The sequence below is a fragment of the Syzygium oleosum genome, unplaced genomic scaffold (genome assembly GCF_021117445.2).
Source record: "Syzygium oleosum isolate NSW1041296 unplaced genomic scaffold, Sole_v2.1 Sole_v2.09, whole genome shotgun sequence".
Classification (NCBI taxonomy): Eukaryota; Viridiplantae; Streptophyta; class Magnoliopsida; order Myrtales; family Myrtaceae; genus Syzygium; species Syzygium oleosum.
The window spans coordinates 6,759,041-6,828,750 of NW_026607493.1; the positions used below are offsets into that span (position 1 = coordinate 6,759,041).

Genomic DNA, 69,710 nt, shown 5'->3' on the forward strand with positions numbered 1-69,710 from the left:
TTCTCAATTTATGGCGAAGATGTGTTTAGTAGTCCAAAGGCTGCCAATCCCTCGAGGCACTGTTTGTCGAGAATCGAAAAAGCTACTATTTAATGGACAGAGTTCTTTTAAAGTTAGGGTGTAAATACATCGTGTAAAGTTATGTCGGATATGTACTTGTTTCTTGTTTCTTTTCTTTCCCTTATTTTCTCTGCTTTTTTATTCCTATCTCTTCTCATCCCATTTTGTCACCGCCCCGCCCAAGCCGTTTTCCTTAGTTGGTTGGCAGTCTAGTATATTACACCGTCACTCATCTTGACATAGCAACGATTCACACTATCAAGTCAATTTATGTCTGCTCCGTGTTGTACTCGCTATACTAATATGCTACATATGCTTACATCGAAGTGACTATTTTTATGCCTACTTAGGTGCTGGTTATGCCAAGGACGTCGATGATCTATAACAGGTCTTTATGTCCTTATGTAAGAAGCAAACTGTTAACTCACGGTTTAGCGTTGGATCTGAATATTGCGCTTCGGCTAATACTAGTGCTAAACTCGTCTGGATGTGTTGGCTTTTGGAAGACATAATGTTCCCTAGAAATCACCCACTATTATTCTATGTGATAGTAAAAGTTCCATTCATATTGCCCGAAATGTAGTTTTTCATTAGCGCGCTAAACATATTGAGAATGATTGTAACTTTCTTCAGCGGCATCCCCCGGAGGGACAATCGATCTTGTGCATACCTCTTCTGCTAATCGAACTGTGGACGGTTGAGAAGGCTCTTCTTCCCACACCAATCTTTAGTTTCTCATCCCAACTCCAATTGGTTGCTTTGCAATCATCTTGAGTTTGAGAGGACGTTAGAATTGTTAGATATGGAAAGTAGAGATTGCTAGATACTTTGTATATCAACATATTCTAAGCTGATTGCTAGGATCACGAAGAATATTCAATGATGATCCTTTCCTTATTTGATTGTTGGAAAATAGTAAGACAACTCCTAAACCTTATGTACGAAATACAATGGAGTCCCAAATTTTTCAATTGGTATCAAGTCCTAAACATTTATCAAAAAGTGCAATTGAATCCCAACCCTTTCAATTTGTTTGATCAAGTCATCAACCTTTATTTAAAGATGCGTTAAAGACCCAACATTATGCTAAAAAGTGCAATTTAAGGATGCTACACAATCACTATCTGAGTGACACGTATACAATTTTAGATTCAATGAAAAAAAGTGAATGAACTAATTGAAATGTTTTGAACTCAATAGCATCCGGTACATGAGATTTAGGACTTCCTATGTAATTTTCCCTTTGATTGTTTTACAGCCACCATAAATTGACTACCTCATCTACATCTTGGCTCAGCGAATCCAATAAAATAGTTGCTTTCTCATGCTTTCTCACTTTCTTTATTTGTCTTCGGGCATGTTTTGTTTGACCAACACATTTGAGCTCTTAGGGCATGAGGACCCCAAACAAACGACTCTCTTGTAACATTGTTGATGTGATTAGCTATCTGCCAATTGGTAGAAGTCAAACTAATCCAATGCCAGCCAATAAGAGAGCGTATCTACAAAATCGAAAGACTAGGGCTGTGCATGGTAACCATTCTGTGCCCGGGAATAGATTCTGGTCAGAAATGATTCTTTTTTATTCTGTGCCCGGGAACTGATTCTAAGCATTTGAAGGCGTTTGGTAACGGCCCAAAATTTCTATTCCTGAAATAGTAAAAGAACAGAAATACGTTTGGTAACGGCATAAAATTTCTTTTTATTAATAATATTTTAATAACATTTTAAATATTTTAATATTTCTTTCTTTTCTTTTTTTCTTCCCTCCTTCTTGGCCATGGCCGGTAAAATATTTTTTAATTAATAATACTTTTATTAAAAATAATTTTTTTATTTTTTTTGGCCATGGTCGTTAAAAAATTTTCTTATAAATAAATTTTTTTAAATATTTTACTAAAAATTTTTTTTATTGAAAATATTTTTTTTTTCGCCATGGCCTGGTCGCTGCCATGGCCGGTAAAATATTTTTTTATAAATATTTTTTTATTAATAATATTTTAATAAAAAAATATTTTTATTGAAATTAATATTTTTATTTTTTTTGCCATGGCCTGGTCGCTGGCCATGGCCGGTAAAATTATTTTTTTATTAATAATATTTTAATAAAAAATATTTTTAATGAAAATATTTTTTTTATTTTTTTCACCATGGCCTGGTCGCTGGCCATCGCCGGTAAAATTTTTTTTATTAATAATAATTTTTTTATTTTTTTTCGCCATGGCCTGGTCGCTGGTCATGGTCGATAAATTTTTTTTTATTAATAATATTTTTTTTTATTTTTTTCGCCATGGCCTGGTTACTGGCAATGGCAGGTAAATTTTTTTTATTAATAATATTTTTTTATTAAAATATTTTAATCTCGCTAGATACGGCGAGGGTGGCCCTCGCGCCGGACATTAGAAGCTATATTTAAAACCAAGAAAAAGAAGAAGAAAAAAAAAATTGATTCTCATTTTTGTTCCCAGAATCAAGAAGCTACTTTTTTTTTATTCTTGATTCTGCTCCAAAACTGATTCTGGGCACAAAATTGCAAGAATTTGTGCCCAGAATCAAAAAATTAAACAAACGGATTTATATTCCCAAACTGATTTTGGGAACAAAAGAACAGAATCAAATACTATTTGGCAAGTTGTCATGCGCAGCCTAGAAATCTTCATCCAGAAAGAGCGCTTACACGCCATGTGGATATATGCATTCTTCTCCATTCTGTCCATCTTCTACGTGTCCAAGTCCAAAGTCGAGTTTGCTTAACCATATACTTGGAAGAAACTCGGAAACTTCTCATAGGATGTTCGTGAATGAGATCACCTTTTTTGCCGTCTGTATCTCCCTGTTGTCGTTGATCTTGCCAAGCAAATCCACGAGGATCCATCTGAGTTCTGGCTGCTTGATTGGATTTGTCTCAGTTGAGACGATACACACTGGCTTGTTTTAGAGTGTCAAGATACAAAAACAATAACTATAAGCTGAGTAATCATTGGCTTATTTTATTGTCTTCTACAAAGATAATCGATGAAAAAAGTGTGACGCGATCCAAAACACGATAACGCAATGGATCATCTCAAAAAGAGAGACAAAGTAACGACTCACTCTCAGACCTGATTGCTTCTCAAAACATACACCATAAACAATGCTTTCTTTTTTCATGCACCGATCACCATTGTCTTTCTCTAACGAGGCTCTACGCGAGCGTGTACATTCCAGATCTCACTAATCTGTCCATATTTGCTTCCTTTACCCATTAACCATATGAAAGTTGTCTCACATGCGAATTAATATTTGAAAAACCCATTTAAGTCGGTCTTATTTTCGCGTTAGTTTTCATCGAAACCAATGGAGGGTCAGTCTCCTTCTGAGCGACATGTACTGCATTCATTTCACTCAAAACACACACTATAAACAATGCCTTCTGTTTTGCCCGCGACCGCCATTGTCTTTCTCTAAGGAGGTTCTGCGCAAGCATGTATACTATATACCAGATCTCTTCATCTGTCCTTATTTGGTTCATTTACCCATCACTCAAGTTAGCCAAGAAATTTGCAGTGTTAGTTGAGAATCGTGAATGAAGAGAAAAATAATATTCTATACATCTTCTAGTGAATAGTAAACAAGCCTATTTATAGGCTTTACATAACTACTATCTAAAGTAATAAATAAATGAAGATATGCAGAATCACAAAATAATATACAGAATCACAGAATATCACAAATATATATTTCTAATATCCCCCCTCAAACTCAAGATGATTTGAAAGATATCAACTTGAGTTTGGAGAATAGATCCAGAAAACGCCCAGGTGGATGTGTCTTGGTGAAGACATCAGCAGTCTATTCAGCGGAGGAAGTAGATATAAGTCGAACGGTGCCACGAAGAACATGATATCGGATGAAATGACAGTCTATTTCAATGTGCTTGGTGCGTTCATGAAAAATATCATTATGTGCAATTTGAATAGCACTCCGGTTGTCACAATGAATTACCGTTCCGCTATGTGACACACTCCCATGTCTTCAAGTAGCCACCGTAACCATAATAACTCCGATGTTGTATCAGCAAGAGCTTGATATTCTGCTTCTGTACTAGAGCAAGCAACAGTGGTTTGTTTCTTGCTACGCCACGAGATAAGTGAGTTGCCTAAAAAGAAACAGTAGCCTAGAGTGGAGTGACGATCTTGAGGGTCACCAGCCAAGTCAGCATCAGAATAAGCTGTCAACCCCAAGATAGAGTGAGTAGAAAAATAAAGACCATGAAACAACGTACCCTTGACGTAGTGAAGAATTCGAAGAACCGCAGCAAAATGAGTCGTACGAGGCACGGTCATGTACTGACTAACAATATGAACAGCGTAAGCGATGTCATGACGTGTAACGGTGAGATATATAAGACTACCAACCAACTGTCGATAAAGTGTAGGATTCAAAAGAAGAGTTCCATCTTGTCATTGAATTTTGCATTCGACTCAATGGGTGTAGAAGAAATCTTGTTATCAGTGAGCCCAGCTCGAGAAATAAGATCAGTAGCATATTTTACCTGAGACAAACAATAACCAGAAGCATCAAACGCAACCTCCAAGCCTAGAAAATAGCTGAGTCGCCCAAGATCTTTCATTTCAAACTGTTTACTAAGATATTGCTGGAGTTTGATAATGCCGGTCTGATTATCGCCAGTAATAACCATATCATCCACATAGAAAAGTTGTACAATGTACCCACAATGCGTGCGCCGAACAAACAGAGCATGGTCATAAGAACTGGATTTAAAACCAAGAGATTCCATAGTTGAGCTAAACTTGGAGTACCATGCACGGGGAGCTTGCTTCAATCCATACAATGCCCGACGTAATCGGCATACTTTATTAGATGAATGAGAGTATCCAGGAGGAGGTACCATATAAACTTCCTTTGTGAGATCGCCATTAAGAAATGAATTTTTAACATCCATTTGAAATAGAGGCCAATGTTTAACAGCGGCAACAGCAAAAAGATTGCGAACAGAAGTAAGATGAGCAATAGGGGCAAAAGTCTCATCATAATCAATGATGTACTCCTGAGTAAAGCCTTTTGCTACTAGCTGAGCTTTTATAGCGATGCATTGTGCCATCTGCCTTGGTTTTAATCTTATATACCCATTTACTACCGACAGCAGACTTACCAGGAGGTAATTCAACCAAATCCCATGTGTGAGAGTTTTCCAAGGCTTGCAACTCATCTGCCATTGCTTGCTGCCAAAGAGGATTAGTACTAGCTTCTTTATAGATGCAAGGTTCGTGAAGAGAAGCAATGGTAGAGTAACAATGATAATCATGAAGATGAGCCGAAGGTTGACTTACTCTGGTGGAACGACGAACAAAAGTAGATGGAATGGCTGAAGACATAGGATCCTCGGTTGGGCAAGACATGTCAGAAGTTGCCGAAGTGGGATCACCAGATGGGCCTGCATCACGATGAGAAGAAGACAATTGTGGAGAGGAAGATTCACAAGTCGATGGTAGTACAGGATCTTCCGGAAATAAATCCACTTAAGGATTGGTAAAGAAAGGGACATGAGTAGAAGATTCAAATGGATGAATGGATGAGAACATCTTATGTTCCCATAATGAAACATAACGAGACACACGAAGACGGTTAGAAATAGGATCCCAACATCTATATCCTTTGTGTTCAATGCCATACCCAAGAAAGCAACATAAACGAGCACGGGGTTCTAACTTTGTGCGCTCATGTGGAGGAGGTGCACAAAACAAGCACTACCAAAAACTCTAAGATGACTGTAATAGGGAACCTTGCCATATAAACGCTCACAAGGAGAAATGTTGTCTATTACAAGGGACGGGGTACGATTGATAGTATAAACAGCAGTGAGATAAGCTTCCCCCCAAAACTTTTCTGGACAAGAGGCAGAGATTAAAAGAGTTCAAGTAACATCCAAGATATGCCTATGTTTACGTTCGGCACGACCATTTTGTTGGGAAGTTCCTGGACATGAACGATGAATAAGAGTACCTTGTTGGGAGAGAAGTCTAAGAAATTCCGTGTCTCGATATTCCATGGCATCATCGGTACGAAAAACCTTGATATCTTATGAAAATTGTGTTTTTATCATGGCAACAAAATCACGATAGATATGAGTAAACTCGGATCGATTTTTTATAAGATAAAGTCAGGTATAACGAGAATAATCATCAACAAAATGACAAAATAACGAGAACCTCCCATGGTGGGAGTTGGAGAAGGTCCCCAAATGTCAGGGTGAATTAGATCAAAGGGAGCATGAGAGATAGATTCACTAAGATCAAATGGCAAGGCATGATGTTTTCCTAATTGGCAAGACAAGCGATCAAAATGTTTATCATCAACAGAGCCTAAATGACCACTTGAAATCAAGGATTTTAATCGAGAAGAGGAAGGATGACCTAACTGAGAATGCCAAGTTTCATATGACACTGTGGCAGTACAACTAGTTAAAGAGTTGGGAATATTTAAAGAAACGAGTTCAAATAGGCGTCCCACTCTACGGCCAGTTCCAATAGTCTGTCCCGTCCGTGGGTCCTGCACATGATAACCATGAGGAGAGAAGTGAACATCAAAGCCAAGTTCACATAATTGTCCAGCTGAAATTAAATTTAGAGAGAGTTTGGGAACCATAAAGTATTAGGTAAGGACAAGGTGGATGTGGATATGTGTCTTGTATGACTGACTTGCATTAGAGAATTATTAGCTGTATGGATAGTAGGTGCGTGTGAAGGGAAGGATTTTGACTTAAACAAATTAGAATTTGATGTCGTATGATTGCAGCAAGCGGAATCAAAATGCCACGAATTGGAGTTACCTTAAGCAATATACATAGTAGGAGAAATATAGGAGCTAAAAGTACCAGATTCTCGAAGAATAGAATGGAAATCCTCTAGTGAGAAACTGATCGACAATCCGTTGGGAGAAGTATCTACAGCAGCAGCAATGGTAGATGGATGTGCATATGAACCTCGGCTTCGGAGTTGATTGATCGACCCAATAGGTTGCTTATATCGTAATCGATAACAATGTGATACCATATGACCACGTCGGTGACAATGCTTACAAAATTTATCCATCATATGCACTTTACCGTGTTAAACACCGTAGGTTGGACAATAAATGTCAATAAAACAGTACCTGGAGAGTAGATATGGACAAAATAAGCCCAAAAATGAACTCAGCACGCCGAAAAACCTTGGGAACCAGTCACGAATCACCAAGAACTGGTCAGAAAATAATCGAACCGGTCAAAAATGTGACGGAAACGGTTCGACTGGTCCGGTCTGAACCGGTCAACGGTCCGGTCAAAGGTGTTGCTGTGGTGGCGTGTGGATCTCCCACACAAATCCTTTAGGCAGCGCGTGATGGCGCGTCCGATGGTTTTTTGGTGGCGAAACTTCACAGGCTGGCTCGACGGAGAACAATGAGTCTTGGGTTTGTGTTTGTTTTTCGAAACACGCAGCGAAAGACGTCCAAATCACAACAGAACAGTGGCGGGTTTCTTGGGTCCGAGATGCAACGGTGCGTAGAGGCGCGTGTGGTGGCGTCTGGCGTCCGTTGGCGACAAAATTTCAGTATTACGCTCGTCTGAGGGCAGTAAGTCTGATGGTAGTGACAATTTTTCTAAATGAGTGACAAAATTATGTCAAACAGTGACTAAAAGCTTCGTTCTAGACGAGGAATCAGTAGTGACGCGGTCGGCTAGCGTCGTGACAGCCACCGTGTATCAAACTCGATGGGTGCACCTCAGATAACACTAGCTTTGATACCAAGTTGAGAATTGTGAATGAAGAGAAAAATAATATTCTATACATCTTCTAGTGAATAGTACACCGGCCTATTTATAGGCTTTACATAACAACTATTTAAAGTAACAAATAAATGAAGATATGCAGAATTACAAAATAATATATAGAATCACAGAATATCACAAATATATATCTCTAACAGTGATGATGCGAAATTATGAAAGTAGACTCAGTTACGTCTTGCAATTTGAAAACCCATTTAAGCTGTCTTATTTTCACGTTAGTTTTCGTCGAAGCCAATGGAGGTTCTGTCCATCTGAGCGACGTGTACTGCCTTCATTCATGGCATGAAGGATGACCACAAGTTGGCCAAAAGAACGAAGATAATGAATCAAAAGATGACCACATGATCTGATATAACCTAAACTCTTTGTTTGGTAACATTATGGATATAACCTAAACTTGATGCGAATGAAGATGCTATTCTTATGATCCGTTCCTAGAGGAAAACCAAGGGACGGGTTTATTTTAATATTCTTTTTCTTCCCTGTAGTTAACTTAAACTGTTTTGACCAAAATTCACCGGAATAAAGTGCTTTGTCCCTTATCCTATTAATTCTTAAGAAATTTTTTTTAAATCAAGTCCACTTTCTTTTGCAATTTGCGTAATTGTATTGTTTTACTTGATGAAAATTTAAATGACATGACAATAATGACGTGACTTAAATTGACACGTGATTGCTAATAATTTGTTGCTTAGCTCACACAAACCAATTGTCCCTCGCATGAACTCAAGCAAGGGTCAGTAGGCCCTCGGGTCAGTAGGCCCCTGGTCATGCCCGGATCATTTAGGTGATACCTACCCTCACCGAGATCTTATGGTGGTGAGAGCGCCGCCACAGAGAAGGTCGATGGCCCTCTCCTATCTTAAGGATAGCCTAACCAGCCCCAATCATTCTTAGGTGAGAGCCAGCAAACCCTCGCCCATCATCTAGGGGTGATGAGTGATAACGAATAAAAAGATAGATTTAGCTACCTAAACAATACACCCCATGTCTCTCATTTGTTAGGGATGATCGGTTCCAAGATAGGTAAGTTCCATAATAAGAACTCAAAACCTACCTTGTCAGAGCCGGTTCCCAGTTTTTTGCTCTTATAAAAATCTCCTTGTCTCTATTTCATTATAAGTGACGACACTATTATAGGGTGTTGGTTCCAAAGTCAACCGGAGAACCTCCTACCTTTTTTTTTCTAGTTTCATTTTGTTATTTAAATGTTGTGTCATATGCACTATTTTTCTAAAAGTTCTCAATTAGGACACTATACGGCCTGCTTAAGTTCTCACTTAAAAAGCAACCAAAAAAAAAATTTACTTAGTTAAAAGACTTGTAGGGCTTGGTTTTGGAACCGGCCTTGAAATAGGTTGAAAGCCAACAGCAGGTCAAAGCCGATTCCCAAAATTTTCATTTGGGAACTGAACTGGTCCTCGCATGAACTGGCTTGAAACTTGGCGAGGTACGGCCAATACGGTTTGGTTCACGGGTTGAATGACCCGGTTCCTCACCTTCACCCTCTGTACTCGACTGGTTAACATTCTTACGCAATGGCTTTTACAAGGAAACATGCTACTTTGATAATCATTTCAAGTCATTCATTCCCGACGAGTGACTTTCTAACGAGACCTCCACTTTAAACTTATAAAATTAGAGGAATTAGCGGCGGAACCAATATTCAAAGGTTTGACTTTTATCGACCCCGAAGATTGTTCGACTGCCATAATGATGACCGTTGCCGTTTGTCAAGACCTGCAGCCACTTGTCATGATATCTTGCTATTGGTCGTGATTGTAATACCACATATATCGAACCATACCAGACTGCCAAGATCGTTCCTGTCAATAAATTTAGACTCAGCAGTCAGGTAAGTTTGTAGCTGAATCTTTCTAGACTTGGACACTTAGACTTTCCTCGTGCTTACATAAACAATGGAGAGTCAATTCAGGTCAAATAACCAATGGAGGGTCAGTGTCCTTCTGAGCAATGTGTACTGCATTCATGCCGCTCAAGACATACACCATAAGCAATGCTTTTTTATTTAGCGCCAATCGGCATTGTCTTTCTCTAACGAGGTTCCAGGCAAGCGTGTATATCCCCATCTCTATTTGCTTTATTTAGCTATCAACCAAATGAGCCAAACAATTTGTAATGTTGGTACAGAACTATGAAAGTTGTCTCACTTACGACTTAGAATTCAAAAACCCCTATAGGTTGTCTTATTTTCACATTAGTTTTCGTCGAAGCTAATGGAGGGTCAATCTCCTTCTGAGCGACGCGTGATGCATTCATGTATGGCATGAAGGATGACCACAAGTTGGCCAAAAAACTGAAGATAACGAATCGAAAGAAATCCTATGTATTAGTCCTAAGGTTCTGATGTTCTGATATAGCCAAAAAAAAAATATTTTTGCCCAATGAATGTACCATTTGTATGATCCGTCCATAGAGGAAAATCCAAGGGACGAGCTTTTTTTTAATGTTCTCTTTCTTCCGTATAGTTGACTTAAGCTGTTTTTGATTGGGAATGTAAAGTTGACCAGAATGAAGCGTCTTGTCCTTTATCCTGATCTTCTCAAGAAAATTTTCACCTCCAACTCTTCAAACGGGGAATGAAGTTCTCCAATGGTATTTACAATCGAATCCCCTACCTTTAGCAATTTGTGCACTTAAACTGTTTTCTGTGATGTCAAATTAGATGACATGACATTAATGACATGTGGTCGCTCATAAGTTGTCGCTTACCTCATGCATACCAACTGACCTCGATTGTACTTGAGCAAGGGTTAGTAGGCTCTCTGATGCACCTAGGGGACCGGCGGACCCGTTATGCGATTGGATGAACCGGCGGGCTTGAAGTCAACAATGTCGGATTGAGCTCAAATTTGGTCGGCTGAAGCGAAATGGCGTGCTGATCAATACTCATAGCCTTTGGCTATGACTAACGATGGATTTTCACGATTCGGGATCGTTTAGATGGTTTTTTTTCAATTATTTTAGTAATTTTCGAATTAAGGGTATTTTTGTATTTTTTGCGCTTTTTTTTGTCATTAGGGTTAACACCTTTTATAAACTCGTTTTTAGGGTTTTGAGAGGCAGTAGTTTTGGATGTTTTGAAAACTTATCGATTGTTAATCGATTGAGAGAACAGTTTGTTCCTCGTTATCGTTTCGATTCTTCTGTTTAGCCTAATTTCTATCGCGCTTCGGCATCAATTGGTATCAGAGCACAGGTTGCTTGAATCAATGGCTGAACAGAATCGCAGTCGTGGACGGCGGGCTCGTGGTGGCCGGGGGCGTGGAGGCGTTCCTGAAGTAGACGACCAACCGCGTCTAAGAGATCTGCAAGACGTAGAAATTGAAGAACAGAGAAGAGGAATCCAGGATTTGGAGCGACAACTTGTGGAGGCGAGGTTGGGCGTTCAATCCGAAGAAGGAGCGGAATCTGAGGATTCATCCGATGATGAAGAGGAGGACGTAAACCCTTTCGGGGTTCTAAACCAGGGGCGGAATCGAGGAGTACGACCTGGAAATCAGCGTTCTTCACAAAATTTCGGAATGAAGATCGAGATTCCCAAGTTTAATGGTAAGGCTCATCATGATGAGTTTATTGATTGGTTGCATACGGTAGAACGGATTTTTGATCTTAAAGACCTAATTGAGGGGCAAAAAGTGAAGTTAGTGGCTATCAGGCTGCGAAAACATGCTTCGATTTGGTGGGAACACGTTAAAAAGCAACGCGCTAGAGAGGGCAAGCCGAAGGTGGATCCCTGGGAGAAGATGAAAAAGTTATTGCAGAAAAAATTTTCGCCTACCCATTATAGGCAAGAGGCGTTTATCGAGTATCATAATGTCAAGCAAGGTGATAAAACAGTTGAGGAATTTACAGAAGAATTTGATCGCTTGCGGATGCGTTGTGATGTGGCGGAGGAAGACGAGCAGACGATTGCACGATATCTGGCAGGGCTGCGATATGAGATCTCTGATGTTGTCCAATTACAGCAGTATTGGACATATGAGGATGTGTGCAGACTAGCCCTAAAGGTGGAGGGGCAGTTTAAAAGAAAGAGCAGTAATTCTAAGTGGTCAGGCAGCAGTTCCAAGTGGTCAGATAAAGAATCCCAAGGAAAAGCGGGAACATCTGCAGTAAATTCGACACCGGTCACAGTTAAGGATGTGAGTTCTAAACCTGCATCCAACGAGGGGCAGAGTAGTGCTGGAACTAGCAGGGGAGGAACTGCAGCCAAGCGGTGTTTCAAGTGTTAGGGATTCGGGCATTTTGCTGCTGATTGTCCGAACCGACAGATTGTGATGCTTGTTGATAATCCAGTTTTTTTATGAAGGCCCAGTTTATGATGAATCTGAAGGCGAAGAAGAGGATGCGGATGCAGAACAGGAAGAGATTATCTATGCTGATTCTGGTGAGTCCCTAGTCGTTAGAAGAATATTAAATGTTGCTGTAGCGGATGATGAATCATGGCTTAGACATAATATTTTTCATACTAAGTGCACTAGTAGAGGAAAAGTATGCAGCATGATAATAGATGGTGGGAGTTGCGAGAATGTGGTGTCCACGACTATGGTGGAAAAGTTAGGGTTAAAAACAGAATATCATCCTCAACCATACAAGATGTCGTGGCTTAGAAAAGGGAACGAGGTGAAGGTGAGCAAAATGTGTCTTGTGCAATTTTCGATTGGAAAAAATTACATCGATGAGGTGTGGTGTGATGTAGTCCCAATGGATGCTTGCCATATTTTATTGGGGAGGCCGTGGCAGTTTGACAGAAAGACACAGCATGATGGTTTCAGAAATACTTATACCTTCAAGAAGGATGGCCAAACCACTACCCTAGGTCCTTCAGATTTGAGAAAAGAAGGGAAAAGTAATCTGCTTTCCAAATCAAAATTTCAAGAAGAGGCAGTGAACGCGCCTGAGCTTTTGGTCGGCTGAAGCGAAACGGCATGCTGATCAATACACATAGCCTTTGGCTATGACTAACGATGGATTTTCACGATTCGGGGTCGTTTAGATGGTTTTTTTTAATTATTTTAGTAATTTTCGAATTAAGGGTATTTTTGTATTTTTTGCACTTTTTTTTGTCATTAGGGTTAACTCCCTTTATAAACTCGTTTTTAGGGTTTTGAGAGGCAGTAGTTTTGGATGTTTTGAAAACTTATCGATTGTTAATCGATTGAGAGAACAGTTTGTTCCTCGTTATCGTTTCAATTCTTCTGTTTAGCCTAATTTCTATCGCGCTTCGGCATCACTCTCGGGTCATGCCCGGATCATATGAGCGGGAGCGCCGCCACGACGAAGGTCAATGGCCCTCACCTGTCTTCATATCATTCTTATCAATAAAGCAAACTAATGTTCTCGAGGTTAGACCTTCTGACTAGTTAATCATGTAAAATGTTCTTTTTATATGCTTGGTCAACCCAAGCCATTCATTTCGGCTCAAAAGCCTAACCATCGTCAACCATTTTCAAGGCCGGACCGGACCAGACGAGTTTAACTATGGATTGAACCAGCACTCCCTGTACACACATGGGAAAATGCAAATGAAAATGCACAGCGAATCAAATGCCATAGAGTCCAGGCTCTTCTCATGGGTTCCTGAGAAGTAGTACTGTGATGGCGAAGAGAACTGATCACAGATGCTTACCGAAAGAAAAACCTTATCAAGATTACCTACCCAAGACAGAATCCTCAACTTTCCGTTTGATTCTATTCGGAGAGTATGAAGATTCAAAGCAAGTCAGAATAATTCTCAAGCTGAATGAAATCAACAAGAGGCTGGCCATCTGGGAATTCCATTTTACTTTGAACACCAATGACATGAACAGCCGAGCGCATCTAACGAGTCGCTACCATTTTGCATGTGAAGATCACGAGCAATTGGAACTAGACACGACAAGCTTCACCACTGAAACCACTCGCTTCCCATAAAGAAATCAAAAGCGGAACTCCAAGACCCAGATGACATTACTCGAATTTACAGACGCATTTCGCTCACAATCCCTTCAACCGCGGAAGCCGTACAGGGTCCGGCCCTGACTCTTGAGGGCCTAGACGACGTCCATGGCAGGGACGGTCTTGCAGCGGGCGTGCTCAGTGTAGGTGATGGCGTCGCGGATGACGTTGTTCTCGAGGAAGATCCCTGAGGGGACCCCGCGGGTCTGCGCGTAGATGAGGCCGCTGATGCACTTCACGCCGCTGCGGCGGGCCAGGCGCCGGCTGGCGGGCTTGGTGATGCCCGAGAACAGCGATCCGTGCGTTTGTGTTTGGTTGGTTGACATCGCTCGATCGAGGAAAGAGTGGTACTCTCTTAATTATTTAATGAATAATTATTTTATTGAAGGAAGTAAAGGACATCTCAGTGGCTGTAGTTTAGTGGTAAGAATTCCACGTTGTGGCCGTGGAGACCTGGGCTCGAATCCCAGCAGCCACATTATAATTTTTTTGTGAAATTTGGGGATTAGGGTTTAGTTTAATCGGAATATGTAGCTTTTTTTTTGTCAATTTGGAATGCATGTGAGGTGTAAATGTGCTCAAATCAGATAGTTTGTGACAAAAATTGCCCTCGTGTATAGCACGATGTACGGTATGTGACACGCTCGTGTTAGTCGTTTGGCAAAAGTTTATGCCGTTGGTGGGATTGGAAGGGGTCAAATGAGACGAAATCACCACATTCAGGAGTGCTTTGATATAAACTCCACTTTAGGTGGAATTTTGAGAAAAAATGCCTTACTTCAGAGGAGTTTTTGAAATCTTCCCAAATTTCAATTACTGGAGCAATTTTAAACGTTTCGAGGCAAATGCCCCCAATTGGCCTGAAATCGAACGTGCAAGAGATGTATATGCATCACGATTAGCGATAGACACATTCATCAATTATAGAGAATTGGTCCTAAGTAAGACCTAATAAAACTGCTTCGTCTGAGGTCCCGGCATCCTTCGAATGTAAAACACACAGAGAGTAGAGCCGAGTACTGGGCTTGAGAAACATACAGCCAACTATGGGAGATTGGGCGTGCCAGCATCGGCTCTTTAAAATAATGAACGCAGTTCTGACAGCCTGCCATATGTATACACCTGGATAGGCGGGGCGACCTCCGGTCAAAAGCTTAGGCTTTCCTTACTTTCGTGAGGTACCCTCATGAACAACCAGAATTATGCGAGACAAGCTCAAGTAAAAGGGGTGCTTTGATAAAATGCCCTCAGTTCAGGGAGCTAATTGCAATTTTCCCCTTCTTTCAATCGACGCTGTCGTTTTCGTCCGCCGAAAACGACAGCGTCGTTGGTTTCTCGATTGACTCCGAGTACGAGACCACCTCCTTCCCCTTTCGCTCTCTGGCTTCGCGGCGACGACGGTCGGACTTCCCTCGAAGGCTCGCGGCGGCTTCCGATTTCGGCGCATCTTGGAGTTCTTGGAGCGGGAGGACGCCGTAGGGTTTGGCTCGGGCACAGTCGCAGCGGTACGTCTCTTTCGATTTCGCATTCGTCGTCGATCTTACCTCGTTCTTCGTCTCCGCTACCGTGTCCGAGCCTTGGGTTTCGGGATCTATGGATCGACTTGGCCGTGCATGGTAGTTTTTGGCTCTGCCTGGTGTGAACCAACTTGGGTCGTCGCCAGAATTGACGAGCGAATGAATGGGCCGTGAATTTTCCTGATCTCTGTGCGGATGAACTGTCTTTGATCGAAACTGGTTCGTGTGAGTAAGGCGAATGGGATGCCATTAATGCCCCCGAAAGAAAGATAGGAAGATCGCGTGGATTGCGTAGTGCAGTGTCGTGTGAATCATATATGTTTGTGTCCGGAGTAGACTGGATATGGTGGCCTTGCTGGCATGCTTTGGGGTTTTTTCGTAGGTTGTGTCGGACCAATACATGTTTAGGGATTCCCATGTTTGAGCATTTGCCTTTTGTATGGATTCGAACTTAAATGTTTCGAAAACAATTCTTGGATGAGGTATTCAACTCTATGGCCGAAAAAGAAGAAGAAAGATTGAGGTATTCTACTCAATGAAGGAATTAGAAAAGAAATTTGATTGGGTTTACCTCCTCTTCTTTCTGAAGTGATTGGATCTTTTCATTTAAGTGTTGGCTAAATAAGTAGTTTTCGGTTAGTCTATAGCCCATGAGCTGTCCTATTTTAATTTTTCGCTGCTTTCTTTGGGTTTGTGCTTGATACTGTAGTAGCAAAACCTGTGATGAATGGCCTTTGCCCATCGTGTTTCCCACAATCGATTTCGGACTGTGACTGTTGTAGTTCGACTTTTACAGTACTTTTCTGAGATATCTTCTACTTGGATTTCTATTGAAAATTTTAAGCAGCCAATATCTATGACTGCGGTAGCTTATCATCCACTGCATGACAGTTCATCCTGTGGTCCGGAAAACATGAATGACCTCTTTATGGTTAAAGCTGGAGGGTTGCTTCTGACAGAGTGACTGACAAATGATAGAAAATGGTTGCTTATGTATTGTGAATTGGAAGGCCAATTTTTTCGAGTTCTGACTAGGTGGACTGTATGATTCCTTACTAAGTTTGATCAAGTCCTAGATCGGCCTAAAAAGGAGCCCTAACTCACTATATGGTGGAAACTTGTAACACAATCTAGTATTGAGTCAAATTGCTAATTAGATCATATATTTGGTCATTATGATATGTGATTTTAACTCAATCCAGTATTATGACTGAATTGCTCGATGCTGTTCTCCTTCTCACACCTTTGAGTCAAAGCCTTTTGTATATGCATTGTAGGATCCCTAACAATTTGAATCAGGAATGGTAGTATTGTAACGACACCAAATAGAACCACCGCTATATATTGGAGGATTTCTAATTTATCTACTTGTGCATACGCTGGTAAATTCTCGACTGTACTCAGGTGCGATGAACAATAAAGGAACTGCTTTTTATGATTTGAGTATGCCGGAATTGAGAGCTCCTTTTTTCTTGCTTGCTTTATATGTTGTGGTGGATTGGATAGTTGGTATAGATGAAATTGTAAAATTGAAATTGGGCAGAAGGACAAGAAGCAAAAACTAGGTCGTAGAGAGACAGTTACTATTTCTTTTGCATTGTTTGGTGTTTGAATTCTAAAAATAATGTATTACATTAATATCCTCAAGGATTTTTCTGTAGTTTCCATTTGAGTGTGAATTACCTATACTATATTTGTGTAGGATTGATGCATTATTGGATCTACGGAAGCCCTTCTATTATCTGAATCTCAAACTGAAAAGTGCTTGCTCTTTTTTTTTGTGATGTGTTGAAACATTGGGACATGCGTTCATAAGGTTGAACGCTAGCCAAACAATACTGTGTTGCTTTAATCTATTACATTGACACCTTTGTTGTTTTCTCCCTCTGTTTTGATACAGATGATTGATGATCGAGACCTGGGTTTCCTGGCCAACTTTCTTGGCATTTTCATCTTTGCATTGGTGATAGCGTACCATTATGTGACGGCTGACCCAAAGTATGAAGGGAATTAGGGATATGTTTCCTCCTTTTTTTCTGGGTTATAGTTAAGAAACTGTAGATCGAATGTCATTTCGCTAGTGGACAGTACATTGATGTAGTGAATGGTTGGATCTGAGACAAGAATGTTGTAAACGTATTAATAAAGATTGCTGTTACTTGACAAATGCATACTGGAAGCTTTTGTATCTCTTCTCCTTAGATTGACACAGATGAGTGTGATCCTTTTACCTATCAGGCTTGGCCTCTGGAATGGGTTAGGTCACAAGGTTTTTGACTGGTTTTCCAGTAAATGATGTCAACAGCGTTCTGTTTCCCTATGATTTTGAGCGTAATATCCATGAGGATTTTTTCAGTCGGTCACGGATTTCATGCTTTAATATTTCTAAAGTGAAATCATGAATGCCTTTTTATTTTCAAAGTCCAGTTCTCTGTCGTTGAGTTCTGGACTTTTGAAGTCACTGTAGTAGTCATGAGTGGTACATGATTACACTTTTAGTTAGAGGATGATTAACATTTGCAGATCAACATTCGGGGATGTTCACGAGACATGTAGGATTCTCCCTCTGAAGAAGCTCCTTTACCATTTCCTCCATGATCATTGTTTCTCTCATCAACCTACTTAGGCAAAAGCCCAGGCCCCCAATGCATAAAACTATTTGGCTCTTGAGCTCCTCCAAACCTTCTTGAGCTTGAATTCTTGTTGCCACTTCATTCGATCGGCAAAGAAATGAACTCGTAACCTTTGCAACATCTCCGTCATCTGTACCCGAAAATATAGTCGGGTTTCCACTTTGCGACTTCCCTAATTCTATGTCACAAAACATTTTCGTCTTCTGCAATTCTGTATCAATTGCAGAAACGGGCTTGAGTGAAGTGACTGCTCCAAGGAATTGGATCGAAGTGCCTATCATTTTCTTGAAAAGCTCCAGATCCTGTTCCAATGGCTCTTGAATCTCCTTCCAAGCAACACCGATGCCCAGAGATAATCGTTGGACAGACTCCAGTTGGAAGCTGGTAAATTGTATGAGGTCCACCATTTTCGACAAGCATTCCAGAATCTTGAGATAGCAATCCCCTGGAAAGGGGAGGAACCAGAAGTTAGGCTCTGACACGGCCTCTTGTGTCAGAACTCCATACATGGAGGTGCGGGTTCTTAGATCCTTTAGCTTTTCCTGAAAGGTATGGAATTTTGAGTCTGGCCATTGTTTCTCTTCCAAGCAAAGAACTATACCCTCAATGCATTCGCCAAGTTTTCTCAAGCTCGTGGAGAGTTCAACCTTAGCAAGGGTTGAAGCTCTTGCAGGTTCACAAAGTAGTTCTACTATGATGTAGCAGATCAGTCCAATGGATGCCTCTGCGATTCTGGCGATTGCGAACTGCGTTGGGGGTCCATAATCTCTCCGACCCAGGATCAGCAACGCACCTATGACTGCTGAAATGCCACCCGCTTGGCCATACATTCTGCTGTGTCTGAGGAAGCTTGTGAAAATGATCCATGGAAGAAGAGGTAAGAATCTCAGGTGTACAGATTTTCCGCAAATGAAGTAGCCCAGTAATCCATACACTGATCCCATGGCCGTGCCCTGCGCTCGCGCATTCGCGACAGTGAAGGTTGGTTGCCTTCCTGTCACAAAACTGATTGCAATGGTGAGTCCTGACCAGTACCCATTTTCCTTGTTATATATCAGACCGAATAGCACGGCGAGACCCAGAGAAAGTGAGCACTTCAATGCAAAAATCAAACTTTGGCAGCTCGGTTTTATATTTAGCCTTGTCCTCCTCCCTCCGCAGGAATACTTAGCTTGATTTTTTTCTCCAGACTGTTGAGCGACAGAATCCTGGCTCTTGAAATCGACAGTTTTTAGAATCTGTCCGAAAATCACGTCATGTTGGAGGATTTGGACACAGTGAAGGAAGAAAAGTGCTGGTAGGCCTTCCTGGGATGTGGGGATAGTGGTAAAGGGCCGGAGGGCTTTTTCAATGTCGTCTCCCTCGGTCTCAGGAGCTGTTGTAGCATCACAAGGTGCGAAACATCTAGCTTGCTCGAGTTTTTGCCTCAGGTGCAGTTTAATTTTGGGTGAAGCCTTTTGAAGTTCTTGGTCTGCCATGCCAATAGGAAAAGAGGAGCAAGAATTGAGGGCCATTTCCATTCCTCTCAACGGCAGCTCTATTTCTTGCAATCTTTCTCCTAAGTTGACATAGTTTGGTTTTAGGAATCTTATTCCCGGTCTCTCCCATGACACACCTCTCTGTTCAGCACCAAGTAGCGTTAGCTAAAAAAACTAGTGAAAGAACTTCAGATGTAAAATGAAAGGATGGGGATGGTGAAGCTTAAAAGCTATAGCGACTTTATGACGAAAAATCAGTATGTAATATTAAAACTATATCTGTAGCCCAAGACGAGTTTGTTTTTATTTTCATTGATTTTACTGTCCTTTTGTTTTGTAAAATTCTCTACTCAAGTTTTGAAAACTCGGAAGAAAGAAGTTGCAGTTTTTCTGAAACTTGAAGGTGAATGGCTGTTCAAGGGTACATCGAGAGTTATCCTTCTTGATTACCTCGTGTTCTTTAATACTTTGAAGGAGCTTCTTTGCTACTTTGGAAAAGCATGCTGCTTGGGAAATCAAGTCTACTGCAGCCGGGCGTCCCTTGGCAAAGAAACCATCTAAATAGAGATTCAGCCTCTCCGATGCATTCTCGGCGTACAATCGGCACATTTTCCTGATCTGCAAGAGGTAACGACTATTGTCAATTTTAATCTGATGCAGCATAACTCTTTACTACATCAAGTACGAGGTCGATGCTGTCATGCTTGCTTCGGGCTTAAGTTGTAGCACATCTCTTCACAAATCTAGCACGGCCTTTGTTTATCATCTTTAATTGTTCTTGTCCCAGCTAACTCAATACCCATCTAATTTAGGCACTGGATGTTCTAGTTTTCATTGTAGGACAGCAGTTTTTTATGAGGAAACGATAGGGTACTGAGCACTAGTTTCTCGTGACTTTTCATAAAGCTTGCTCAGTGACAATCGACACTATATTGTGTGATGTCTCCTTTTGTTTACTTTTTACACTCAAAGGACTGACTTGACAATATCTGCATCCGTTTCGCTTAACTTTTCCAGACATGGAGAATTGCTAGTTGGATCGTATCGGCTCAAATGGGCCTAATCAGGGGGTTCTAGTATTCAGATTCCCAAGCATAAAGTGCTAGCATTATATTCCATTAAAATCGGAATATGGATCAAGGAATTAAGGTATATAAAGAGAATATGAATATAATCTCCTAAGAAAAGAACTAGCTTGCTTAAGTTACAATTAGTCGTGGATTCGTTCCAAGAAAAGAACTTCTGTCAAAAGGTTCTATATGCTTTCTGAATTGTTCTTCGACAAAGTGGGACTTCTCCTGCTAGGCTGAAAATGTTTAAGCCTTTGTTCTCTTATTCTGATTTTGGCCTAATTCATTTTGTATGAAAAGCGCGTCCAATCATCTTGTGATTCAGAGCACTATCAACTTCAAAAGCTGCATAACATCGTTTTTTTTTTACTAGTCCTTTTCACTTCTCCTTTTCCTAATAACATAAATTAGCACAAACAGCTTGGTTTGTGGAGAGACTCTTACGATTGTACCGATACACGATCAATTGATTCTTCATATACTGAGTAACTCACCACCTCAATTAAAAGACTCAACAGCACCCCAGTAGATTAAACTTGCATATAATCTTTCAACCAGAAACAAATCAGTTAAAATCCACCTTCTGATCATTTTTTGGTTTCATGTGGAATGCTGCTATAATGTGTTTAGATGTATGTTCTCATCCTAAACTGTTTCACTTATCATTTCATGTTATAACTCCATAGTAACACTGAAGCCTGTCCCTGATCTTGGGACTGTTGGACTCAAACTGAGAAATCCAAGATCATGGGAGTTAACTCTCAAGGGATGAGCATTTACCTCACTGCACGCAAGCCAAGGGTATGGGAACAACAGAGCCAGCACTGAAGCCAGGGCGCCAAGTGCGGTACTCGATGCCACGTGAACTGGGTGCATCACGACTCCCGTATTTGTTCCCCCTATGGCGGCTCCCACATAGATGATGACCATCTGCCCAAAAGCAATCCTTTTGGACATCAAATTAGTCGACTCGGGCAGTGCGACCAGAAAAGCACCTAGAGACACCGCCGCAGCAGCCAGGCCAGGAGTAGCGAACCGGGCAGGCCCGATCAGCCACAAGCTCAACACCGAGAAAAACATGACCTGAGTAGTCGCATAGAACGCGTTCCATACTCCTCTCAGAGCGTCACCGACCGTTGCATCCGACACGATCAGAATGGTCGTCACGTATGAGAAGGCCGGGTATGCTAAGAACTTCTGAACATGGGTCGGAGCGAAGAGGGTGGTGAACCCGACAATGGAGCAAGCCAGGGCCGTGTGCACTGCTGACTTCAAGCGCGCATGCCGCACTGCGTAGGCTTGCTCAGCTATTCTTGAGGTGGCCATTTTGAGGAGATAGTGTTAATTTGCAAGTGTTAATGAGCTTTTGTGTGGACAAAAAGCGTGCAAATTTTTTTAGTGTAAGGAGGATGTGGGGCGAGAGCGAGAGAGAGAGAGAGAGAGAGAGAGAGAGAGAGGCTTTGGCAAGTTTGTCTGTTGCAACACAAGCCTGCTTTAAGGAGCTCTTGCTGGGTGCCTTAGTATAAGCAATGCCTGAAGAATCTTGGGTAGTGATTGCAAGGTGTAATAATTCACTTCATGCTCTCTTACAACTTTGGAGCGGTTCAAGCTCTATAGCAGATATCTTGCCTGAGCCTTTTGGTTTTCCTTTTTTTTTTTCGGCCGAGCGTAAGCCTTTTTGTTGACCGGTTGTTTGTTAGTAAACTCAACCAGTCCATGCTTATTACCCAGATACATACATACATACATACATACATATATTTGGCATGTGTGCCTCATTTTGTGAATTGTAGATAGTTGTCTTTTCAATAAGTGAAAAATGGTGGGGATGGATGAAGAATCTAGTTACCCTTTTGGACTTTGCCCTGAGGATATTGCGTCCGTTATAAAATGTTCGATTTGAATCATTGCTACTCAATTCACTCTCAGGTATACAGATCCATTATTGTAGCCCTACCAATATGCCAGAAGTTTGAAAGACTATTTATACGAGGTAACAAATGTCCAAAGCACAAGTTTGTAGAGGTTGGCTCATGACATGAACCAAGTGACAACACTTGACGGTGCAAATAGTCGAGTAATAGAAGGCAAGTTCTTGAATACCACCAAGAACGCCCTTCACGTTCTGTTCCTTTTGTGCTTCGTACGGCGGCCCCGTCGCGCGGCTTCTTCGTGTACGTTCCGGTTTCTGTCAAGAAGAAACCCCCACGTCTTTTATGGATGCGGTCAACAAACCTAATCTTGACCGGAACCCACCATTCGGCTACTGCACGAAGAAAATGAAAACCCAAGAGCAAAACTTGCTTTTATCTTATTTGGGCCCACAGGTGAACAAATGCCCCTTCATTTAAGTGCTGCAAATTGCGTCCAAGGAACGCAGCTCGATCAAAACTCGGACTGGTATATTATTTTCAACTGATAAAAAAACAAATCCTCAAATTGCATCGGATCACGTATACAGACTCAAACTCGAGACATAATTTAACAAAAATAATAGACTGGCCCTTGGAAAATGACTATCTATATACGACCTTATTATTGTTTTTGGAAGTGCTAATTTTAGAACGAAAATATTTTTTCCAAAAATGATAAATATATTCCTTTTTCCTTTGGCTTTTTGGGCTTGGCCAACTTTATTTATCTCATTTCTGACGGAAAAAAAAACTTTATTTATCTCGCGGTACCGTGGCATTTGATTTTTGACTTCCTTTTGTTTGTCGTCTAGCTTTTGTTTCGCCAAGACAGAGACCATGTACATCTCATCCCACATTTGAGGAACTACTGGTAGACTCGGGGCCTGTTTAGTAACGTTTCTATTTCTCTATTCTTTTGTTTCTCGGAATAGAAAAAGAACAGAAATCCGTTTAGCAACGTCAATTAGTTTTTTTGTTCTTCAAAACAGAAAAGCGGTCAGGGAATAGATTTGGAACAGAAATAAGAAGTAAAAAAAAAATCTACTTTTCTGTTTCTGGAACAAAAAGAGAAATAATAGTGAAACAAGATCAACTCTCTCTCTCTTTCACAATATATTCTCATACTAAATTCTAAACCCTAAACCTTAACTCTCAAACCCTAAACTCAAAAACGTTAACCTCAATACCCAAACCCTAAAACCCATAACACTATAATCAAAAACCCTAAATCCTAAACCCAAACCATAAACCTTCTAAACCTCAAATCCTAAACCCTAAAATCCCAAACCCAAAACCCAATACTAAACCCTAAATCCCAAAACTCCAAACCCAAAACCCTAAAACCTAAGCCCTAAATCCTAAAACACAAAACCGCAAAACCCCGAACCCTTAACCCCAAATCCTATACCCTAAATCCCAAACCCCAATACCCGAATCCCTATAACCCTAAACCCAAACCCGAAACCCAAAACACTAAACCCAAAACCCCAAACCCGAAACTCTAAAACCTAAACCCTAAAATGCAAAACCTAAAACCCAAAACCCCAAACCCCAAACCTCAAAATCGAAATCCTAAAACCCAAACCCCTAACTCTAAATCCTAAAATCCTACACCCTAAATTGCAATTTCCTCGACCACCACTCGGTATTTGCTTTGTTTATAAAGAATAATTTTCTTTATGATTGTATTAAGGCCATCCAATTCTATATCATAATATATTATTATTCTATTTCTAGTTCAATTTTATCCAAACATGAATTGTTAAGTCCCCTAAATTACAATTTTCTCGACCACCACCCGGTATTTGCTTTGTCTATAAGGAGTAATTTTCTTTATGATTATATTAAGGTCATCCAATTCTATTTCATAATATATTCTTATTCTATTTCTAGTCCAATTTTATCCAAACACAAATCGTTAAGTCTCAACCGAAAATTTTATAATTAAATGAAAAAATTAAGATAGAAATTTTTAGTGTCCTACTAACTCATTTCTGTTCTTTTTCTACTCCGGGAATAGAAATTTTGTGCAGTTACTAAACGCGTTGTTTTGCTCAGAAACTCATTTAGGGAATAAAAATAGAAAAAATTATTTATGAATAAAAATTGTTTCTGGGAACAGAAACGTTACTAAGTAGACCCTCAGTCCCAATCAATCATTTCCAATTTTTTATGCCAATTTTTTCCTAGCCATTTTTTTGGACTGCCCTCTTATACATATATCAATGAATGAAACAGTACGTTGCGTTCTAGGCATCAAATTAAGAAACCATAAACGAGTCAGTTTTCATTTCGACGAGTTTCGCATATGTAAGTCACCTGCTTTATCGTATCTAATCACAACGTAAGGATAGTGATACGAACTTCGACAACTTGTTCAAAAGCGCATTAGATTTATTTTAGATCACTTGTTTACGAAATTTATATCCTAACTCTATAGCCATATATACCTTTTTGGTGAAATACGACGATAATACCACTTGACCCAAAGTCTTGATAGCTCTTGCTTCACTCTATAATATGAATTGATTAGATAATGGCTCGAATATTGCCCTCCCTCCTTTATTAAGTGTATGCTCGCAACATTTTATCTACTATCCTTTTTTATCTAAGGGCGCGCTTGATAGCTCGGATATAACCTTAGATGGGTTATAAGAACTTCCTATCTAATGTATGGTCATGCGCTTTGGAATTAGATTATGGGCTAGGCTATGAAATTCAGGATTTTGGGGTGGGAAAATTTCATCCCAACGGAATAGACTATGAAAATGCAGAAAGTTTTTTCTTTTGAAAGAAATCTTGAGATGACTTGGAACAGGCGAGGAAAGAGAAAGGTGGTACTTTCTGAGGAGAAAAGTCCACCACCGCCACTGTCCTCCAGCGACCCCCTCAATCCATGACATCGACCGCCACAAGATGCTCAAAGATAAATCGAGTACCAAATGGCACTACTTGGTTCTCTGTCGTAGATACAAGAGTGGCGTTGATTTGCTAGGCTTGAAGTGGACTCTGTCGTATAATAGATCGAGCCGTCACGCGGAAATCGCTTAACATGGTATTAGAGTTCGGTTCGTTCCATGCCTCTAAATATGCCCGAGTTATATGCCGGTCAAAAATAGCTCGAGGCAATTGGAGGGAAATATAAAAGCACTTTCGGAATAAGTGCATGTACATCCACGAGTTCCCAATCCTCAATGAATGTAGTACACTTGCTGTCGTGTGCAACACGAGAATGCGACCTTAGTGGAAGAATCAGAAAATATGCTAAAACTTGGTCGTGGAATCGTTCAATAATGACAATTAGTGCAAGAACCATATGACTCATTAATGTACTTCAAGCTACATTGCCGAACAAGATTGGACTCGATGTCGCTTCAACCATACCCACTCGCCATATGTAGCTCAATTTTTTATCCTAGCGAGCCGAGAGAATCATACAAGAGTATTGACAAATACATTCAATATGAAGGTTTAAATTCTTAGGACAAAACGGTTTTCTTAAGAATAAGAGTGTAGCATGAGTCGCTCTATGAAAAAAGCCACCCAACTCTCTAGCTCGATTTCCATCTAGCTTGTAACATGTCGAGCCAACTTGGAGTTCGATCTTACTTCAATTCAACTTATTGTGGCTCATAACTAACGTACTACTAAAAGTACCATATTCGTTTTATCTTATTTACGTGGAAATCTAGTTCAACCTTGATCCCAGCTAAAGCTTGGTGTACAAAGTGGTTTTAGAATAACGTATGTAGTCGGGTCGAGCTGAATTGGTCGACATCTCTCACCTTCAATTGAGCTTAAACTCGAAAAGCATGCTTGATCGGACGTATGAAGAGATAGGATTGACAGTCTTTTATGCCATTTCAATAATTGCCAAGCGGGAAAAGGAGTCCTCGATTGATTAGCGACACATCGAGAACCTGGTCGACTGCCAAGTTCATAGGAATCTTCTCGATAGAGGGAGGTAATCATCGGATCTCAGCCACACCACACACTGGCGGCGATCCCTTTGCCCTAGGGCGAGGGGAACTAGGAAGAAACCACAGAAACCCTCCACCTGAACCAAGTTGAACCCATACACTTCGATTCATCAATGCTCGATATGAATTAACTCACACCCGAACCATGAGAACGACACGTCTGAGATATGGACTCTTACAATAACTACGAAATACAAGGCCACGTTTGCTTTTGGTTGATACGTTCGCTGCATCTTTGAATGATGTGATGGGATTCGATTTCGTGCCGGACAGCTTCTGGTTCCAGTTTTGCCATGCAATTCCAAGTTGACAGGCCTCTGATATAGCTGGTGATCAATGCCGTTTATTATTATGGACATTCACATACGTACGTTGATAGATTAGCGTTGCATGCCCTTTGTCTCCTTCTCATCTTTTGTGTGGCATGGAATCTATGGATGTTGGTCTTGACTTCTATAATGTACTTTGCCAATGAAAAATTCTCTTTCTACTGGTGGCCTTGTCATCATGACACGCGTGCCTCTCATGTCTGCAAAAGCAGATTATTCTGTTTTTGACGTGCCAATAACTTAACGAAAATATTATTAGGGAAAATTGCGAAATCAACTTTGTTTTATTGCAAACATGGTCCATATTTTCAAAACCTAGCTGAAAAAACCATCCTCGCTTTTCAGCTACCATTTGAAGTTGCATTTGGGTTTTAACCCTACTTACGAATTAGGTATTTTCTTTCCAAATTTACCCTTCCCACTGTTCCAAACCTACCCACCGCAAAGCTCGTCTAACCAAAACCCTAACCCAACCTGAGCTGAGCCCCTCCTCTTCGGTGTTGCCCCCAATTGCCGCACCGTTACCACCCTGCCATCTCGAGCCGAGCCACCACCTTGTCTTCGTTAGCCACCCATGACGCCTCTCTCTTTTTTCCTTATGTTTCTCATTGTTTTCTACCTAGCATCAATGAGGGCTTGATGCCGGATATGGTCGAGCTTGCTCCCTGATCTGGTCGAGCTCCCCCGCAGCGTCGAGCTCGACAGCAACCAAACCCGGTGGAGGGCGTCGAGGAGGCCTGACCGTGGAGAAGACAAATACGAAAAGGGAGATCAGTGGGGAGAAGACATAAGGATGCGAGTGGCTCACTGGAGGCCTTCGTATATAAAAGTCAAATTGCTGTTCTAGATGAGGCCTTCGTATATAAAAGTCGACCCATCTTTTGTTATTAGACCCATTTGAAAATCTTTCATAAGATGTGCAATATGTGAATAGTGTGCTCCGCTTTGCAATGCACGAGTAATCACGTCATGGGCCTTTAGTGTGTGACTATAGTATCCTCACCGTGGGCCACGGGCCTATAACCTCAGGGGTAAACTGGTCATCAATGTTGCAACGGCCCTCGACCCCTAACACCACCGCGGCACGGGCGCCATCACACGGGTGTTCACATATCAAATTCGGATTTGGAATATGTGTCAATTGATGCCATGGTGGAGTATAATAGCTTCCGAATCCGTGTATTTGAAATTCATGTCATTTTCGACTTTGTCAAAATTTGCTTTTGTGAGTATTACCGGCTAGTGTCGCACGATGGGGCGGGGAATACCAATTTGCGTCTTGCCCAATCCCAATCTCTTGTTGGAGTTTGGTTGTTTGAGAGAATACCTCCCGTGAATTAAAATACCAAATTACGTACCCAAAAGTACCAATACGAAGATTTCGTAACAATGCTAGGTATCTTACTACTGGTTCACAAAATTAGTATATTGTACATTCGTTGAGAGATAGGGCAAAAAAAATATCGTATTGAGTGTTGAATATGATTCACTTATTTACATTATAATCTATCACATTATTTAATGCGCCAATTTTTGTAAATCAGTCTCACTATACAAGCATTACTCAAAAGTATGAAAGAATGATGTTGAAATAATGTACAACAAAGTCTACAATTAATTTACAAAGTCGATATATATATTAAACAATTGTTATAAACTCTTATTAAATGTTGAATATGATCTGGTCGTTCAAAGATTAATTTATCATCCCCAGTATCACTTGAAATATTGGTGGTAATGTTAGTGTGTTTGTTTTAGATTATTTGTATGTTTTGAATCTTTGCCGTGAAACCTAAACTATTAATCATAAACACACACACACACACACACACACACACACACACACACACACACACACACACACATATAAGTTTGTTTTTTTTTTTTTTGATCGGGTATATATATGCTTGTTTACTTATCAATACTTACATATTTTGCAAGGTTTCGAATAGCCCGCATTAAATAAAAGTCCAATCGCAGCATCTGCAGCATTTGCAAAAAAAGAAACATAACAAATAAAAAGTAAAAATTGGTCCAAACCTTAATCAATCGAACTCCTCAAACTCAATAGTAGTAGACACGAGTGACGAAAGTTCTCGCAACTGAACATCACTTGGACATGCAATTTCGTTTTTCTCAACGACAAGATCATAGAGGAGGAGGAGGAGGACAACCCCATTTTAGACGCAAAGTTAGATTAGACTAATCTAAAACATTCCAAAATCATGATTAGCAATTGATTAACACTAACAGAGCTGCACGTCGCGGTCATTTCATGTGTCCATTTCACAAACCTTGGAAAGGACTAAAGAAGACTATCATGTCTCTACCTCGGAGCCACGACGCGGTGATCAAAACCGTGTTTTCCTCCATTCATGATTAGAGAAAACTTCCTCCCTAGAATCCCGATCGTTAATGGATATTATTGACGTATACACATGAAAATTTCCTCTAACCAGAAATGCCAGAGTACTAAAACTTGATTCGTAAAGTGATGCGACGGAATTGCAATAGATATCGGAAATAGACAACAAAAATCCGTCATTTCATTTCACGGATCTAACTCTTTAAAATCAAACTTAGTAGTACGTTTGTCCACATAGCAATAACAATATCCTTCCCCCTAGAAAAAAACGAACGGGTCGTTGTCCCACAGTTCCCAAACGTTTCGTCCACGCTAAACAAAGTCGCCGAAAAATCGATAACATTCGAAGAACTTTCCTTTGTCTCGGAACGCTCAGTATCCTTTTATAGAAACCTATATTGATTCGATTAATATATTGCGAACCTCTTTTTGATCTCTAGCAAGTGAAATCTCTCTGCTCCTAGGATACATTATACACACAATTCAGATTTCCGCCATGGACGAAGAACATCACCACCACAACCGCAGGTTCGAGCTCGACCCACTGATCATCGGCCTCCTCGGGATCATGGTCGGAGCCGTCGTGGTCGCGACCTACCACTGCATCCTCGTCGGCCTCCCCAGCAGACGCCATCAAGCTCAACTTAGTAGTAATTCCGATGAGCACGATCAAGAAAGTGATGATCGGGCTCAGAGGCCAAGACGAGCCAGGCCGGGCCTTACCCCGGTGGAGCTGGACCTTGCTGTGATCCGTGACGACAAGGACTCGAGAGAGGAGGACGCGTGCGCCGTGTGCCTTTGCGAGTTCGACGACGGCGAGTCGGTTCGGGTGCTGCCCGAGTGCATGCACTACTTCCACGCAGCTTGTGTCGACGCGTGGCTCTACTCGCATGCCAATTGCCCGCTGTGTCGAGCCAAGGCGGGCCCTCCGGCAGATGTCGCACTCTCTGTGGCAGAATTCGGCGGCGTTCCGGCGCCAGAGCATCATAGAGAGGCGGTTCTCGGGAGTTCGGATCCAGCCAGCGGTAGTAACAACGAGGTGTAGTTCCAAGTTTTGAATGAGAGAGATTTGAAAGGCAAAAAGTTATCTCGTCGGTTGGTGAAATATGGAAGAAAATGGAGGCTGTTACGCGAAAACAGGATTGTATTTTTCAATTCACTGAAGTAACGCTACGTTGGACAAGAAAATGGTAATTCGTAAATATTCAAATTGAGACAACGATTTGGTCGAAAGGACGCGCATTTATGGAGAATTACCAACGTCGATCTTAACCGATGAAGCCATTCGTGCATTATTATGATAAATCTCCGGGCTCCACACGGATTACCATGTCGTAGCCAGTTAGGTTTGTCGCGCCTGAGATATCGGCGAATCCTATAGGATACAGAGTTGACTCGGTTGGTAGAAGTCCCTTTTTTCCTCGATTTTAGATCTATGCATTAGAATGAACCATGAGTCTTCGTAGTCATCGATCGCCGCGTGGATTTAAAGAACTTAATTTCCAACTCAAAATGGGTAAGCCGTTCACACGGCTCCATTGCGTTGGAGTTCAAGGACCTGTATTAGCCTAAGGAATCTGATCTTTGCCACGAACCACTCGCTCTTGCTTTTTGACGGCACCAGGAGAATTTGTTCGCCGGGCCCAAGCAAGAGACAAAATCCAGGCCAGCCCAAATAATTCATTTGGAATGTGAATACTGAACTATCGACGAAGATGTTAGAATAATTAAATATTAAACTACGATTTCATCTAATACAGTTTAAGTTTTTAGAATAGTTGGCAGTGATCCCACCAAAATCTCACATGGTATCAAAGCTCGGGTTGCCAACAAGTCTGAACCCAATAGTCACACGAGAGCCTGCGTTTTCGACTCAGGCCCAATGTGTGAGGGGGAGATTATTGAGGTTGTTCCACATCGGTTGTGGAAGGGGTTGGTAGTCAGTTTATAAGTGTGAGGGAAAGTCTCATCCTTTGAGCTGGCTTTTGGAGTGAGAGAGGCCCAAGAGTACCCAACAGAAGATTCATTCATTAACAGATTCTCGAGGATTGGATTTTAACCTAAGTGTTGCGGGCATACGTGTTATAAGATATGTTTAATTGCTACGAAAATACCATTTGTTGGACTGGATTTTTTCGTGCGAGAGCATCACTTAGTCCAAATCGAACCATCGCAAATTCGATTAAGCAAATGTCTGAGATAAAGAGTGCCAGCAAATGTCCAACAAGAAGAGGGTCCATCGGATTTGATCGTGTCAACCGTACATTCCTATTCCATATTTCCAAAAAGAGAGACGTCGACAACTTCAAATTACTTGCTTCCAAACACGATAGATATCATGTTTGTAAATCGAAGTTAATCATTCGACGTGTTTATCAATGAGCACGAAATAACAAATATAGAATTACTTACAAATCTCCTCCATCGCCATCATCATCACATGAAAGTCATGTGGTAGTGCACGACCATCGTGTCACCATTGTAGCCGCCGCCGCCGCCCTAACCGTCGAGCCGATCACCGAAACAAGTGTACTACCAAGTCGTGATATAGCAAGTTGTGCGTATAGCGGCAATGAAAACCATAACACTTTTAACATAAAAGCTTACATGCTCTTCAGAAAAAATATAAAGTAATCACGTGATGCAAGTATAATGCTTTCTTTCTATCTCGTGTTTTTCAATTTAGCAATGCAGCTAAAGTTGTATCCTTACTGAACTTTGCTCACTATGTTTTGGTCCTCAAAGTTATGCGCTCGTTTTCTAGGTGGTCCCCCGGAATCAAAAGTCCTCATTTGACTATTTATAATTTGCATTGCTAAGTAGACCCCATAATTGCATTAAACTCCCCCAATTAATCGTCACACTGCACTTTGAGCACCGCCTTTTTTCCTCAATTTTCGATGTTTTCATCCGCCATCATATTTCAAAAAGTATCGCCCCGACGGAGTTTTTCAGAACCTTCTTCGAAGTATTTTGTAGGGCCAAGAACTCTTAATCATATGGAAAGGGTTGAAAGAGAAGAAGTTGATATTTCTTTTTTGGTAGGTAGAAAAAAAAAATGGAGATAGGTGCACTGACAAAAAATCACCGGCAGGATCTTTTCTTAGCACTGGGGGTCATGAGCAAGACACATATCCATTTCCATTCCGAGTAGAACATTCATGTGTACGAATGTCTTGATTGCCCGAAGTTACATAGAAATAATGATATGGAAATATCAAAAATATATGCGTATCGAGTTCCATATCGAAAACATAGCTCTACTTTTAAAAGTACGAGTTTTCCACTTCGTCTCGGCAAAATTGTGCACTTCTACCAGTTGTCATTTTTCTTTCCATAAATGCCACAGCCCTAACTCAAGCACCACCCATGTCCAAACCCTAATCACAAGCCCACCGCCGCCACCGAGGTCTCTGGCCAGTTGCCCGGCATCCTTTGACGCCACAGCAAAGTCGCCCGACCCAATAGTTGTCCCTTTGCCCGTCCTCCTGCCCGGTTCCCTCAAATTCTCTCGCACAAAGAAGGTGCACTACCGGCGGGGGGCTCGGGTTCAAGACCCGGGTAGACTCGGGTTGATGAGAGGTCTTTAGGGTGGTCTAAGGCTAGGGTTTTTGGAACTTTTACACAAGGGATGATATTTAAGTCATTTTAGCGGGGCTGAGTTAGCAACCTTAATATGCTTGTTATTGGAGTGAAAACTCATATATATGTTTTTGTGTTTTTCCCAAATGATTTCACTTGGGTAAGTAGTATTAAAATCTTCGCATTTTCCCCCTGAATTTCATGCATAAAGGTTGGAGGAAGTTCTCAAGCATTAATTGGATTGGTTGTTCAAATGGCTCTTGGGTGTGGAGATTTGACTATTATTATCACGAGATGTGTCTGCTCGAATAAACAAATGTGGGCTGAGCTGCACTCTCCATTTCAGAGCATAAACACACATCTTTATCCATGCATGATGAGATCCACTAATCTCTCCCTCTCCCTCCTCTTTCTCTCCCACCACAATGCTTAACACCGCAGAATTCTTGTAGGTTAAGGAATATGTATCACCTCTCTCTCTCTCTCTCTCTCTCTCTCTCTCTCTCTCTCTCTCTCCAAAAACAAAACCTAAAAAGGCAAAGAACAAAAAGGAGTATAGCAAGATGGAACAGCAAGAAGTTAATATATATAAATAACTAAAAGGACCCTCCTTTATTTTTGCTCCTTCATTCCACTTCCTCTTTCCTTTTCTCTCCACATCTCTCTGCAACTCTCTCTCTCTCTCTCTCTCTCTCCCCCTTCCTCTCTCTCTCCCCCTCTCCCTCTCTCTCTCTCTTTCTCTCCCTGCCTGTGTTGATGTGATTCTCCACTACATATTTCTTCAAAGCCAACCCATCAAGCTTTACAAAAGAGAGATCAAAGAACAACAAAGCAACCATGGTTTTCTCATCCCTCCCAGCTTATCTTGATCCATCCAACTGGCAACAGGTGAGGGTTTTCTTCAAACATGGTTTATTTGCTTTGCAAGAAAAAGCTAAAATTTTTCAAAAGATAAATATTCTCATGTGTTACTTTTGTTAATGCCTTGTTTGAATATACCAGAGATATTTGATTTCTTGCTTTTCTTCCACACTTTTTCATAGCAACCAAATCATCACCATCATCAAGCTGGAAATAGTGGTCTCAACACTCAGCTCCCACCAGCTCCTCCTCCGCCGCCGCCTCCTCCTCCTCCACAACCCCATGGAGGACCTGGAGGCAACCCCGGCAGTTCGATCCGGCCAGGCTCGATGGTCGAGCGGGCCCGGATGGCCAACATACCCATGCCAGAGGCAGCGCTCAAGTGCCCGCGATGTGAGTCCACCAACACGAAGTTTTGCTACTTCAACAACTACAGCCTCTCTCAACCAAGGCACTTCTGCAAGACCTGCAGAAGGTACTGGACACGAGGGGGAGCGTTAAGGAATGTTCCCGTTGGAGGAGGCTGCAGGCGGAACAAGAGGAGCAAAGGAAGCAGCTCCAAATCTCCCATCACAAGTGGCGGCAGCGACCAACAAGCCAGTGGTGGCTCCGCTAGCAGCATCTCCTCAAGAAGCAGCGGCGGTCTCACCGGCGACATGCTGAGCCGGGCGACGGCGCAAATACCGGGCCTCCGCTACATGTCTCCAAGCAGCTTGAGCAGCCTCGGTGAGCTGGGTAATTCAGGAGAGATGGGGCTGAACTATGGCGGGATTCCTGGTTCTATGGTTGGGGACGCCGGGAATTTTAGCTTCCAATTGGGTGGTAACAGCTCGCTCTTATCGATGGGAAGCATCGAGCACCAGTGGCGTCTGCATCAGGTCACACAGCAGTTCCCCTTCATGAGTAGCTTGGACAAGCACACCAATCTGTACCCAATGGATGCTTCCACGAGTGGCGTTGAGCCGTCAGGTCTCGCAGGTCATCATCATCATCAGGTCAGGCCAAATCTGTTCATGAACTCAGGGGCTTCTCAGATGGGCTCAGTGAAGATGGAAGACATCAACCAAGACCAGTTGAACTTGTCAAGGCAGTTGATGGGGAATTCAGGGGCTAATGACCAGTTCTGGAGTGTTGGTGGTGGTGGTGGTGGTGGTGGTAGCGCATGGACCGATCTTTCGGGTTTTAGCTCTTCTTCTACAAGCAGTGCTTTATAGAGATCATGCCTTTGAAGCCTTAGCTTTGTCCAGAAAACCTTCCTTGCTTTGAAGCTTCAGTTCTTTTTGTTAGTGTAGCTTCAACTTCAACAACAAAGCTCCAATACTCATCTTGTTCGCAGCTATAAGTTGCCCACAGTCGGCCTACTAGTTCAGGAGTTACTGAGATTTTTAAGGGTGAGCTTTGTGTTCTTCACTGAAGAAAACCCTAGAATTGTGTCTTTTTTCTTTTCTTCTTTTCTCTTTTCCTGTGGTTTTTTCTTTGCTTGAATCTAGATCGACGATGTGTATGACATGTATAACATGAGTAAGAGACGAACCCGCAAGCTGCAACTACATCCATGTCTTGCTAGTGTTCTTATGTTCAAGGTGATGTACAAGACGAGGTATTGGGGACCGAAAAGTAATGTAATACAAGTTTTCTTCACTCCATTATGTGGATATTTTTAGTGTCTAAACTTATTAATCGCATCACGTGGTCATATACGTTCACTTATTATATTACTGAATATTTGGGGGAGGAATGCGATTATGGTCAGAAGGTCTCTCTTGTATAACAACAGTTTGGCTGGTATGGAATCGATATCTTTCAATTACTTCACTTCGCCATTGACGTATTTTATTCAACTCGAGGGCAAGCTAGTTGATGTAGTTTAATCCCTCTTACCTTATGGCCAAAAATAAGAAGAACACCTCTTATCCATTTGATCTTGCCGACGAGAAAGCATGACTTCTTGGCTAAATGTTAATTTAGAAGACAAAAATTGCATCGGTTTACTCTACTCAGATCATGACACGTCTTTGATCTGGAATATATGCGTTGCGTCGATAGCCTGTAATGATTTGTGGAGAGTAGATTGAGTTGAGTAATGCGAAAGAATCACAGTTATCCTTGCAAACGAAAAGCTCAGATGATGTTCTTTGCGACGAACTCGAACACCATTTTGTACAACGAATGAGGCTTGGACAAAGACACTTGTTTAAAAGATCAAAATACGTCGTGCCTTCGCCATCAGAAGAAAGATTGATTTCTACAAAGTGATCATGATAATGAGTTTCGTGAAATTATTTTAGAAAGTGTGTTTTAGCTGATTCTCAATTGAACTAGCAAATCACGAAGATATTAGATCATTTGAATGTTATGTTTTAAGATATATGTTGTGCAATAACTAAAAAAGACAAAGCCTTAGAATCGAGATTTCCTAGAGGTTGATCAAGTTGATAAAATGGCTGAAGATAATAACCGTAACGTCTCACGTTCAATTCCTATACAATGCAACCTCTTGGAGAGCGATATATTGCAAAAAGACCCTAGATTTATTACTTCTACGCTAAACTTTTTATGTAATGACTCATTCACTGGTGAACAAAATCAAGAGATGGATGATATGATGCCCTTTTAGTTAAGGTCGCTAGTAACACTATAAAATTTTCTTACTATCCGATTACAGTGTGAAAAACAATTTAAATTGTCGTTGTTTGATGATGGACATAGGAGAATTCAGTTTTGCAAGTAGTTTCGCGTGTGTATATGTGTCACCCTTCATGTGCGATCGCGTTGCATTTTTTCACATTTTAAGTGGACCTTTTCATTAGTCTATATCACTTTGCATGCTGTGTAATTAATAATGTTCGATAAATTTCATTCAGTTAATAAATACATTGAGATTATTTTAACTTTTCATTTAGTTTGAATGAATTTTCAATCTACCATTTAGGTTATAGCCTCATCATCATTTCAAACACATCACGGCACCCAAACATTACTCTGGATCTTTTCTGAATATGATTTGTCTAACATAATATCATAGCACAAACGCGAATGTGAATGACCGACACAACTTATATTCATATATATTCCGTCTATATCATTCCCATTATTCCGCTTGTTTTTCTATATGAAAAAACTATCAACTCGACATGGTTACCACACATATACGATGTGTTTGATACGTATACTGCAACTTACACAAACATGAAAATACTGAAAAAGATATATCGATGTCGAGATTACATAATCTATCTCGTTTTCTGTGGATAAACTCTTGTTGGGAATGATTTATCTAACACCACCAAAGACCCTTCTTTCGATATAACACAACATGTCTATCCGGGTTTGTTTCTAGAAATTTGGACGAGATCTTACCTAGGATGTCCCCCACAATGTCATGGAAATCTTTGGGGGTTTTCGAGGAGAATGAGAAGGGTTTTCGGTCGCATACACAGAGGAATGATTTTGGAATCATGTAAAGGATGTACTTAAGCAATAAACAAATAATATGTGGAGACTGTACTGACTGTTCTTTGAGTGGTCGGTCGGTCAGATGAGAGTGAGACTAAATCCAAGAGAGAGAGAGAGACAGAGATGAAGCGTTAATTACGTGATTTTGGGTTGGTGGGACAAGACCCTCGAACGACGCCAAAAGATTTTGTACCACTCAGAACCCTAACTATACACAAACACACCCCCAAAATCTTTCACTGACTTCCAATTGAAAATTACAAAAAAAAAAAAAGGGGCACTGTTGCCACAGTTATTCTGGTTTAAAGATAGAAAGATTTTATGGGGTCCATTGTCGACCATTTTAAAATCTTGTACAATTAGATAAACACATGATTTCATTATTTAAAATATATTAGCACAAGGCCAGAAAGGATTTTGAAGGCATAACCTTCTACTTTGAGACCGGAAAGATTTCGCGAGAATTACTAGCAGTATTTATATTTGAAAGGGTGTGTAAATTCAACTAATTAAATTCGAGCACGCGTCTCTTATTAATCACGACAATTTCGATCGTGAAATGTGTTTTTCATCGAGTAATGAACTTGACATGACAAATACTTTAGGTGAATCTGAAAATACCACGTATATATGTATATCTACTGTACAAAATTTAGATAGTCACCATCAATTAAACTCAAACTTTGTTGAATCATAATAGGGCGAGGCGAATGCGAGAGTCAAAGGGATCGGATGGCGTCGCCGAGCGAGGGAGGGAGGAAGGGGGATGTCTTGGAACCGAACCGAACCGCCCCTCCACTTTCGGCAACTTTCACGCGCGTGAATCCGCGTGCCCTTCCCGACTCACAAGAAAACAAACCCTTCTTTTGTCAGTTTTTGGACCAAATCATCGCTTTGGACTCTTGTTGGAACGACCCTACCCTCCCAAAAAGCAAATTTTGCCCCCCCTCCCAAACTTAATTTCCATCATCAACGTGAAAATCATCGATTTTGCATCTGCTAGTACGAGTTTTAATTTGGTGGGTACCATCTCTAGATCCGCGTTTGTCGAACAATGACGCGCAATCTCAATCCCCAAAAAGTAGGAGAGGCTCGAGTCCACTTCTCAGACGATCATAATCACTCAATGTCACATTACGATGATATGACTTGTTGCGATTTTCTTCGTAATTCGATCTTGGACCACCCTTTTTCTGATCGAGTGGAGGAAGTGAACTTAGTTTGGAGCTTATAATCTAATTGACGCGTGAAGTCGTGGTCATACTTGACAAGAGATGTCGTTTGCAAAACCTTAATGATCTCGGAGCTACCCGTTGTGGGTGCATTTCACTATCGAGAATTTGTCTCGTAATTATTGTTGTAGGACTATCATACTTTTCGCTGTTGATTGTAATCCACGATTTGCATTCCTGTCCTAACACTTCACACGCTTGAATTGATAAGATGGTTAGAGCTCATGATTTGGGCATTTGCCACTTCATGCGCACAGATTTCTTCATTTCTGATACACCGGTGGGTTGCGGTGATAGGGTTGCATAACTACAAATGGACTAAATAGTTATGGCTTAAACCAAATGTTCAACAGGGAATAATCTTTGTCGATTGCACCTATCGCCCTTTTCCTCGTAATAGCAATTACCAAAGCTTAAAAGAAAACATTGTAAATATGAACCAACAAGATTGATTAGCTGTAAATACTACATTCATTTGTCCACAATCGATCCAGTAAGCAATGCTATCCAGATGCAAGGTATCCACAATGTAATGGCAATCTAATAAAATCTATTAACAACTGACAACAAAAGAAAATTATCGCTTACTACTTTTCCAAATCAATAATTACAAAAGAAAATTTACTAGATTAACTGACGACACAATCAAAATACACACAACCATCGAAACATGGGTGACTTGTTTGCTTTAAGGTAATTCCTCAATCGAAATCCTCGCATACGACAATTATAAATGACATTCGTGTTTACATAGACAACAAAGCCAATAAAAATCTACAACATGAGTCTGCAGTCCCTCATGGGCATGGAGCCCTCGCGATCTTTTATCATCGAACCAAAATGCAACAGATCTCAACCTAAATAGTTGCGATCTTTTACTTTTTCGATCCAACGATGAAAATACGCGGTGGAGGCACGACACCATGAAAGACTTTTGGACTTAACCCTAGACATATGGTCACGCCATAGCCATGGGCAAGATGATTATATGATAACACCATGATTCAAAGGAGGAGGGGGATTCGTCATCATGAAAGGGAAGGAATCTTTGTGTCTGGATTTCACCTTTTGCAAGACCCAAGGCAAAACCCTGCCTTGCTTACCCCTCAGCGAATCATCCAAAGCCATTCAAAACCACCATGTGAAAAGGCTCTCTCCCCCTCTTTCTCTCTCTCTCTCTCTTTCGAATTCTGCTTATGTGATCCCGAAATCGTCGACGTCTATGTTTGTGCGCATTCCACAAGACACTAACAGCGATAATAACGAAGGATTTTAAAAGAAAGTGGTACGAACGACAGCACTCGAAACAACGGCTCAAACTTCCAAGCCAACGTCAGTTTCGACTTTCTTCCTCCTGACTTCCATTTCTTTCATGCTACTGTCACAACATGGATGTTCGTGCCCCTCTCTCTCTCTCTCTCTTTCTCTATTTTCTTCTGCAGCTTTTCCTTTTTGCTCGTAGCGTCCCTGTAGAATCAAATCGTTTCTCGTTGACGACGGGATGTTCATACAGTGCAGCCGCGTTCAAATATGCCGCCGACGTGATTGGCCTTTACCATGAAGGGCCGCCTATCTCTAGTGAGTTTATTTCGAGGCGAATCTTGGAATAGCTCTTACAACATTACTGTGGCATACTTTTCCCGTGGAAACACCTTTATGACCTCTACATCTCGTGAGGATTACAGTGACGGGTTCGCAAACTTTAGATTTTCATATCACGGATTTAAAGAGTAGCTATCGCTCAATCCTAATATTCTATAACGAGCACGATACCTGTAAGACAACTTCAAGAGAGGGTCGCCAGCACTGGTCGCCCTTTTTTGCCCTTTTACGAATAAAAAAAATCATGTTCAAATATTTTGAGGGAAGAAATATCACTTCATCAAATAAATTTCTTAATACATTGTGAATTATGCAATATGAAACGCACATAATTGTGTCACTCTCGCACAAAATGTTTATGTCTAAACTGTGAAAAAATTATATAGATTTATATTTGATTTACACTTTCCATACACAAGAGCTACCTCCACAAGTGACCAGTTTCGTTTGTCTTGGGTCATCCCTTTTCTTTTGTTTCTTTTGGCTCGAGCTGGTCTTTGACTCTTCGGACCGACGGGACAAAATAAGATATTCTGAAAGCCGTAGTAAAAAGCTCCACAAACTGTCGGAATAAAGCAACCGAAATATCAAACGGGTCGAAAATAATAAGATGCCGATAGTCAAATTTGTAAAAGTGTCTGAAAGTATGTCGAAATGAATAGATTTTGGAGGTAAAAATGGCTCAATCACCTTTTGGCCATCGAACACTCAATATTAGGGTTTTGAATAAGTTTTCATGTGCTACTTTCGTTCTTCAATGATAATCAATTGGTGTTAGTTTTGGTCGAATATAAAGAATTAAACTTTCAAAGTACTTACGAGTAGAGGTGATCAACTGATCATGGCTCGTGTAGCTCATGAGGCTAGCTTGGGTCGATAAGGGGGAAAATGGGGCAAACAGTCCATTGGGTTGCGCTTGAGAATTTGTATGTAATTGATATAGTGCACTTTTGATTGTAGTTAAATTTGCATGCGAATGATGTTCATAACTTGTAATCCACATGTCATGAAAATATATCGGTATGTAATTTCTTTTAAGTGGGCAAGATTGACAAGCCAAGTTAGGCCCATCTACAGCATGTGATGTCCCATAATTTTAGGAGAAGCTAGAGGTACTTATGGATCAAATTAAGGTTGGACAAATTACAAAATGGAGACATTGATCTTCAAAGAATTACCTGAGAAACAAGGAAGGTTTTTTGGTTTTGATTCTGCTCTTGACGCCGAACAGTTGATTGGATGAAGAATAGTACTGTTTTAGGTTAGTAAGGGTAGTTCTAAGAATGTCTCTCCCAAAAATTTAAGTGATTAGGTGGAGAGAGATTATATGATTATAAAACCCGTTGAAATCCAATAGGGTCATAGCCAAGTAATGTGAGATACTTTATCACCCCCTCTTATGTGCAAACCAAGCTGAGAACAGCATGTGGAATTGAAGAACGAGGAGCCTTTCTCGCAAAATAATTCTGGGAATGGTTTGGTGATTGAATTGTAGAAACCATAAAGCGTTTGCTGAGTCAAGGAAAAATTACCATAAAAGTCTTAAATCTGTTGTACGGATATCAATTCAGTACTAAACTTTTCGATTTAGTAAATATAGTCTTAAACCAATTGACGATTTGCCACTATAATCCTTCTAGCCAATTTTGGTTGGAAATCACAGACGTGAACGTCTGTCACAGCCAACATTAATGTAGAGCTTTTTTTAATTTTTTTATTAATTTTCTTTTTAAAAAGATTTTAAAAAATTGCAAAAATTATCTATGTCAGTGATTCTGGCCAAAATTGGCTAAAAGGACTATATTAGCAAATCGTCAAATGGTTTAAAACTAAATTGAACAAATCAAAAGATTTATGACCGAATTGTCATCTATATAATAAGTTTATGACTTTTTTTGTAATTATCTAGCTGAGTTAGTGATCCCTTTACTCAATTATAAAGCTCACCTACTTGTGGGTTTTGTAGACCTGTTTAGATTTTAGGAGAATTGAGCATGTTGGTGACTGAGATCCTATATTTAACGGTATGCAGTGGAAATTGATGATCTTTCTTTATTTGAAAACTCCATTCTTGTTGGCACCTAAAAATATCCCGGTAAATCGAAAAAAAAAATCATATGATTTATCGAGAATGCGACCAAGCTTTAATTGCGTAGCCTTCTCCCTCTAGGTGATTTCCCCATTTTCTACATTATAGTCATTATGCTGCTTAAACAAACAACTAGTATGCCCTCACATAACCTTTATGCAGCCGAATTGCTTTTTAGAAACTTTCAAATAGAGCCAAGCCATCACAATAATGCTTACCAAACTTATCAACATTTTGCCCTCGATCTTGTAGCTATGTAAGGTAGGGTTTTTGGCAGGGCCACAAAACTGGGCGATCCCAAAAATTAGGTACGAGGCAAGAGCCTCATGCTTTGTGAACCATGCTTTTTTCCACAAATTTGAAAAACCCAATTGTCCAAATCTACATTTTATCCTAGCTTTAATCGTGAATCATAGGGTATAAATGAACATTTTTTTCTTTAAAAACGTCACCGTGCCCAAGTAAGGCTGAACGACGGTTTACTCAACCGGCTTTTCTAGATTTGGACTCGCATTTGTTATTGTCTTATATTAATATATATGTAAAGAGAGAGACAAATCTTTATTTCAAAAGTTGATCACGTTATCAGGGGGAAAAGAGCGCACGATCTTCACTATACTTTTTAACGGGCGCAACACCGGATACGACAACCGACGCGTCCAGCGTTGCGTGCTAGATGAGATGCCACAATTCCAACCTCGTAGTGGTCGTGTCACGAATTAAAGCAGGGCCTGTCGACTCCATGGGCTAATTTGGAGATTCCAAAAGGGGCGGTATTCTTCCTTGGATGCCATCCTCCCCCCTCACCTGGAAAGGGGAGTGTGTCAAAGTGTGATTTGATAGGTTTTCGAGACGACAAAGGGAAAGATGGGGAGGCCCATCATGCGGAAAGGAGAGATGGTAACAAAGATGCTAAGGTCCTTCGTAGTTTCAAAAGAAAAGGAGGAGGAGGAGAAGGAGGAAAAGGGGGGGTCCAACTCCAATCCGCGTCCTCTTTATCTCCTTCGACAGGGCCGAGTCAACCGGAAACGACATCGTTCCGGGCGGATCGCAAAGGGAAACGGGACGTCGCATGCACGTAGACAGACGCGGCCCGCTTTGCCGTGGGGCCTGGGGGGTCGGGGGAGGGTTACGTAAGAGGAATGTGCGCGGAGGTGGGAGGGAGGGGGAATCCAAGATGTCTATGATTGAGGGCGCACGTGTGGAGGAACGTGAATGTCCATGAACAGCTCTCGGAATCTCTCCCTCTCTTGCCTTATCTCTCTCCCACTTAGAAGCTAAGATTGGATCAGTCGGAAGGGTGTTGATTCATAGAGAGTGACATCCCAAATCACTTTCCTTTCTTTCTTTCTTTCTTTTTATATTTTAATTGGTTATATCCACCACATCATTCATGACAAGTTCTCGTGACAATTTCAGCGACGAGGATTCTAAGTTCATTCGATAAAGTTAACCGATTACAATTTGAAGAGAGAGGAGGGAGGGGGGGGGGGGGATCTTTCAGTCATCTTTGGATTGATTGAACGATGAGACAATTAAGCGCGTTCATGCATGAGTTGGGTAGGGCCGGCGCTAAGAAAAAAATTAGGTCCCGCCAATGCATGAATATGTTTTATCCATCATGTATAGGTTACGTGCTCATGGTGAGACTGGGATGGCATGGCATGTGATAACGTTGATGGAGCATAACGCTTGCAAAAAACACATGGCGACTTGATAAAATGCCATAACATGACTGGTGTGCAATGACATTATAACATAATACGATATGGTAAAGTGACGTGACGTAATGACACGACAACAGTGACGGTATATATATAATTGTAGCCTGAGTTTCGGGAAAAAGGCCATTGGGTTCCCCTCGGAAGTGAAGAAAATTGAAATGTATTAAAATGTTTGGGAGAAAGTTTTATGAATTATCGGTTAATTTCCCAAGTATTTGCCACTTTGGATGTTTTCAACTTAAAAGAAGCCAATTCCAATTGGGTTATCAGTAAAGTTATGTCATGTAGGAGACTCTTACGAGCTAAGTAACCTGAGAACCTCAACTAGGCTTGTTCTAAAAAGTTAATTGGAACTTCTAGAGTCTTTTTCCGTGTGTTTTCTGAACAATGTGGTGGGTAAACCACTCACAACGCAGAAACGACGTGGAACCTTTGTATTTTGTTTCTGTGATTGGCATTATAAACTAGAGCAATCTACCTATTAAATCTCTCATGTAATATGTTTTTTGGGTTTCTACTGATGATCGTTCTAAATTCTTCATGCTAGTTTAACATAAATAGATCGTATCATTTGGAAAATTTCTCTCTTGACAAACTCTACAACTCGGGCGTATTCGAAAATATTTTTTTGAAATTGGTTTACGACGTGATATGCTCGAACTGGATACACTCTTGTTCGGATCCTAGATGTCAAGTCTTACCGATAACAAAATAATTCGCGATCCATGAATAGCATAGATCATGTAAGGTCCAGAGCTCACTTGCAAATCCGGAAAAATTGTCTAAAAAGCCCTAAACCTATTGCACTTTAGCCAATTCGGTCCTAAATCTTTCCATTTTGCAATTGAGTCAAAAACATTTTTCACGTTTTACCAATTGAGTTTATCCAACCAATTTTAACTAGAAATCGCTAACATGGACGTCAGCTGTCCTACATGGCACGGTCAGCGCTGACGTGTGCAATTTTTATAATTTAAAAAAAATTGAGTTTGTTATTATTTTTTTCTTCTTTTTTCTTTCTTTTTTTTCTTTTTTATTCTTCCAAGCCTGATGAGGGTCGCCGACCAACCCTAGCCGATCATAGGCGAGGGCTTCGTAACCCTTGCCCAATGGCCGATGATGGCCAACGAGGGTCGTCAACCCTTGCCTGTGATTGGCAACCCTTGCCAGATTCGGTAGAAAAAAAATGAAAAGAAAGAAAGAAAAAATTAAAAAAATCATAAAAAAATCAATTTTTTAAAAAAAAATTATTTATGTCAGCGCCGGCCGTCCTACGTGCATTACCGGCATCCACATCAGCAATTTCCAGTTAAAATTGGCCGGATGAACTCAATTGGCAAAACATAAAAAAATTTAGGACTCAATTGTCAAAATTGAAAGATTTAATATTGAATTGCCTAAAGTACGATAAGTTTAGCACTTTCTGGACAATTTTTCCTTGCAAATCCTCATAGTTTAAAAGCCACTATGTTCTTAGAAGATATATTCCTCTGGCTCATTTGAAAAATCAGGGGCTCGAAAATGTTAGAGAACAGAGAGTCTCCCGACCATTGTATCTGAATTCGAAAAATAGTATCCTCGTACCTGTACATAACTTGTCTTTTATTCGAAGTATAGGTTAGACATGCTCAAGTTGAAAACCGGGAGCAGCATTCGTACGAATCGGTAACATTCCTCACTTGCAAAGGCAATCAGAGAGACAATCTTCACTATATTTGTGTTTATCTGACTTTGATAATAAAATTAGGCCTTATTGAGGGCCTGGCCCGCCCATTTGAGAAGTTCTGAACCAAATATGATGAGATAATTAGGGTCGGCTTCTTGAGTGGCATATTCCATTTGTTCTGTAAACATATCTTCCTCTTTGTGGAGTAACTATTACATCCAAAGAGGACCTGTGTCTTGCAGTAATGGTTACATCTCATCTATATTTTCATTATACCCCATTAGCATTCTCCAATTTCATTCAAGCATTGCACATTCGTTCTGGGAATTACCCAGTTCTTTAAATTAAATTTAAGTGTGCATTTGTTTCACTAAAGAATTCATGATAAAAAAAAATATATTCATGAAAATCATCTTCAAGAAAAATGGTTAGTTTTCATTTATTTGGTAGTTAAGAAAAGCGATCTCCTTCTTGCCAGAAAGGAAAGTCGTTTTCCCTCAATCTAATCTTGTCATTTTCGGTTATGGAAAAATCAATTAGTTTTCCCGCATCCAAACACTGAAAAATCGGAAAGTAGTTTCCTGGAAACAGTTGTCCTTAAAACAAACGGACCATAAGGTACGCTTTCATTTCCGATGTCCCTTCCCAAGTATTGTGAACCCCGGCTTCTAATTATGTGTTACCACATTATAAAAAGGCTACGGACTCGGGACTATGATAAATCTGAGAAGTCAAAGGATCGGCAAAGTTTCCTTAAGTGTCTGCTCAGCGAATAAAGATAGAAATAGATGAAATCGACTTCAAAATGACGCAATTGAACTTTTTCTATCAGTGAGTCCCAAATGCTCGAAGCAACTGTTAGACTGTTACCAATCGATAAAAATGCTATTTCATGCCATCATCCAATGATCTGTCCTCTCAAACATGAAAAGAATAAGGGAACTCCATAAGCATTCAAATCATCTACCTGTACCTTTCGAGGATTCCTCTTCCCGTCTGCACCCGTGGGAATGGCTGAGTTAGTAGCCACTTGTCCGCCAACACACAGCGCTCTTGAATCTGAAGCAGGAGGATCTTGTGTGAGGTAACTGGGCCGGCAAAGTGCCAGGTTGCGATTCCTTCTGTAACCGCTGGTGGCTCTTCTTTCTGCTTCTAGAAAGTAACCAAGGGATTGAGCACCATTGATGGTCACGGCATCTGTGTTAAGTTTCGAGCAGAGAGAGAAGAACCAGGATTTGGACTTGTAACTCCTTTTATCTCTACAACTTTCAGCAATTCTGATCCTCGCCGACCGTCTCGGAAGTTCTAGGATGCTAGAAGCACCTATTAGGCTTCCAAGTGTAACACTTTTGTCATGGAAGAAAGACCCAGTTGACTGAAATTGATAGCATAAAAAATCTCACACAAAAGCATGGAGAAGCTTGGATACAAAATAAAGCAAGTACATAACCAAGATGCATGGCAGTCCCATGAGAACAAAAACTTAACTAGCATAGCATGTAGAGTATTGGCTAACAAGCCACGTATCAGGTATCATCTAGAGTATTGCAATACTTGATCAAATGGTTAAAAGTCAAACCGGACTCCTAGTATTAGGCCATTTTACACAACAACATCGAGAATGTACAGTCAGTGAACCATATAGTTGATCATTTACACGGGCAGAGGTTGTTGGGTTCGAGTGAAATCTAGTTGATAATCCATTAGTAGTTGATGAAAAAAAGGTTCAGGTCAAATGAAAACCAGAACACGTGAAATTAGAAAAGCTTTCTATTCTAGACAGCATTCCGCTGTGGATTCGTATTATCAACAAATAAAACAAAGTTCTTCAGTGTTTCTTCGACTCCTCGATACTCGCTAACTTGTGACATTAGGACTTTGACTTGCTCTAAACCTAAAGGATGGGAAAGAACATATGTTCCTTTCCAATCTCAGACTGGAAAATAACAACACAACATGAACAAAACAGTTTCCCACATTTACCCACATTTGCATGCTACGAGACTCCTTGTCAATCAAATATTACTGAAGAGGAGCTAAGCAAGAAAGTCTCTGAAGCATGATCGATGATAATGCTGAGGACAAAACATGTACCACTAAATTTAATGAGCAACCTAAATAAATTATCAATTCAAGTGGTGGAGAAATTGGGTTTTGACAAGCCAATGCAGCATCTTCCATAAGATGGATTCGGCGCACATAAAAGACTTTCATTTCTACCGAGATCAGGTACAAACTCAAGTACCAAGAGAATGATCGCAGCCTAGCGGAGTACTTGATGCGAGACATTTCTCATTTCAGCCATGTAATATAGGCCGTCTCTTAACAGGAAATCAAGGTTCAACTTACAAGTGATTTTACAGGAAATTAAGGTTTAACATGTCCCAAACGGCACACGCCTATAAAATACAAGCGCAACTCACTTCTGTATCAAGATCCGAAGAAGTGTCGGGGATGGAACTGGGAGAGCCGGTGAGGAGAGTGCTTAAAGAGGCAGATCCGGAGTACCCACGATTCCTCACAACCCCAACTCTCGCATTCAACGGCCGCAGCCCCAGAGGCCACCCGCCTTCCTGAACACGCATTTCATCAAACACACAGCAGTCAAAAGCCAGAAAGCAAGGAACACTCCAAACGACACGATGCTCGCCATTAGCAGGAGGCTAACAAGAAAGCGAAACTAACCTGCTGAGCCATGAGTCCGTCCTATCACCCCGTCAAGGAGAGAGCGACGGGGACTGCTGCATTCTAAGAGGGAGACGAGGATGGTAAAGTCATCATGGCCAGAGAGAAGTGACCATCTTTCTCTGCTTTTCAAGGACCCCCGAGCAGCAGCTGCAAAAAGCGACAGCGTCCAGTGAGGATGGCTTTTAAAAGGGACGATTGAAATGGGCACACCCCCCCCCCCCTCAGACCCAATAAACAGAAAGAAAAGGCAGGGCGGCAAAGTAAAACGGTATATCCATTAACAAGCCCGACAAGCATTGAGTAGAAAGAAAAAACACAATGCTTTCACATGGGTGAGTCCAGGCCGAGTTACTTTGACAATTAAAAAACTGAGAGAGAGAGAGAGAGAGAGAGAGAGTGTCGGCATAGAGAAGGACATCTCACGGTTGGGTTGGGTCCTCCGCAACTATGGATTCGGCTGGTGGAGGGGAGTCAAGAGTTGGAGAAATCTCAGTACATCTGACAGATGAGTTGGTCCTCTGCATCCACGAATTCAGCTGGTGGAGTCAGGAGTGGAGTGCAGAGAAGGGAAGAGAAGGGAAGTGGGAAGGTGGGGTATCTTTTTAAAGTTTCGTACGTGAGTCGAGAGCGAGAGAGAGAGAGAGAGGGCGGGGGGGTAAGGGGCACGAAATGGGACCTTTCCCAAGGGAAAGCGGGGATTGTGCTACAGCGCTCATGACCTTTCCCTTCCTAAATTGTTTATTTAGCCTAAAAGAAGAACATGAAAAGAGTTTTCAAAAAAAAAGTACGAAATGGACCCTCGTTAACACCTAATATGCACCAATTTTGGGTTTATCATTCACGTATTTGCTTTCGCTGAATTAAAACGGTGGGACAAGACATCGAATACTCCGTTCATGTTATCATTAAAATCTCACTTTTCTTATAGATCCTACTCATAATAATTCATGTCACCACCGATTTCTTGTATAAAAAGAATAATCTGGCGGAAGAAAAATTCTCAGTGAGTATACGTGGTGGGTGAATTACTACTGAAAAGATCGTCCACATATAAACCGCGCATGCTACTTTAAGTGGCAATTAATTTTTTTCTACCGTGACAACGATAAACAAAAATCATACGAGTGACCATTTGTTATTACGTTAAGTTCAAATTTCGATTCAACAAAAAACGAAAGTTCAAATTTGGACATTCCATGGGATCCACCTCCTGGATTTACGGATGCGTTGGTAATTGCTTATCGTGCAGGACTGGTCGAATGTTCCAAGAGGAAGAAACATTTTCACGGTTCTGAGTTTGAAGGGGCGGGTCTCTCTGTTCGGTTTGTCACCAGCCTACATCAGGCCACGGACATCCAACAAGCTGAAAAGGTTGTCAGTACAAACTTCGGAAATATGAGTCACAAATTCACTCTGTAATGAGCATTTACATGAGTAAATTCAGGTATAACAAAGAGAGATTGGGATGCCGGGACACTGCATAACGTTGGTTTCCCGAATTTCTTCTGCCTCCCACTCCAAGAATTGATTATAGCTATCTGTGGCTAAAACGACCGTTTTGTTACAACGTACGACTCTGGTCACTGAGAATTGTAAGAGCTAAGGAACGTGGACTTTATCTGTGCCAGGAAGAGAAGAGTTACTATTCACGGAGCACGGCTTGCACCTGGACGATACTCCCCAATACCCAGCAAGTCCTGCACGAAACAAGACGAGACATGTTCAGGAGAGAAACTAGGATATGCATCTACAGAGAGTTGAACCAATTTATCTACCAGTGACTTGGACAGCCCAATATATCAGTTCCAAGATACCAAATACGCCGTCCTTCCTTTGTTACGTGCTTGCAGGTGAACATAAGCTATATATTTCACATCACATGCTTACAACATTAATAAGCTAAAGGATCAGGACAGTCAGGACAGAGGCTGCACAACTATTGACCATTTCCCTGCCCTAGCACGACACGATAAGAAGAATACGAGCCGCCTTAGAAGCAAGACAGCCTTTCATAAATAATATTGACTCAAAGGATGCACGAAAGTCTCCCGCTGGCCCATACTAAGGTAAAGATAACCCACCGACAGACATTCTGCAGATCCTCCAATTGAACGTTATCAGAGCAATCCCACTTTGTTTCAAATGTTACCAGTAAATTGAAAGAGACTTTAGTTCCACAATACGAGAAAACAGGGCTATGGCAATGAAAGTATCTAGCGACAAAATAGCTCCGTCACTATAGATGGCCTATGTCACTGTAGGCCAAGCAATTTGTCGCCATTGCTCCACCCTAGTACGACAATAAATTAGTTACGTTGCGTCCAAGCAAATCAAATCCGAACTTCGGCAACAAAACTAAAAATTTATCACACTTGGGTGGAGCAATGGAGACGAAATATAAATTTCATCTCCCTTGTTTTGCAAAAGAGCGACACGATCCTATCTTTGTCGCCTTCCATAAGACCAAGAACTTATCAAACGTGACAAACTAACATACTCGAGTTGAAGTGTGTGTGTGTGTGTCTATATATAAATATACACGTACTTAAATTTAGAATAACTATTAAGGTTATTGTAACAAGAAGTACTAGATGTCATAATCGGTAACTAGATTTTATGCTTTGGACGACGTACCCAACGGTGGCCAAAACCAGAACAACCTAGTGAAAACTCGAATGCCCAAAGGACCCATCCATAAACCAACCCAACACAACTAAAGTAGAGAAACAAAAGCTGTAAGTTGAAAAATCTGTGAAACAAGTCAATCATGAGAGCTCCAGATACAGCACATGGACACCAAAAGGCTGTAACATTGGAAATTGTTGATTAACTCCAACAGTTGCCCACTTGCATGCATTGTTTTTGCCAATGAGGAGCATTAAATGCTTGCCACTTTTGCAATTGAAAGTATCAGACTATATTATGCAAGTACGAGCCAAGCAATGAATTATGGATATTGATATAGATTACCTGGCACGCTTTATTCTTCGCTCTAGTTTCAGCTGTACTAGGGATATCATGATTTGGTTTTGAAAATCTCTTCTCTCGCCGCTCACATGAGCCCCAACCATCAGAAAACCGACCGCCCCTAGTAAAAGGATCATATGCAACTGCAGGTGAGATTTTTAACAGTAGAGAAGCAGCCTTAAATAGTTGACTAAATCATGCCTTCATGACAGAATCATCCAAAAGACAGAACATACTGCATGTATGCTCGGACGACAAACTCAGCGCGCTGTACATTCCTGTTCTCATCAAATTCAATCGTCTTATCTCTGATTTCGTAAGAAAGGTTGAAGTAGAATGATATTTTTCTCCAACCTGTAACACGAAATGCTTCTCGTCACATCTATCATACCATCTTAAAACTATAATACCTGATGAACTACCTGACTTCTTTATAAACGGGTTCCCAGAAATCATTGTGTAGTCAGTCTTCTCCAGAATCTGTCCGGTTAAACAAAAAGAATCGCGTGTAAAAAAGTGAAAGTAGATCTGATTATTTGCAAAAATAAAACAGAGATCAAGCAGTCAAGAAGCAACAACCGACATCCTCGGATCACAGACGCAGGGGAGACTAACTGCATGTGCACGCTGTCCTAAGTACTCATTCATCATCTCATCTTTCTGTGAGGCATCTAAAGAAACCTAATAAAATTGAAAATAATGACTATATTTAAGCTATGCAAGTTGGCCAGTTTAGGCATCATGCTTTAAACAAGAAGATATTGAGTAAGAAGGTGGACCCTAAAGGAGAAAACAGAAAACAACTAGCTTTACTCATGATGGCTAGTAGGAAGATGCAGGAAAAGAAAATGTTTTGAGCAATCTCTATAGCCTTTTCATAATTTCCAACTAGGTACTTTCTCATCAACCGGTAATTCTCCTAATTTTCATTGATATTTATCTTCTGGATATAACCGATGACTTTTTTCCTTTGAAAAACATTTATCATTTCGTCATGACCACAAAAATGCACCTTTCTGCAGCATAGTTTCTATGCATGGGCCAAACAATACCGGCCTCTTTCTATAAGTAAAAGAGATGGTTTTCTTCCTTTCTAGATACTATTTCCTGAGTATAACAAAAGTACAAAACATAAGGCCAACATCTTCTATGAGATAATAATGCAGGGGGTTTTAGCTCTAAAAGTTCTTGATTCATCATCACAACAAATGACCCAGCAGCAACAACAATAACACCGCCATTAACATCAATATTAGGAAAGCCTTTTCCTGCTAAGTGCAATGTAGAGCATTGCCAGCCTTACTGCTATCATATAAAATTTTGTCCTTAAGCTTAACTGATATTTGCAATCTCAAAAGTTGCCAGATGTGCCTCTCCATCCCATATCTCCTACTCGTGTCCTGTGAGGTACATTCCCATCAAGTTTTCCATCCTTCAGTATATTATTTACCAAAGCTGCTCGCTCTTTGGTATCTATTGGTCTCTACTTATTACTGTTACTTCGTTTTAACCACTTCCCTCACTAAATTGCACTTTGATCTACTCCACCATTTACTTACTTAGACTACACATATGTTATACTGTACTTCCAGATAGGATATTGTAGAAAATACACCCAATTTTACCTAATATCTTGTCTAGGAAATGACTAAATCCAAGATCCTGTACAGGCATATACTGACCCAGTGAGTGTTTGGCTTGCATTGAATAGGACTAGAAATCAAGTTCTTTGGGGAAAAAAGAAACCAAAAAACTGAACCAAAGGATCACTGCCAGCTACCCAGCAATGGCAGCTGTTGTTGGACCATCGCTACTGCTGCACCACCACGTCAATAGTCCTTAATGGAAAGTTTTCTCCCAACTCTACTTATTCCCATCCAGGCTATTATCAAGCAACAGTATTATCAGCTAAAAGCCTAAAAGCATACGAAGAATGAACACGTCCTCAGTATTTCATGAATGCATAATCTTCAACTACTTCTACCACCGCATAATACAGTTCTCATCCTAAAACTGCAAAACATGACGGTGAGCAGTTACTCGTAGAATCCAAAGCAACAGGACAACACACGCAAAAGAGTTACTATACTGACAATGACATGTTTTCTCCATAAATCTCCCCAAGTAATTTCTATACTACTGTCTACTACCATAACAGCATGAACCTGAAGGAACAACGCAAGTTCACAGGGATATCTAGTAAATTAAATTCTTATCACATAATAACGCACAGACTTTGCAGGTGCACGAATCCTATAGTGCAGAGCACGAGAAAATCGGAATCCAAAGCTAAAGGCAACAGACAATACCGCCATGGCAGCATTCTGATACTCCTTGAACAGCGAAACCGTAGGAAACTTCCCATTCAAGCAATGCCTCATGACCTCCTTCTCCTCGCTCTGCACACAGTACCCCGGCGAGCTCATCGCCGACCTCGAGATCTCCGGCGACAAGTACGCCTCCGGCGGCGAGCGCATCGGCGTCGTCGGCGTCCGCTGCGCGCTCCTCACCAGCGGCAGGGGACTGGCCTCGCTCGCTTCGTAGCCGCAAGACCTGGCGATCTTATGCGGAGGCGGCGGCGGCGGCGGCGGCCAGTAACCGCCGTCCACCGGCTCCTGCACGACCTCTCCGTCCCAGAGAGCCCCGGAATCCGAGTCCGCGCGAGGCGAGCGGTGAGCTCGCTTGTTGCATCTGGCGGGGAAGGCGAGAGCCGGCGGGGAGCGGTAGGAGACGGGAGTCGGGGACTGGTGAGCGGAGGAGTGCTTGACCGGGAGCAGCTTGCGAGGTCTGGAGGGGAGAGAGGCGGAGGCGGCGGCGGAGTCCATCAACGCCCACAGCGCGGCGTCGTCGAGGTCCTTGTCGTCGATGGAGTAAGGAGCGACCTGCGAGGTCATCACGGAGGCGCAACGGAGGTGATGATGGAGCGAGGCGGCTAGGGTTTCGTTTGGCGCCGATCGCCTCTCTGGTTCCGGCGACGGTCTCTTGGCTCGGGAGGAGGGAGGCGGAGGAGGAGCAATGCAGCCGCCCCCGCCCCGCCCCGCCCCGTTCGAATTTGAACTGGTCATGAAGAAACGGCGTCGTATATCTTTGGTGGAATTACACCGTGCCCCTTGATCTTTGGGGTTTGTGGCAATTCTGCCCCCGGATGCCTCACCTTTTTTGCGATAACCACCCTGGCGTAGTGTTGGCTCCGGCCAATTCAATTCAGAAATTCAATGATGCGCTCTCGAACAACTCCATACGTGCCCCTTTTTGCAAAGGGAACGATTGGGTAAAAAGAAAATTCACAGGAATTACATTTTGGTCCCTCGATTTTTCCTATTGCTTCGGAATCATTGCACCATGTCCTACGATCATGTGAAATTCATTGCCATGCTCCTACTACATTTATAGTTTTGCTAAAGTAAAGGAAACGATAGCATGCGAAGATTCTAGGAAATAATGGCAGTCCCGTGACTGCCGGCGCCGATTGAGCCATCGTTGCTCGCGACCATGGCTCCATATCTGGAGCTCACTACCATGGCTTCACATCTGGAGCTCGAGGCCGTGAGTTCCAGAATTGGAGCTATGGCCACAAGCATGGCAGCTCCGAATCTAAAGGTGCAAGTGAAGCTTTTCTTCATCTTCATTTTCTCCGAGTAGAGATTCGTCCGTGACCGTCATAGATATTGGTTGACTTCTAGATCTGCAACAGCGACAAAGAAGGTTGGACGCCCGACACTGGTCGACTTCATCTTCAGTGATAACGACTCGTCCATGGCCACGAAAAGACATTAATCGACTTTTAGATCTGTAACTCCGTCACTAAGCTCCAGATCTGATTTGCGGCAATGAAGTTAAGCGAAGGAATGTCAACCACAAAGACGCTGGAGAAGATTGGACACCTAGTAGTGGTCGCCTTGGACGCAGCACCAACAATTTCGCTCGCGGCGACGGCGGAGGGAGGCGGGGAGGTTAGGTTTAAGGCGGCTAGAGATGGAGGAGGAAATGTAGATGGGGGAGGGAAAGCGAGATGGATTGAGGTTTTTTTATTTTGTTTAACTAAATTGACGTGTCAATTTTTAATTGGTTCAGGATGAGGATATGCACGCCGCGTTAGCTATTGACATGGAGCTTGCAAATCACTAAATATTTTCTCGGGAAATTTTCAATTTGGGGTCCAAAGTGAGCCCATTTTCTCAAAATGGGGTCCCAAGTGCAATCAGCCTCAAAATGAGGTCCCAAGTGCCCAATCGTCTCGATTTGGTACTGGGTTGGCCGTGGCCAAATAGTCACCGGCGGCGAGTCTTTTCATTGGGTGTAGGAACGGTAATTTTACTTTTTAATTTTTTTTTTTGCTTTTTTTTTCTCTTCCCTCCGCCGGCCCCGACTATGGCTGGCGGAGGCTGCCCTCGCCAGTGTCAGGGAGGGCCACCCCAACGAGGGCCGCCCAGCCTTCCCCGACGGACCTCGCCCGACGCCGCAGGCGAGGGTTGCCCTCACCGGCGTCGGTGAGGGCGACCCTTGCCCTCGCCGACGTCGGGGAAGGCTGGGTGGCCCTCACCCGACGCCGGCGACGGCGAGGGCGACCCTCACCGGCGTCGGACGAGGGCCACCCTCGCCTCGCCTGGGCGGTCGAGGGCCGCCCTCGCCACGGTGGGGCGGGCGCGGGCGCCCGTGGCCCTCGCCGACGTCGGGGAAGGCTGGGCGGCCCTCGTCGGATCTAGCGAGAGTCGCCATTGCCATCGTCGGCGTTGGGCGAGGGCCGCCCAGCCTTCCCCGACGTCGGCGAGGGCAAGGGTCGCCCTCGCCGGGGCGACCCTCCCCGACGCTGGCGAGGGCAGCCTCCGCCGGCCATAGAGAAAAAAGAAAAAAGCAAAAAAAAAATTAAAAAGTAAAAATTACTGTTCCGGCCACCTGAACAGTAAAAAACTCGCCGCCGGTGACTATTTGGCCAGCCGGCGAACCCAGGTACCAAATTGAGACTGATTGGACACTTGGGACCCCATTTTGAGACTGATTGCATTTGGGACCTCATTTTGAGAAAATAGGCTCACTTTGGACCCCAAATTGAAAATTTCCCTATTTTCTCAACTATTATAGTGGCACATGACTCGCCCCATCAGGGCCTTTGTGGACGCAGATCTGCTTTCCCCTCACCATCCATTAATTTGCTGTTTTATTTTGAGATCGCGACACATGTCCACTTAATTCTAGTCCTCACAACACTCAATCTAAATCCGACCGACATCATCACTGACACTTTATGCTCAGTTTGTTTTTCGGAGAATGATTTGGAAATCTTTTTCCTAAACATGATTGTTTTTTATCGTGAACTATAAATTATTTTTTAATTTATTTTTAAGAAAATATTTTTTAAATTATTTATTTTTTGCGAATAATTGTCTGCACTGTACCTGGGAAACATCGCGGGGCGAGTGAGTTCTGCTCTCTGTGTCATGTCAGGGGACGACGGGCTTGATCTCGGACGTAGCCCGTCCAGACAGGCCCATGTGAATAGCTCGTGTTCGAGCTCCTCTGGACCCGACACCAGCGTCTTCTCGACCCGACATCGAAGCGGCATCGCATTGGCCGACCGCACGAGGCAGCGTTTCTTCCCACCCCAACTTCCGGAAGTCTGGCGGCATCCTCCCCATCTTGCTCTGCAGAGTGCGGAATGGTCCGACCCTGAAGGAGGACGGAAACGGGATTCAACAAGTGCCTGAAGCTGCTGTGTGTATTTTTTTTTTTTTTTTTGTAAAGCTGTGTTCTTGTTCAGTTCGGTCGTCTGGCATTGTCTGATTTTGCGAGCGTCGAGGTGCGTCAGGGAGAGCGAGAGAGATTGATGGGTAGAGTCGCGGTCGCGGTGATCGTGAGCTTATGGGTCGTTCCCATGTCCATTCTCGTGAATCGCGTCGTTCCTGAGCCTTACATGGTAAATGAATTACGGAGTGATGGGGAAACTTTCTTCTGATTCTTCGGAGTTGGGCAAATTCCTTTGGGTCTGTTCTTGTTGTTCGATTGCTCTTACTTGTCCGAACTGGCGTGCAGGACGAGATATTTCACATTCCTCAGGCTCAGCAGTACTGCAGAGGCAATTTCAGAAGTTGGGATCCCATGATCACCACCCCTCCTGGCTTGTATTTTCTTTTGCTCCTTTTCCTTCTTCCTTTTGGGCATCTTACTGTTTTCTTTTAAGTTCTTTGCTTTTTCAAGAGACAAGGATTTTTGCCAGCTAAATGATGGTTTTGCTAGATTTAACTGGTTCGGTATGTTCATGTCACTGGGTGTTGGAATTAGGATGGACAGCATTTCGTACTGGTTGTGCATTTAAGAGGGTTCTCTTTTGCTAACGTTTATGACGATTATTGAGCTCAAAGCTGTATTGCAAGGCAATGGAAGTGACGAGAAGACTTTGTTAGATGTATGTAGAATGAGCGGCTGCAAGGAGAGTGCGTTTACCTTTTCTCTACGTATAGCTTGTGACTGAAACCAAATCATGAATTGACTGACTCAATGGAGTTCTCCTCAAACCAATTTTTGGTCCTTTTCGAGTAATTGTATGTCGTGACAAGTTTTTCTTTTCTTTTTTCCCCTTCTGTAGGAGAAGGTAATAACTTTTATGGCACTTGATTTTTGTGTAGTTTGCGGAGGCCTACAATGTTTGCCTTTTTCTCACTTTTTGACAAGATAACAGCCAAGGGAAAAAAAACCATAGAATTATTACTTAGCTACTTTTTTAGGCGGAGATGTTGAGTTACAGAAGTTGACTGGTAATTTGTTTTTCAGGTATTATCTCTCACTTGCCTATGTTGGGATTTTGTACCCAGGGATGATCTTTACTCGAGCAATCTCATCTTTTCCGGATATTTGCTCACCAGCAATTCTTCGTTCTGTGAATGCTGTCTTGGCCGTGATATGCAGTGTTCTTGTATACGAGATAATGACACTATTGAGACCGGGGGTCAATGATAGGAACGCTACAGCTTGTGCAGTGGTTTTAGCATCATATCCTCTACAGTGGTTCTTCACTTTTCTGTATTACACTGATGCTGCATCCCTTACTATGGTTCTGGCTATGTATCTTGCTTGCTTGAAGAAGAGATACTGGATAAGTGCGCTAGTGAGTGTGCTTTCCTTAGCTAAACTTTTCGGTTAGATACTTTTAATTATCACGTTGCAGTATGGCTCGTGTTGGTGAAATAGTTTCAGTGTCAGAAGGAAGTACAGAGTGTGGAGAGTAGCAAAATGAAAAGTTTGACACAATTGATGAACTCATTGTATGTGCTGGAGGATTTTTAGTCCTCTAGAGGTCAGATTGAGACATACAGTTAAAGAAGAGTCTAGTTCTAGAAAAATGAATTTAGTTTGAATGTTTCTTGATTGATGCCTAGAGGTCGACTGATTTTTTCTATCAATCTCGTCATGTTGTCGAAACCATATATGCCTATTTCTGGTCCCAAGTCTAAATATTCGGTGATGCAGAATAATTGCAAGCCATCTATCATATTTATCCACATGAAAGAATTTCAGTTGTTATGATGATTTATTCATTCTTTAATCGATCGACCAACTCCTGACTAAAATGAAATGTATTAATTTCTATATGCCATTCTTTTTATGCTTTTGTCATGAGGTGGATTCTTATATTTTTAGTTGTTGCCAGATGCTAAAAGATTTTACACCTTAATAAGCTTTTTTGCAATTTTGGACGACAATAGCGAATCATTAAAATCCATATTGAGATAATTACAGTTCTTTGTCATGCGTTTGAATGAAAAGAATATTCCATTGAACTGATTAAAAGGACTGTGTAGTAATTATTGCAAAAGTGAAGTTTAAAGATATTTAGTCATTTGTCTAGTTTTCAGTAACTTTTCTCATAAATGTCTTTTGCAGCTTGGCGCCTTGTCTGTAATCGTAAGGCAAACAAATATTGTATGGATTCTTTTTGCTGCCTGCACTGGAATCATAGACATTACTCTTCTTTCTGGAAAGTTTCATGTAAAAGTAGCTGATATTGATGGTCCAATCAATGAACCAAGTCAGCTAATTCGCAAGAAGGGTAAAATCAGCTCAAATTTGAGAAGGCGAAAGTACAATGGTGCAGTGGATGCTGGTGAAATTGTTAGACCTACTGCAAATATATTTTCATCTGAGATGCCAGGTTTCCTGAAACAATTTATATCAATTCGTTGTCGCACATCAGCTCGTGAAAAGCTATGCACATTAGTTGAACTGTTTTTTCTTCTTTTATTTTTATCAGGTTTGCTAGATGAGATTAAGGCCATTTTGTCAACTTCTTGGCATATGAAGTGGGAGATTTTAGTGCATTTTGTACCCTTTGTCATGATCCTCGTGGCTTTTATTGCATTCATCAGGTGGAACGGAAGCATAGTGCTTGGTATAATTCATTTATCAGTTTTCTTTATTTGACTCTGTCTCTGTCTTTCCTGTTTTTTATTCCTGTTTTAGGTAGTTTGGAGTTCAGTTCTGACCTTACATCATTATGCTACAGGTGCAAAAGATGCACACACTGTTTCTCCTCATTTTGCACAGGTAATGTACTTTGGTCTGGTTTCTACACTTGCCATGGCGCCTGTGCATTTCTCGTGGGGTCAAGCTGCAAGAATCTCCCGGTCTTTGTGGAGAAATAGACCTCTAAGTTTTCTTCAAGTTCTTATAGCTATTTGTGCCAGCTTCCTCTCTGTTCATTTTTTCAGGTCAGATCAGTTAACCATTGTTTAAGAAACTGGCTTGCTTATTAAAAATTAACCGTGCTTGAAGTAAAAATCAACTTTTGCTAATGGGCATGCATAAATGTTTCAATTATAGAAAACCATATGATGCACATGCATTTGGTTCTTACACCTGATTCATCACTCTGGAAATTTGACCATGCAGCATAGCCCATCCCTATCTCCTTGCTGATAATCGGCACTATCCATTCTATCTATGGCGGAAGGTCATCAATGCGCATTGGTCCATGAGATATCTTCTGGTTCCGCTTTACGCATACTCATGGCTTTCGATTTTTAGTGTTTTGGGTGAGTCCACTGCTGATATGCTAGTCTTGATCAGTACACAGCTCTTTTGACTCCACTTTATCTGAATTCATATAGTGAAGTGAAAGGTGGTTTAATCCTTTTTTTGGCAGGAAGATATCGAAAAAGGATCTGGATTGTAGCTTATTTTCTAGCTACTGCTGCAATTCTTGTTCCTGCTCCATTGATCGAGTTCAGATATTACACTGTGCCATTCTATCTTTTGATGCTGCATTCTAATGTTACTGATAATCAAAGTTGGTTCCTGATGGGCTTCCTCTATGTAGTGACAAATATTTTCACAATGTCGATGTTTTTATTTCAACCATTCCAGTGGGATCATGAGCCTGGGTTTCAGAGATTTATATGGTAGCCTCTAGAAATAGTAAAGGTCTACAGTACGTGTGTACCTCTTGATTATAGATATTTAAGCCTGTCCTAGCACCAAAAACTGATGCAAGAATATCCTCTGCCCTTTTTGTTGTGCGAGCATTCATGAATTGTTTGGAATGGAAATGATGACTATATTCCTGAAACGGCGTATTGTACAACTCCATTTACTGCGGCTGATGATGAACCCTTGTTTTATTTCTAACTTTTCAAGTGAGTGCCAAGCACTAATCACAGCACCTTATTCGCCCGGTGTGTTGTCTTCTGGTTTTCAACTATGTGTGGGGACTCAGGACGTTTTATCAGTTACCATCACCTTTATGTTTTTAATATTTGTTAAACCGAGCCTTTTATTGCTAGTTTGTCTGTTTCTTAACAACATGTGTGGTACCGTGAAAAGAGCTGCTTGTAGCTCTTCCCATTGGATCCTCTGTTTCCTTGGGACAAATCAGGACTTTCATTACTTGTGCTTTGCTGATAAGTGAAACTGGCTTAAGGTTACCAATTGAACATTTGAGTGTTCTGGATTGGCTAATCTACATCTCAAATTTGTGTGTTGTGAAAGTTTCAGGTGTTTTGAGTTAAGGAATAAAATCAGAGTGTGTGAGTCTAAATTTTTTTTAAAAAAAAGCCAAAGGTTAAAAGTGAAATTATAGTTTGAAATGATATTATAGATTACAACTTCAATTTCCTTTTTGTTTTTTTTATAAATTTCTTCAAATGAAAGTAAATTATTATTTTTGCCACTACTCAATGCATATCAATTTTGTAAGGAAAAATAAGGAAATCTTCATGAGTAACATTATCTATAACAATATGTACTCATGGTATTTGTCTCTGATACTGCGTTGTTGACTTTGGATGCTTGCTATGCGTCAAGCTCAAGCAGTTCAACTTTGCTACCAAGTAGGGCGGCAAATGATGGTCAACACCACCGTACTTTGCCCTTTGACGTGGTACAGGAGGTGGACCAAGAGAGACCGGGTGATCATCACGGTCGCCGTCTTCCTCCTCCACTCTGCCCGAGGGCCCCGGTGCTTGATCACCAGCCAATTATCTCAATATGCCCGCTGCTTTAGTTGACTTGATCTTGCTTTGCGATGCTGGGGTAAAAAACGCAGGTAATTTGTTCAAGCTCTGCATGATTTCATTTCATGAATTTTGTGTTACTTTAAGTGGATGTACCAAAAAAGAGAAACTAATCTGAGTTTGAGCCTCAGCTGAAATTGTGTGGGCTTTGTTTGGGTTGCAGTGTGTTTGGATGAGAGTGCACCTACCATTCCTTGAAGGATTTCGGATTTGGCTCCAAAGTTTTCTCATCCACATTGAGGTTCGCTTTTGATCCTATCTGATTATTTCTTTGAATCTTTAAGAATTTTTTTTTCTCGAACTCAGGGTTACATTTTGGGTGTTGGTTTATTGCCTCAGATACTTTGGTTATGAAATTTTTCTTTTTGGCTATGGCTCCAAATTTACAATCTTTTCTCTTTTTTTCGCTAGCCAAGTAAGCAATATAATATTTATAAGAGAGGAGTCTGCAAGATAATTCCAAGAACTGTCCAGAAATTACAAAACCAAAAGTGAGAGTATTAGGAGCCTTAAGTGCAAGAACAAAAGGAGGTTGAGGCATCCGTTATATCTACGAGAAAGTTTCTGTCTAGCTAGTTTATGGGCTGCCATGTTTGCTTAGCTCGGAATCCAACTTGCTGTTACCGAGGGCTTCTCTGTCATCAATGTCTTAACATCATTTACGAAGGCTTCCATTGACCAAGGAGACTCTGAAGAAGATATACTTTGATGACATTTATGTTATCTCCCTCTAAAATGATGTTTTGCCAGCTTTGTGATCTTGCCAGTAGAGATGCAATTTTCGCTGCCCATGCTTCTCCTTGATCTATTGTGAGTTTATCTCCAAGATCCAATCAACATCAGCACCTCTCCAAAATGATCTCTTGCTATTGCTGCCACTGAAATGTGTTTCTTGTGTAAATGCAGCATCAAAATTGGTCTTCACAGTTCCTTGTGGTGGTCTGCTCCAAGTAAAATCCTTCTTGATGTCATTTCCTCCAAGTCAGATCGAGCATTTAGTGTACTTCTCTGTGAGATCCAATATAGAATTTTATTAAGATTTTTACGTTCTTAATGCTTTTATATAATCTAAAAGCAGCCTTTTCATGTTTACGAGATTCCTTCACATCCACGAATAAATTTAATATTAGTAGTCTAGAGATTTTAAAAGGCTCAATCACATCATCAGCTAGACCAATCTTACTCGGATCTAGAATTGCCTCAACCCATTACATTATCTGTCAATGTTGAAGTTTATCGGTTCTAATGTCTTAACAACCATACCTGTCTAGCGACATGACAATAAAAAAGTACATGTTTGCTGCTTCCAGAGAGAGCATTACAGAGGACACTCTAGTTTGTGTTTGCTTGTTGACCAAAGTGAAAGTTTTCTGGCAATGGTAGAACTCCGGCTGTTATCCTCTAATCATGCATCTGCAACCTTTCTTGAGATTTGATTTTTCTAATTTGTTTCCAAAAGTTTTGTTGCACTCCATTTACCTTTCCAAACTGGCAAGAAGTAGCTGTTGCAATTCCAGATTTGATAGTGTAATTTCCAATGTGGATTGGGGATTGATTGAAGGGCAGATGATATAAGTAGCAGTCTCCCTGCAAAGGAAAGGACTCTTCTTTCCAGGTCTCTGTTTTCTTCCTGAACTTTTCCAATGTGGATTAATATTTTCCTTTGTGTTACTTGAAGCATTTGATTAGTCCCTCAGTCATGCGTGCTGTGTAATTGCTGCATTTTGGGTGCATTGGATGGTTAGGTGAGTACATATCTTTGGTTCTTTAAGGGGATTAGCTATTGGCTAGTTATGTGTTTAATTCTTTCCCCCATTTCTGTCTCAGAGCATGGTAACAATTTCGCAGTTTATATGAAGACAAACTGTTGCCACGAATGACAGTAGTTACCTTTCATATATGTCCGTATTCATGCATACGTGAATTGAACATTCAAAAAGATTACATAGTTCAGAAGAACAGTTTGTCATTTGAAATTCACGATGTAAAAGATGGGACGAAGCATAGTGAACCCCTTTTGTAAGTATTGACCTCATGCGATGCGCCTTGATTGAATAAGGTCATTCAAGGGATTCTCGTTGGTTCTTGAACCACATTAATTCTGCCTTAGATGTCGCACATATATGTCTAGCTTCTTTTGATTTTCACTTGCTCGATACGTTATCGTTTGGTGTTGATTATAAATGAAAGTCATCCTTTGTTGTATCGGGAAAGATATCAGCAGGAATGACACGAGAGGTCTTTCTATCACATTGTTGTCCAACTTCAGGTCATGCTTGAACAAATGCAATCTTAACCAATGCAAATTAGTTAAATTGGGAATGATGCACATCACGTATGCACATCACGTTTACTACAAGCACAATTTCTGGCACATTCCTATTTTGCCATAAAAATTTGACTTTGTCAAGTGAAGTTTCGGAGTTTTCCAAACAGGTCATGAGATACTATTGGTTGTGTGACTATTACAGCCTTCTTTTTGTCTTGTTGTCAGTACGATTCTCTGATAAACAACTGCTGCTTCAGATTAATGGTTCAAAATGTTTCAGTAGGATTTTATTGCTTGTGGTTCTTTTCCTCTTTTCAGTTTGTTAGATTCAGATAGGCCCATAGTTATGGAGAAAAGTTAAATGACTGTATTACCAGTCTATCTTCCACTTGAAGTTCAAACCTGCTCGGCGATGATGGCTCTGCTGCCTTTTACGCAGTTGCCGCCAGGATGTACACGAAAGTCTTAAGTTTTTTAATCATTGCATGTGTTTCTATAAAAATTTCAATTGTAAAGTCTAAACTTTCTGATGAAGTATGTCTAACATGACTAGAATGATTTCCAGATTCAACATTTCCCGGCCATCCTGTACACGCCTCTCATTGATTTTCTGATTATACACGCCTTGTAGAACACGTGGTTTATTTCCTGGTAGATGTGCATGATATACTTTGATTTTCTTCGGTGAAATTTTCCAACTGAACAATTCGGAGTTGATTTAGTTTATTTCTTTCTCGGAAGACATTGTTGATCGGACAGGACAGCGCTCAAGCCTATGCTGATGGATCCATGCCTTCTCCTGCATGACATACTCGCAAGATATTGCTCTTCATAGTTCCTTTGCACATAGTAAGTAACGAGGTTGGATGCCATAGTTTAAGATTGAGTTAATGCTTGCTATCTCTGGCCAATCACTCTTGCTCATTTTCGGTGGATTAGTTGCATCTGGGCACCTCGTTCAAGCAGACAATTGCAGAGTCAGGTTGGAGACTCTGCTTATCCACGCTATTCCTCTTGCTGCAACATGGATTTCCCACTCGGAAGTTTTCCGCCTTTTCGTCATATGCATTATGCATTAATATCGACTCTCTTTTTTTTTTTTTGGTCGAACATATCGACTCTCTTCTTAGGGTCTTGAAAATTATATCCTGTCCACAGGGTTGTAGGGCTAAAGCTAGGTTTGGATTCCGATCGCCTAGTGGATCGGATCTTCCCCGAACGTCATTATTTGAAACACCGTCACCTTCACAACACAGAAACTGGCTGCCTTCACTTATATAGGGCTTGTCTTTGCTATTTCCGTTTTGCACTCAGACGCAAACGTGACATACAATAGCATAGGCGCCCTCAATTTCTCCTAAGATCTTGAATTGTTCTGTAAAATTATTACATGAAAGCTCTTTCTGTGGGCTTTCTTCTCCTTCTTTACGAAAAGCAGATACGGCGACTTCCCTTTTAACTTAATTTCAATGCGAATTAGAAAAAGGCCAAAACTAAATGAAAAGGAAGGGGCTGCAGTAAGCGCCAGCACTTAGCAGTACCCAGTTTGATCCTCATTCAAATTTATTAAAATCTCAGTTTGACCTTACTTTCAATAGTCTTTCAGCAAAGCACAATAGTCTCTTTGACAATGCACGATGAGCGTGGTTAGTGTGGAAGCCCCTATGTCAGCCATAGCGTCTACCACTTGAACAGATTCAGACCCTGCAGCCAAAAAAGTTAAAAAAGAAAGAAAGTTGATTGAAGAAACATTAACTGTCGACATCTATGACAAGACCAATGTAATTCGAAATTCTGAGGTTAAGGGTCTAAAGACCGAAGGCAATTGATTGTATCCAACCCATACAATGATTATTATTATTTTTTTAACTGTGGATTCTTGTGACCAGTGTGTTCTAGCTTTGATCGAGATGGAAGGTAAGAATCCACTTTGGATGACCAGAAATTAAAATCCAATAAACAAAAGCTTCCTGAACACCCCCTCGTCCTTGCACAAATTTTTAAATTATCCAATCTTTTATTAAGTGACACCTTTTTCGCCAGGAATTTCTTTTTCATTAAATATAAATTGTGAAGCACAATGTCCACTGGAGTAGGGCGTAACTATAAGTCTCTCCCTAACCCATTGAAAATAATGAAAATGAAAGTCGACTTTGGTAACTCCCCAACCATTCAGATTGCCTGGGAAAACTATAAGATCCTTTGTCACTGTCATCTCTCAAGGGTCTCGGCTGGAAAGGTGGACCGTCTACATAATATAAGCCTTTGGTGAATTCATTGTTTTTGTAAGCTTGGCTTGTATGAGACTAGAGATGCAGCACATGATTATTGCCGAAAGTCAACTCTGCGATTTATAGTTTTCCGAGATCATTGGATCAGCCGATGCACACATCCTCACAAGACCTACACATCATTAATTGGTTGGGATTCGGGCACTGCCCCTGAGGGGTATTACTAACAAAATCTTGGGTTCGATTTGAATGATCGCCCCTCGGCGCTTCCCGAGCTTTCCCGTTCCCATCGAGCGTCCGCTCGAATTGATTGCGACGTGCATATGATGTTACGTATAACGATTGATCCGAGGGAAGGAACGATGATGATGTTGCGCTCGTGAAAGTCGCAAGACGATTAGACATTTTTCCGAGTAATCGACAGCTAGCTTCATCATCATAACGTTGATATGGTCAAGGGTGTCACGAACTCGGTGCTCTCTATTGAATATTTGTCAACAACGTCCATGATTGATGCTATGTTCCGCGTGTGAGGAACCCATCAATGTCACCACTCGAGTTGCTTTGCTATCTTCCCCACTTTAGGGTTTTAATTATACGATCAGTTGGTCACGAGATGTCAGAGAAAAACCTAAACCACCAGCAACTGTCGATGACTGAGTTGGCTGCAATCTGTTCGCTTCTACCTTTTCTCGTATGCATGCATCTTAAAATAGCGTTGAGGCCCAACTAATCCTGCCCACGAAAGTGCCGGACCTAACCCTATTTTCTTAAACTTTTCGATTGCCATCTCAAGAACGACATTCATCCTACGTGAAGCTTTTTGTCTCCATGCATCTGGCAAAATCTCGAACTGTTTCTCTGATATATTCGATGAATGGAGGAGATGATGTTGGGCCAATCTGAAAGCAGAAAAGTCCGGCTCCATCCTCCATGTCACCTGGTTGACTTTCTGTTCATTTCCAGAAGTCTTTATAGCTCAGATAGTGCCTAGGGATAACATCAGGGCATTTAGAATATTAAAGAAAAAACGAGGATAGATAAACAAATCGGATCAGATGATGTTGATTGGCAAGTCAGGACAAGAAAGCGTGGAAATAATGTGATTCTTTGACTATCGCCATCAAGGCCACAAACCATCACTCCTCCACTAAATATACAAACCGCACTTACAAGTTGACAATAACCAATATTCTTGCTTTGGACATGATAAGGGAACAGATACTTTGGTATATATTATTAAATTTACATTAGTTGGAATATACGTATGCCTGACAAGTTTTATTGTTCCGTCTTAAGTTGACCCGAATAGTTATGCCTTAAGTTTTAGATCAATGCCATTTTGGTAACCCATAAAAAAATTGCCATTCGATATTTGGGTATCACTTTAGTTAGGTCAGACTTTCCACACTTGTTAATTCTTTATTTCTTTTTGGCCGGGTTTCATGACTTGACTTTACTTTAGTGCGAGGGCACCTCAAACTTTTTCAAGATACAAAATTATAGATATATAAATTCGTGTAAATTTAGTTCTTTGGAACCCCGGATGCTTTTTTTTTTCCTTCATTCTTGAATTTCAGAGAGAAAAGGAATATGCTTTTAAAAAGTATGAGAAAACAAATTATAATTTCGGAATCAACTTAATGGGACACGAAGGAATTCGAACAAATCATCGTTTGACCTAGATTTACTCTAAAAGTTATGCGGTGCTTTTGGCGAAGCTACACATGAACCAGCACTTGGTGCGAAAACAACGGCATTGGAGGTGATAAGCTTTGGGCAACAATTTGAGTGTGACGCGACACTGTGAAAGTATCGAAAAAAGGAAATAAATGTTTGCCAACCTGCACACCGACAGGCACATGATATTGTGAACTGCCAAAGTTCAAGATTTGAGGACAGCAAAGTTGGTCATTTTTTACCACTAGTTTGCTCTTAGGGGAAATTTATACAAGACTAAATTTCACCCATTAACTGTGATTTTTCTAAGTTTTCACTGGTTACACCAAAATACATATGATTGCGACGTGTTACGAACAATCAGGAGATTGGTATTTCAGGAAAACGAGAAGCCTAACGGTGTTTATGTAGGAATTTCTTTGGAGAGCTATACATGACCATCTCTCCCATGTTACCACTCTTAAGGCAAGGGGGACACTTACTAGTGGAAGATCCAAGTTAGATCACTTGAAGGTATAGGGCTCCTGAGACGGACATGCCTAATCCCTAGAGGGAACCTATAAGTTGTCGAGGTTACATAAGAAAAGTCATCAGATTTTCATCATGGCGCGATCATGCCTAGACGGATCAGAACGCCCAACAGTGCTTTCCCACCCATGATCAGGAGCAGTGGCAACGAGGTAGGTCCGTAAGGCTCTGCTTAAAAGGAGCGCCCGATCATTGAGCTTCAAAGGGTTCTTTGTACTTTTCTATTATACAAACACGGGACATCTGTGCAAATTAAGTGCCTCACCATTCAATCAACTAAGGGTGTCAAAAAAATTTTGCTTTCGAAGAGTTGTCTCGATCGTGCAAAAGAGAGAGAAAATATGACTAAAGAGACAATCCCATCCGAAATTATCCACCCAAAATAAAAATCGAGTAAAACTAGATGTTAAGGTACACGTGTGCAGGTGTTAGGAAAATGAAGTTTCACATCAGGACGTGGTACAACGTGGAACAGATAATATGTTCCAGTTGGACCATAATTCATCAATTTAAGCCATTCAATGAATGCAAATCCAATTGTATCTATTGACAGGTTTAGATTTAGACTCTTTCTTTGCAATTTCTCTGGATAAAAATATTGAGCTTCTTTTGTGTCGACTCAACAAGTGGCATCAGAGCCGATAATAGAGTAGTGGGCCTCTAATGTGAAATCAGTGTTTGGTAAGTATTCAAAGAAGGAATCTCATATGTGACTCTCTAATTGAGGTGGCGTGTGGTTTTTTCCGACTTCTTGCCAAATCGGCTCAGCCATGGATATTGAGGTAGAGTCTCACGGGTGAATGTTGTTCCTCTCTCCAACATCTGCCAAACAGGGTCAGGCTAAGGTGAAAATTCGAGTTGAGATAATGTTAGTGCAGAAGGAATGTTTGGATTAAGGGGGAGTGGTCTAACACAAAAATTCACACGGGGGGTTGGGCGGGCGCGGTGAGACTTGTTAAGGTGTACGTGTGAGGGTGTTAGGCAGAAGAAGTCTCCCATTAAAATGTGGTGCAATGCGAAGTAGTTAATATATTATAATCGGCTCATACTCATTAGTTTAAGTTTTGGAACAAAAATGAGTTTAACTGGATATATTGACAGATTATGATTTGAATTTCCTTTTAGTAATCTCCTTGGATGAAGGTATCGGGTTTCTACTAGATAATTTACTATGGATTTGGTGACCTAAAGGACGTAAAGAGTTGACCTCCATTTTCTTTAGCATAAAGAAAGAACCACTTCGTATGGCATGCCAAGCCACCCTTGCCAACTCCACGATAATATTTACTTTCCTCTAGTTGTTTTCCTCCATTTGACTCTGTACGTTATTGCTGCATGCAGCGACCATGTTCTTATTCCTCTGCAACATCACTTGCCCGAATTAACTAAATGCATTAAGCATCATCTGGTAACAACTCCACAATTGACTATTAGAGACGGTTAGTAAAGATTCACGTGTTCATGTTGTTGACATTGTAACTGTCGACAAAACGAAGCGA

The 69,710-nt window shown here is 41.2% G+C and overlaps 7 protein-coding genes and 1 non-coding gene across 10 annotated transcripts; 5 read left to right on the forward strand and 3 right to left on the reverse strand.

The window, feature by feature from the left end:
- The first annotated feature begins 14,255 nt into the window (after window positions 1-14,255).
- TRNAH-GUG (transfer RNA histidin (anticodon GUG)) lies at window positions 14,256-14,327 on the forward strand. The gene has a single exon. It is a non-coding gene; the product is annotated as a tRNA-His (tRNA).
- An 819-nt stretch (window positions 14,328-15,146) lies between these two features.
- Window positions 15,147-17,533, forward strand: LOC115692791 (dolichyl-diphosphooligosaccharide--protein glycosyltransferase subunit 4A). Its single transcript, XM_030619752.2, has 2 exons — window positions 15,147-15,354; window positions 17,267-17,533. The coding sequence occupies exon 2, from the start codon at window positions 17,267-17,269 to the stop codon at window positions 17,378-17,380; it is 114 nt and encodes a 37-aa protein (XP_030475612.1). The 5' UTR covers window positions 15,147-15,354; the 3' UTR covers window positions 17,381-17,533.
- A 224-nt stretch (window positions 17,534-17,757) lies between these two features.
- On the reverse strand, window positions 17,758-22,109 carry LOC115692801 (uncharacterized). The gene is made up of 3 exons (XM_030619762.2): window positions 21,328-22,109; window positions 19,928-20,095; window positions 17,758-19,618 (listed from the first exon to the last, which is right to left on the reverse strand). Exons 1-3 carry the CDS (start codon window positions 21,871-21,873, stop codon window positions 17,891-17,893), a joined length of 2,442 nt encoding a protein of 813 aa, XP_030475622.2. The 5' UTR covers window positions 21,874-22,109; the 3' UTR covers window positions 17,758-17,890.
- A 7,521-nt stretch (window positions 22,110-29,630) lies between these two features.
- Window positions 29,631-30,179, forward strand: LOC115692803 (RING-H2 finger protein ATL52-like). Its single transcript, XM_030619763.2, has one exon. It carries the CDS (start codon window positions 29,631-29,633, stop codon window positions 30,177-30,179), a length of 549 nt encoding a protein of 182 aa, XP_030475623.2.
- Window positions 30,180-33,359: 3,180 nt separating this feature from the next.
- LOC115692770 (dof zinc finger protein DOF2.4-like) lies at window positions 33,360-35,249 on the forward strand. The gene is made up of 2 exons (XM_030619726.2): window positions 33,360-33,604; window positions 33,760-35,249. The coding sequence occupies exons 1-2, from the start codon at window positions 33,554-33,556 to the stop codon at window positions 34,789-34,791; spliced, it is 1,083 nt and encodes a 360-aa protein (XP_030475586.1). The 5' UTR covers window positions 33,360-33,553; the 3' UTR covers window positions 34,792-35,249.
- A 10,845-nt stretch (window positions 35,250-46,094) lies between these two features.
- On the reverse strand, window positions 46,095-48,213 carry LOC115692783 (uncharacterized). Its single transcript, XM_030619739.2, has 3 exons — window positions 48,032-48,213; window positions 47,770-47,919; window positions 46,095-46,721 (listed from the first exon to the last, which is right to left on the reverse strand). Exons 1-3 carry the CDS (start codon window positions 48,041-48,043, stop codon window positions 46,245-46,247), a joined length of 639 nt encoding a protein of 212 aa, XP_030475599.1. The 5' UTR covers window positions 48,044-48,213; the 3' UTR covers window positions 46,095-46,244.
- Window positions 48,214-49,413: 1,200 nt separating this feature from the next.
- LOC115692782 (uncharacterized) lies at window positions 49,414-54,399 on the reverse strand. Its single transcript, XM_030619737.2, has 5 exons — window positions 53,311-54,399; window positions 51,424-51,481; window positions 51,238-51,355; window positions 51,005-51,122; window positions 49,414-49,731 (listed from the first exon to the last, which is right to left on the reverse strand). The coding sequence occupies exons 1-5, from the start codon at window positions 54,064-54,066 to the stop codon at window positions 49,681-49,683; spliced, it is 1,101 nt and encodes a 366-aa protein (XP_030475597.2). The 5' UTR covers window positions 54,067-54,399; the 3' UTR covers window positions 49,414-49,680.
- A 2,141-nt stretch (window positions 54,400-56,540) lies between these two features.
- LOC115692781 (dol-P-Glc:Glc(2)Man(9)GlcNAc(2)-PP-Dol alpha-1,2-glucosyltransferase) lies at window positions 56,541-60,560 on the forward strand. 3 transcript variants are annotated; one of them, XM_056314648.1, is made up of 9 exons: window positions 56,541-56,713; window positions 56,808-56,915; window positions 57,032-57,120; window positions 57,770-58,103; window positions 58,880-59,147; window positions 59,247-59,384; window positions 59,499-59,703; window positions 59,885-60,027; window positions 60,138-60,560. In XM_056314648.1, the coding sequence occupies exons 2-9, from the start codon at window positions 56,826-56,828 to the stop codon at window positions 60,395-60,397; spliced, it is 1,527 nt and encodes a 508-aa protein (XP_056170623.1). In that variant the 5' UTR covers window positions 56,541-56,713; window positions 56,808-56,825; the 3' UTR covers window positions 60,398-60,560. The 3 variants fall into 3 exon arrangements, with proteins under 3 accessions (XP_056170623.1, XP_056170625.1, XP_056170624.1); XM_056314650.1 differs by lacking the exons at window positions 56,541-56,713; window positions 56,808-56,915 and having other exon boundaries at window positions 57,811-58,103; XM_056314649.1 differs by lacking the exons at window positions 56,541-56,713; window positions 56,808-56,915; window positions 57,032-57,120 and adding an exon at window positions 57,135-57,404.
- Window positions 60,561-69,710: the final 9,150 nt, after the last annotated feature.

What these genes read in the sequence shown, in the direction of transcription:
- LOC115692782 (XM_030619737.2), bottom strand. Translation starts at nt 54,066, where the DNA reads ATGACCAGTTCAAATTCGAACGGGGCGGGGCGGGGCGGGGGCGGCTGC. An exon ending in CCCGTTTATAAAGAAGTCAG is followed by an intron (nt 51,356 to 51,423) that starts GTAGTTCATCAG and finishes TTCGTGTTACAG; the next exon opens with GTTGGAGAAAAATATCATTC. An exon ending in CGAAGAATAAAGCGTGCCAG is followed by an intron (nt 49,732 to 51,004) that starts GTAATCTATATC and finishes TGTTTCGTGCAG; the next exon opens with GACTTGCTGGGTATTGGGGA.
- LOC115692770 (XM_030619726.2), top strand. Translation starts at nt 33,554, where the DNA reads ATGGTTTTCTCATCCCTCCCAGCTTATCTTGATCCATCCAACTGGCAA. An exon ending in ATCCATCCAACTGGCAACAG is followed by an intron (nt 33,605 to 33,759) that starts GTGAGGGTTTTC and finishes ACTTTTTCATAG; the next exon opens with CAACCAAATCATCACCATCA.
- LOC115692803 (XM_030619763.2), top strand. Translation starts at nt 29,631, where the DNA reads ATGGACGAAGAACATCACCACCACAACCGCAGGTTCGAGCTCGACCCA.
- LOC115692783 (XM_030619739.2), bottom strand. An exon ending in CTTCGGATCTTGATACAGAA is followed by an intron (nt 46,722 to 47,769) that starts GTGAGTTGCGCT and finishes TATCAATTTCAG; the next exon opens with TCAACTGGGTCTTTCTTCCA.
- LOC115692791 (XM_030619752.2), top strand. Translation starts at nt 17,267, where the DNA reads ATGATTGATGATCGAGACCTGGGTTTCCTGGCCAACTTTCTTGGCATT.
- LOC115692781 (XM_056314648.1), top strand. Translation starts at nt 56,826, where the DNA reads ATGGGTAGAGTCGCGGTCGCGGTGATCGTGAGCTTATGGGTCGTTCCC. An exon ending in CTCTCTGTTCATTTTTTCAG is followed by an intron (nt 59,704 to 59,884) that starts GTCAGATCAGTT and finishes TTGACCATGCAG; the next exon opens with CATAGCCCATCCCTATCTCC. An exon ending in TTCGATTTTTAGTGTTTTGG is followed by an intron (nt 60,028 to 60,137) that starts GTGAGTCCACTG and finishes TTTTTTTGGCAG; the next exon opens with GAAGATATCGAAAAAGGATC.
- LOC115692801 (XM_030619762.2), bottom strand. Translation starts at nt 21,873, where the DNA reads ATGGCCACCTCAAGAATAGCTGAGCAAGCCTACGCAGTGCGGCATGCG. An exon ending in CTTGGCTTGCGTGCAGTGAG is followed by an intron (nt 20,096 to 21,327) that starts GTAAATGCTCAT and finishes TACCTCTTGCAG; the next exon opens with ATCAGGAAAATGTGCCGATT. An exon ending in AAAGTATTAAAGAACACGAG is followed by an intron (nt 19,619 to 19,927) that starts GTAATCAAGAAG and finishes GGTGCTGAACAG; the next exon opens with AGAGGTGTGTCATGGGAGAG.